The sequence below is a fragment of the Garra rufa genome, chromosome 23 (assembly GCF_049309525.1).
Source record: "Garra rufa chromosome 23, GarRuf1.0, whole genome shotgun sequence".
Lineage (NCBI taxonomy): Eukaryota > Metazoa > Chordata > Actinopteri > Cypriniformes > Cyprinidae > Garra > Garra rufa.
In genome coordinates this window covers 30734445-30795392 of record NC_133383.1, presented here as the reverse complement: position 1 = coordinate 30795392, position 60948 = coordinate 30734445, and the positions used below count along the sequence as shown (strand labels likewise).

Below are 60948 nucleotides of genomic sequence, written 5' to 3'. Positions count from 1 at the left end.
GGTTTTGGCTTGTGCAGATTTCTCTACTTTTTTTTCTAGAGAAAGCAGTATTATGGACAGAGGACTCGTATTTTATTCAGAAATAATGCTTTAAAAGTTAAAAACAACTTTATGATTGATTTGTTTTTTCACAAAGATGCCCCTTTTAGCTTCACAAGATGTTAACTGATGGACTGGAGTGGTGTGGATTATTTTTGGATTATTGTGATGTTTTATCAGCAGTTTGGACTCTCATTCTGACGGCACCCATTCACTGCCATTGGTGAGCAAGTAATGGAATCAGGGCATCGGACAGGGGGTAATAGTGGAACAGAGTAATGAGCCCTTGGCTAGGGGGTCCATTGCGACCCCCTCAACCCCCTCTCCTCTTTGAGAAATGCAGCATTCCATCACTTTCTCACCAATGGATCCTCTGCAGTGAATGGGTGCCGTCAGAATGAGAGTCCAAACAGCTGATAAAAACATTGCAATAATACAAAAATAATCCACACCACTCCAGTCCATCAGTTAACATCCTGTGAAGCCAAAAGCTGTGTGTTTGTACGAAACAAATCCTTAATTAAGGCATTTTCTAACTTTAAACAGTTTCCTCTGGTCAAAATATGACTCCGTGATTCATGATAGCACGTCCTCCAGTGAAAAAGTCCATCTCCTGTTGTTCTCTCACATCAAAATCCACAAATGTATTTGTTTAGAGCTGTTTTAGATGGTTTTGGCTTGTGCAGATTTCTCTCCTTTTTACTATAGAAAGCAGTATTATGGACAGAGGACTATTTTAGTCAGAAATAATGCTTTAAAAGTTAAAAACATCTTTATGATTGATTTGTTTTTTTCACAAAGACTCACCTTTTGGTTTCACAAGATGTTAACTGATGGACTGGAGTGGTGTGGATTACTTGTGGATTATTGTGATGTTTTATCAGCAGTTTGGACTCTCATTCTGACGGCACCCATTCACTTCCATTGGTGAGCAAGTAATGGAATCAGGGGGTAATAGTGGACCAAAGTAACAGGGGCCTTAGGCTCTTCCTCCAGTGAAAAAGTCCATCTCCTGTTGTTCTCTCACATCAAAATCCACAAAGGTATTTGTTTAGAGCTGTTCTAGCCGTTTTTGGCTTGTAAACGGTGCTTGATCTGTGCAGATTTCTCTCTTTTTTTTACTAGAGTAAGCAGTATTATGGACAGAGGACTCGTATTTTAGCCAGAAACAATGGTTTAAAAGTTAAAAACATCTTAATGATGGATTTGTTTCTTACAAACACACAGCTTTTGTCTTTCCAAGATGTTAACTGATGGACTGGAGTGGTGTGGATTTTTGTGATCTTTTTAGTCAGCTGTTTGGACTGTCCTTCTGACGGCACCCATTCACTACAAAGGGTCCATTTCTCCAAATTTGATGAAGAAACAAACTCAGCTACATCATGGATGGCCTGAGGGTGAGTCATTTTCAGCAAATTTATTTTTAGATATAGTAAACATAGCTTGCATATCCTATAACAGGACATGAAGCAGAAGCCAATTTCATAACTGGACCAGCCCAAAGAAAAGTTTCCCAGTGTTCTGTTTTCCATCATTTTTATTTATTTTTTAATAAATATGAAAGGTATTTACAAACTTGGTTTATGATTGGTCGTTATGGAGTACAGAGTGTATATTGAAATTTAAAAATATATATAAATTGTCATTAAAGAGTCTTTCTGAATGCACCATATTTGATATATTCTAACAATTTTATGTACAGTCCAACTGCCTTTTATCCTCTTAGATATAAAACAGATGTAAAGAAACAGAGACAATCATTACTGGGTTGAAGTTTTATCCATAACTTACTCTACTAGTTAAGTATAGAATATACAAATAAATAAATACATATATGAATACACATTTTAAATGATGCAATTCTGTTGAAAAAAACTGTTGAATGATTTATATACACCATTTGTATACACTACCAGTCAAAAGTTTTGAACAGAAAGATTTTTAATGTTTTTTAAAGTATCTTCTGTTCAACCAAGCCTGCATTTATTTGATTTAAGGTACAGCTAAAACACAGTAAAATTTTGAAATATTTTTACTATTTAAAACAAATGCTTTGTATTTGAATATATTTTAAAATGTAATTTATTCCTGTGATTTTAAAGCTGATTTTTAGCATCATTACTCCAGTCTTTAGTGTCACATGATCCTTCAGAAATCATTCTAATATTCGCATTTGCTGCTCAAAAAACACATTATTACGTTGAGTAAAAAAATTATTCTGAAAGAATTTTTAAAAATCATTTGTAACATTATAACTGTCTTTATCATCACTTTTGATCAATTTAAAGCATCCTTGCTAAATGAAAAATATTTTTTTATAATTTCATTCCAAAAAAAAAATATTATACTGACTCCTAGGTTTGGTTTTGAATGGTATAGTGTATTACGTTACAAAAGCTTTTTATTTCAGATAAATGCTGATCATTGGATCTTTCTATTCATCAAAGAATCCTGAAAAAATGTACTCAACTGTTTTAAATATTGATAATAATAATAATAACTGTTTTTAAACAGCAATATTAGAATGATTTCTGAAAATGTAGCTTTGATCACAGGAATAAATTATATTTTAAAATATATTCAAATAGAAAACAGTTATTTGACATAATAAAAATATTTCACAAGTTTACTGTTGTTTTCTGTATTTTGAATCAAATAAATGCAGGCTTGGCGAGCAGAAGAAACTTGAAGTCTCACCGTTCCAAAACTTTTGACTAGTGGTTTAAGTAACAGCATGAACAGAATTTTGAATATTAATGATAATTTAATGCATGGCCTCGTTTCAAATGATTTCAAAGTACTTATTTTCTTAAAAACACCAAAAGCACCAAATGTCTTTTTCCCCCCATTGTGCTTCATCATGTCAGAAATAAGTCAGTATCCAAGAGCTCTTGGTCTGAATCACAAATTTCAGTGCTCTCCTCCTCTGAAGTGTGATGAATTGGCACAGGAACATCACTTTCTTCTTTGATTTCTTTCTTGATTTCATCCTGGTTGATGAGACTGAAACTGATGAGCTAGAAAATGCAGACAGAATTGTAGCACACATAAATACGTTACAGCTCTAAATCTCACACCAATGCATTTCCATGAGCATTCTGATTTAGTTATTGATTCAGTCAAATACGCTACAGTAGCTCTGTCACCTGTCCATGGCTTCCCAAAGATGTGGCTTCAGTAATGTGGCTGTAGAGATTGTGGCGGGCTATGAAACTACTGAGCCAATCTCGACCTACAGGAATTAAAATTCAAGTTAGCAACACAAGAGCAGTCAGCTGAATCAAAGTGTCACAACAAAACCTACCTGCTAACCTCTGCTCTCCCCAGTTATTGGGGACGGGAATGTTGTTCTTCTGTGCAAATTCAAATGCAATTTCTCTGCATTTCTTTGGAGTGAGGCCTTGCACACGTTCAGCCTGCATCCGTATGTTTTCTGCAAGCTCTTCCTCTAACTCCTCAGACAAGATCCTCCTGGCTTCTGCCGTTCCTCTGTACCCAACGGTTTTCTCTCTTTTTTCTTCTGCCTTCTTCATGTAGCGCTGCAGGGTGGACCTGCCGATCTTTCTTTCTTTAGCCACTGTTCTGATAGATTTCCCTCGCTTGACTTCAACGAATGCTTTCTCCAGCTCCTCATAGGTCACTGAACCCCAGTCCGTTTTACGAATATAGTTTCGTGGCATGATCGCTTCCCTGTGATGTTTGATGCAAGGAGTGACAGTAAAGACATTTACATTGTTACATTTCTGTTTTATATATATATATACTGTTCTTTTGAACTTTTATACAGAATTTGTCAGCACTGGTAATAATCAGAAATGTTTCTTGAGCACTAAATCAGCATATTAAAATGATTTCTGAAGAATCATGTGACAATGAAACTAGAGCAACGATGCTGAAAATTCAGCTTCAATAAATTAGAGTTGAGGTCAAAAGTTTACATACACCTTGCAGAATCTGCAAAATGTTATTTTTTTCTAGTACTGACCTGAATAAGATATTTCACATAAAAGATGTTTACATATAGTCCACAAGAGAAAATAAAAGCTGAATTTATAAAAATGACCCTGATCAAAAGTTTACATACACTTGATTCTTGATACTGTGTTCTTACCTGAATGATCCACGGTGCTTTGTTTGTTTAGTGATAGTTGTTCATGAGTCCCTTGTTTGTCCTGAACACTTAAACTGTCTGCTGTTCTTCAGAAAAATCCTTCAGGTCCCACAGATTCTTTGGTTTTTAGCATTTTTGTGTATTTGAACCCTTTCCAACAATGACTGTATGATTTTGAGATCCATCTTTTCACACTGAGGTCAACTGAGGGACTCATATGCAACTATTACAGAAGGTTCAAACACTCACTGATGCTCCAGAAGGAAAACCCATGCATTAAGGATTTGAAGTTCAGGGTAAATTTAACTTATTTTGTCTTCTGGGAAACATGTGTAACTATCTACCAGTACTAAATGAAAAAATATGATATTTAGGCAAAATAAGAAAAAATGTCCACATCTTCATTCTGTTCAAAAGTTTTCACCCCCGGCTCTTTATGCATGGTTTTTCCTTCTGGAGCATCAGTGAGTGTTTGAACCTTCTGTAATAGTTGCATATGAGTCCCTCAGTTGTGCTCAGTGTGAAAAGATGGATCTCAAAATCATACAGTCATTGTTGGAAAGGGTTCAAATACACAAAAAAGAATTTGAGGGACCTGAATGATTTTTCTGGAGAACAGCAGGCAGTTTAACTGTTCAGGACAAACAAGAGACTCATGAACAACTATCACTAAACAAAAAAACACAGCTGTGGATCATTCAGGTAACAACACAGTATTAAGAATCAAGTGTATGTAAACTTTTGAACAGGGTTGTTTTTTAATAATTCAACTATTATTTTCTCTTGTGGACTATATGTAAACATCTTTTATGTGAAATCTCTTATCCAGGTCAGTACTAAATAAAAATAACATGCATTTTGTATGATCCCTCTTATGTTGGTAAAATAATTAACATTTTGCTGTATGCAAACGTTTGACCTCAACTGTAATTTACTCCTGTAATCAAAGCTGAATTTTCAGCATCATTACTCCAGTCCAGTCCTTCAGAAATCATTGTAATATGCTGATTTAATGCTCATTCATTATATATTCATTTTCAGTCATAACCTTTCTTTTACATTTTTCAAAATATGGTCTCAGACTTCTGGACTGCTCTGTATGACTTTAGATATTAATAAATATGCTTTGACAAAAAAAAAAAAATAATAAAATAAAAAGAACTTACCACTTTTCTCTTGTGTTTCTCTCATTTACAGACTTCTGGATATGATGTGCACTTCAAGATTGTTTGGTCACATGACAAACCAACACTCAGATGCCCAGGTGTCTCAACATACCCACCAGCTCATCTTCTACGGTCTACTATCTATCACTTGTGGATAGAATAATGTAGTTTGACAGTCTCTGGTCCAGGATTTGTACTCTGAAAGCAGAAACAATTTAGTTTTAGTCTCTGAAGGTATAATAAGTCATATTTACTTGACGCTAAAATGGTACACAACCAAGAAGACAATATCTTAAAATAGGTCAAATTATGCTACTGGAATACTAAACCATTCTGTCAAATAGTAAAGGCAAATTTTACAGACTATTCATAAATATCTTCAAATTCAACTTTGACATATATTAACAAATACAATTCCCTTTTGATAAAGAAAGTGTCTGCAGACCCCATATATTGTCAAGGAGGATTTTCTAAAATTAACAAATGCTCTTCCAAAAAAAAAAACACTTGCATACACTGGATTGTCACTGGAGAAAATCTACTGCTAAATGCTGTCTGATTACTTAAAGGAGTAATTCACTTTCAGAACAAATATTTACACATAATATACTCACCCACTTGTCATCCAAGACGTTCATGTCTTTCTTTCTTCAGTCGTAAAGAAATGGTGTTTTTTTAAGAAAACATTTCAGGATTTCTCTCCATATAATGGACTTCTATGGTGTTTGAACTTCCAAAATGCAGCTTCAAAGGGCTCTAAACGATCACAGCCGAGGAAAGAAGGGTCTTATCTAGCAAAATGATGAAAGAAAATTACAATTTATATAGTTATATCTGTGTGTACTCTTTTTGGAGAATAAAAAGTCTACAAATTGTAAATGTTTTTAGAAACTAAACTAACACATCGTTTCACTAGATAAGTTTAATTTAGATTTAGAGCCCTTTGAAGCTGCATTTAAGCTGCATTTTGGAAGTTCAAACTCGGGGGCACCATAGGAGTCCATTAAATGGAGAGAAATCCTGAAATGTTTTCCTCTAAAAACATAATTTCTTTACGACTGAAGAAAGAAAGACATGAACATCTTGGATGACAACGGGGTGAGTACATTATCTGTACATTTTTGTTCTGAAAGTGAACTACACTGTAATAACATTTTACACAATAACCACTAGGGGGCCTCAGAAAGTCATTTAAATAATTTAAATTCAGTTTCCGTGACTTAGATTCAGTTTTATTAATGCAACCTTGGTTTAAATGCTGGAAGAAAACATAAAAAATAAAGTTGTCCAACATTAACAACATATTTATGAGTTTCACAATCACGCTGAAACCCTTTTGTAATTGTTAGAATGGCCAAGGATCAGCAATCTCCGTGTAAAACTGATTGGGCAGACCAAACAAACCATAAGTTGTAGAGATGTGAAATTTGGAGGGATGGTAGTACTCACACCGTCTACAACGTCTCGCCTCAATCAGCCTGACAGGGGCACTACAGCAATCAAAAGTATGAAATTGCTCATAACTCCTCAAAGGAACACTCCACTTTTTTTGGAAAACTTTGGAAGTTACCTAGCTGGGAACTATTTTCATATTGATATTACTCCGCCTGCTTCGTCCATATTACGGCAGCAAACTTCCTTGACTATTACACCGGAATGGGAGTGTAGTTCCTAATCTTATCAGCCTAGAAAATCACAGCTTTACATTTACCGCCGGTCTTAGTACACCTTATAACTGCAGAAGAGTCAAGTTTTAAATAGGACAAATACCGAAACTCGTTGCAATAAAAGTCACCATTTAGAACATTACTTGAGTAAAAGTCTTAAAGTTTGTGATATTTATTGTACTTAAGTACAAAATGTATTTTTTTTTATTTTAAATATACTTAAGTATTGAAAGTAAAAGTACAAGTAAATGCAATTTATTTTTTTTCACAATTGTGAGTTTATGTCATCCATTTCTGAGAAAAAACATCCAAATTATCAGTTTATATTGCAATTCTGACTTTATTTCTCACAATTGTGAGTTTATATCACACAATTCAGAGAAACAAACTTGCATTTGTGAGGAAAAAGTCAGATTTGTGAGATACAAACCCACAATTGTGAGAAAACAGAATTGGAAGATACCAACTTGCATTTGTGAGGAAAATTATTTCTCACAATTGCGAGTTTCTATCACCAATTTCTGAGAAATAAAGTCAGAATTCTGAGTTTATATCTCGCAATTCTGACTTTATTTCTGGCAATTGCAAGTTTATATCAGCCAATTAGAAGAAAAACGGTCAGAATTGAGTTTTTAATCACACAATTCTGGGAAAAAAGCTAGAATTTCCTGAAAAGAAGTCAGAATTGTGAATTTTATCTCGACTTTATCTTGGCTTTTTTATCTCAGAATATAGATAAAATTCACAATTCTGACTTATTATGAGTTTATAAACTGTGTTTGCTCACAAAAACTTTTGTGATGGAAATAAAGAGGTGAAATAAAAAGAAAACTAAATTTTAATGCAAATGCAAATTTTTTTTGAGGGAAAGGCAATATTTTTGTGAGTAAGCACTTTCTAGATAGAACGCAATACTTTTGTAAGATTTCTTTTTTTTTCATACAGTTTTGCAAAATTAAGAAAGTTTAGTTTAAAGGTTGTATCAGCGATTTCTAGCCTAAAACATAAAGTGTCAATTTCAGCTGACCTTTCTTCACGATCCGCTCGCTGCCTGCCCCATAAATTGTCTGTGAAAAAACCGCGTCTCTCTGGTCAGCCTAGGGTCCGAGATATGCCAAAAAAAACAATCGGCACTACCAACCTTTCCACAGATAAACAAACAGCGTTCCAACCAATCAGCGTCAGGGGTTTGGTGTTGTGGACTTTCCTACTGGTGCAGGGATGTGAGGGAGGCGGAGCGAAAGTCCACAACACCAAACCCCTGACGCTGATTGGTTGGAACACTGTTTGTTTATCTGTGGAAAGGTTGGTAGTGCCGATTGTTTTTTTGGCATATCTCGGACCCTAGGCTGACCAGAGAGACGCGGTTTTTTCACAGACAATTTATGGGGCAGGCAGCGAGCGGATCGTGAAGAAAGGTCAGCTGAAATTGACACTTTATGTTTTAGGCTAGAAATCGCTGATACAACCTTTAAGTTTACATCTCGCAATTCTGACTGAGATCCTGACTTCTGACTATTTTGTAGTAAGTAACGAATATGCTTCCAGAAATGTATCAGAGGAAATGTAGTGGAGTAAAGTAAAAGTAAAAGCAGGCTGAAAAATAAAAACTCAAGTAAAGTACAGATACTCGCAAAAAATACTTAAGTATTATTACTTCGTTACATTTCACCACTGTATTTGGGTAAACTATTCCTTTAAACACACATGTACAGCTAAACATTCACAGACCTCTGTTCTCTTAAAGAGTCTTTTTAAGGCACTAAAGTACAAAAGCAAAAAACATTCTGTTTAACAGTTAACAGCCATTTCACTTCTACCCTTATTATTGTTACATAACGCTTTTTGCATACTGTCACTTCTGCATTGCACTACCACAAAAACTTATCAGTTTGTTTAGAAATTCGAGTATCGTTAAAATAACCATGACACATGAATATGTCAATCACTCAGTACTGTGGAATTCAGATTTGATGCCATTACTGATTGTAAAGGAATATGCAATGCCAATGTGTTCACAGTGAACGTGATTTCACGCAATAAAAATACGTGCACAGATATTCTTAGATATTTAAAGCTGATAAAACATCGCTAACTAAGATTTGAGAAGTGCAAGCACACACAAGCGCCACAAAAACCAAAACACGCACTTACACAACACAGCGCTCTTCCGCCGGAATTTGTCGCCTGGGGGGGGGAGGGAGTTGCTGCCGGAAGTCGTCGCGTTAGTGGGCGGGGCTTGTTGTGCCACGTTGATGGACAGCAGTGGGGACGTGGAATTGTGTCCATCTGCAGCCGGGACAAATCCCACACAGCACACAAACCCACGGATCTCATAAAGTTATTCTGCTAATTCACTCTAACGCTCGTGTTTGTGCGTGGATGAGTCTGTGTGTGGCCGCTGGAAGCGCGACAACAGAAGGTAAACACTTTTGGAAGTGATAGATCGCTGCATTAGCCTCTCTGCTACATTATTATCTGTTTTAAATTGACATTACGTGGACAGATATTACATTTAATTTCCTAAAACGTGTCTGTTGTAAACATTTGATCTCTTTTTATGTGTAACAGTGCTTTATTGTGAAATTCTAATTCATTCTGAACACTATTGCTTGTTCAAACTGTATAGCTGTGTGTATTATGTCTTAAATTATTTATTAGCATGATATTATTTGTGTTGGCACTTCAAGGATTTAGCTGGTGTTGCACTATTGTTACCATACATCTTGTTTTTATTCACATTATATAATTACATTATATTCAGGAGGTTCTCTTAAAGGAGTAGTTCACTTTCAGTACAAATATGTACAGATAATGTACTCACCCCCTTGTCATCCAAGATGTTCATGTCTTCCTTTTTTCAGTCGTAAGGAAATTATGTTTTTGAGGAAAACATTTCAAGTGGACTTCTATGGTGCCCCCAAGTTTGAATTTCCAAAATGCAGCTTCAAAGGGCTCTAAAAGGTCATAGTCGAGGAAAGAAGGGTCTTATCTAACAAAACAATAGGTTAGTTTCTAAAATAAAAATACAGTTTATATAGTTTTTTAACCTCTAATGCTTGGCTTGTCTATCTCAGCAAGACGAGCATTTGAGATTAAATAAATAGTTCACTTTCAGACCAAAAATTTACAGATAATGTACTCACCCCCTTGTCGTCCAAGATGTTCGTGTCTTTCTTTCTTCAGTCGTGAGGAAGTTAGGTTTTTTGAGGAAAACATTTCTGGATTTCTCTCCATATAATGGACTTCTATGGTGCCCCCGAGTTTGAACTTACAAAATGCAGATTAAATGCAGCTTCAAAGGGCTCTTAATGATCCCAGCCACTTATCTAGCGAAACGATTGGTTATTTTCTTAAAACGTTTACAATTTATATACTTTTTAATCTCTACACAGAGTACACACAAAGCTAGTAAAGACGAGCATTTGAGATTAAAAAGTATATAAATTGTAATTTTTTTTAGAAAATAACAATGTTTCACTAGATAAGACCCTTCTTCCTCGGCTGGGATCGTTTAGAGCCCTTTGAAGCTGCATTTTGGAAGTTCAAACTCAGGGGCACCATAGAAGTCCATTATATAGAGAGAAATCCTTTAATGTTTTCCTCAAAAAACATAACTTCCTTACGACTGAAGAAAGAAAGACATGAACATCTTGGATGACGAGGGGCTGAGTACATTATCTGCAAATTTTTGTTCTGAAAGTGAACTACTCCTTTAAAAAGTATATAAGTTGTAAATGTTTTTAGAAAACAACCGATCGTTTCGCCGGATAAGACTCTTCTTTCCTCGGCTGTGATCGTTTAGAGCTCTTTGAAGCTGCATTTTGGAAGTTCAAACTCGGGGGCACCATAGAAGTCCATTATATGGAGAGAAATCCTGAAATCCTCAAAAAACGCCATTTCTTTACGACTGAAGAAAGATCCATTGAGTTTTACAATCTACCAAACAGAGCAAACTTTATTACCTTGCCTAAGCCTTAACGAAACAATTTAGAAATTGATTATAAACAGTGACCTTTACTAAAATAACTATAGCATGGTCAGTGCATAACAAATGTATCTTTTTTGAATTGTAGGATGAAGCTAAAAGAAATTAACCGAACCGCTATCCAGGCCTGGAGTCCAGCACAGCAGCACCCCATCTATCTGGCAGCAGGTAATTGCCATCCATCAGTCACTATTTTCAATCCTCCAGACACTTCCAATCTCTTGCTATTATACACAGTACAGTTGATGAGAGAAAGAACACCAGTGTATTTTTACAGGATGATGAAATGTTTAATAGATTAGTAGTTAATGAACAGTCAGATATGAGAACGAAAGCATGATTAATAATTAATTATGTAATACAGTATAATGGTTTCATAGTTATTATTCTATATAGTGAAACTTGCTCACAAGCAGTGTTGGGGGTAATGCATTACAAGTACCGCTAGTTACGTAATAATATTACTTTTTCCAAGTAACTAGTAAAGTAACGCATTACTTTTTAATTGGCAAGAAAATATCTGAACTCCAGTTACTTTTTTCCCTCATTTATTTATTAAAAGCTCTCCTGTCCCCATGTTGAGAGAAATCGTAAGATGTTACTTTAGTTCTAAAATAAATGTGAACATGCATTAATTCATCTCACTCACCAAAAAAACAGATACAGTATTCCTCAAAATGAATAAAAACACTGACATTCAATGCCAACCTGCAATAATTAAACATATTAAATAATACAAATATCCTTTATGTATTTAATCCCATTTTATTAACCGATGTCTTTGCTGCCGACCTTCGATGATCCAATTCATCCATACTAATAAGCACAAATTACTCAAGATAATCTAACATTTGTTTTCCTTTTTTTTTTTTATTGCTGACGAGATGACATTTGTTCTTCTGCGGTCTACTGTACAGACGTCAATGTACTTTTCTCTAAGCCTGAGGCTTTTAGTGTGAAAAGGCTTTTACATTTGCCAAAAATACAACTTTTTATTTTGAAAACAAATAAGCAAGCCCTGCCCAGATTTAAAAAGTAGCGCAAAAGTAAGGTAATGCATTAATTTCCATAAAAGAAACCAAGTAACCTATTTTTTTTGTCCGTTCTTTTAAATGAGTTTGTTGAACCAGTTCACAAATCAGTGTAACACTTCAAAAAATGAATCATGAGTCTTGTAATTTCGTAAAAAAAATAAAGGTGATAATTCAAAATAGCGTGCATATTTTATTAAAGTAATGGTGGTTCAGTGTTGTATAGAAAATATTGAGAACATTTCACTAATAAACTAATAAAGAAACTTAAGCAGTTTTGAGGCTTAAACTGAGCAACTGATTAAACTGAAAGAAGGCCACCTATTTATTTAAGAGATTTTTTAAATCAAGTTTTTTCCTACTTGAGCTGTCTGGCTGTATACAAATGTTTAATTGTGCAAAATAACTCAGTCAAATACAAACAAGCCTAAAATAACAGACTTTTGAGAATCAACTGAAAATAAATGAGCACATTTCATTAATAATATCAAATTCATTGCGTCACAGATTTAATAATTACATTTTTTTCAGGTAGATTCCATTAAAAAATCAAGCTAAAATGATTTATTAGTGAATCAGTTTGAATTTCATTCATAAAAATCACAAGCAACTGGAAAAGTCATAGATCTAAAGTCTGGGGGGAAACGTCTAATTATAGACTTTAGTCAGGTTAGTCGCCATGCTGAATTTAACACGGGTGAAAACAAGGCTTTGAGGGACAGACTTGAAAATTGCCTTTTATTTTTTCACTATTGCATAAATTAAATAGCCAAAATGTGCTTTTTACAGTTTTGTCTTGCTTTCAAAAAATCATTTACAAAAGAAGAGTTTAAAAATATTTACTAAACTCTGAACATTGTTACCATTCTAGTAGACATTATAGCCTACCAACAAACCACAATTGAACTTAAAATTAATAAGCTAGTAAAAAAACATTCTTTGGTCATTTTTGAGACCCCTTCTTGAATCAGGCATGTGTTTTTAATGTACAAATAAATGCAGCCTTGCTGAGCAAAGGAGAATGTTATAATAAATGTATTAATAGAGCTGTTGTAATGATTGTTATTATTTTTGACTTACTTTTTCATTTTATTTTACAGAACAATAGTAAAATTACAATACTTACATTTATGAATGCTGACTTTTATTTTGGCGGAAACCCACAAGAAGACCTCAGTACTACTTTTTGCTGACAGCAGCAGATTTATGAATGATTCTCATCTTTGTACTTTGAACCCTGGCTAAGGAGCTGGTGCAGCGCTGTCAGAATAAATACAATTCATGTGTGTATTAGACAACATAACGTTCTGTAGTTTATTTACCAATGGTTTAATTTTGGTGATTTCAGTCATCATACAGTAACCAGCAACAACCAGCCCTTTCTCTTCTCATGGAAGACACGCGATGTGACACTAAACAGTCTCTCGCTGTCAGTGCTTGTAATGATTTTTGTGTCTTTCTCGGACAGTTTTAAATGCTTCCACACTGCCCACATGTTTGCTGCATTAGTGCACACCTCTATTTGATCAAGTCACGTCATTGTGCGGTAGAATTTATTCTGCCTGTTGCTTATTCAGTCGCTTATTATTATTTTGCATAATTTCAGTTGCCGAACATTCGCTGCATCCCTAGTCTTTACAATGGAACGCACTATATAATGGTTCTAGATTGTCACTTTAACAACTTTTTTTTGTCAATTGAAAGATTTTTTTCCCATAAGGATGTTTTGTCAGCTGAACAATCAGTATGTTGTTGTTAATCAACAGTACAATCCACTGAATGCACTGTGCTTCCGTTCCTCACAGTCTTGATTTCATTTCTGTCAAATATTAAAAATGGTGTTACCAAAGAGTCTGTTTTGTCTAATGTGTCTCATTGATAATTATGTGTTCAGGTACATCAGCCCAGCAGCTCGATGCCACCTTCAGCACCAATGCATCGCTGGAGATCTTTGAATTGGATCTGACTGATCCCTCTTTAGCCATGAAGTCATGTGGTTCTTACTCTTCTCCACACAGGTAATGCATTTTGCTTGCATTATGTGCTAGTTATTTACAGACTGTTTTGTCATCCAAATCAGAAAACAGAGCTTTGTTCTTTAGCAACAATATTATGTATAATGACAGAATATCACAGCATCATCAAGGCAGATGTTTTTATTTAGCTTTCTGATATATAATTAAATCAGTACACTGCAAAACATGCTTTTCTTACTTGGATTTTTTGTCTAGTTTCCAGCCAAAATATCAACAAAAAAAATCCTAAATCAAGCAGGATTTTAATCAAAATATTGTCTTGTTTTCAGAAAAAAACAAGTCAAAATTAAGTGAGTTTTTGCTTGGAACAAGGAAAATAATCTGCCAATGAGTTACGCAAACTAATCTCGTTTTCTGTTTGGAATATGATTTTTTTTTCTTACCCCAATGGCAGATTATTTAGCTTGTTCTAAGCAAAAACTCACTTCATTTTGACTTGTATTTTCTGAAAACAAAAAAATCCTTCTTGATTTAAAATTTTTTAGATATTTTGGCTGGAAACGGCAGAAAATCTAAGTAAGAAAAGCATTTTTTGCAGTGTATAAACCATTTAATGTTGCAGTTTCTGTTAAAGTTATGGGATTTCGTTTTATTTATTGACAAAAGTCAACTTTGCTCTCATCTGGTAATTGTTAAAGGAGCACTCCACTTTTTTGGAAATAGGCTCATTCTCCAACTCCCCCCGAGTTAATAAGTTGAGTTTTACCGTTTTGACTTTTAGCATAGCTTAGCATAGATCATTGAATCCTATGAGACCAATAGCATCACGTTCAAAAATGACTGAGTTTCCATATTTGTCCTATTTAAAACTTGACTCTTCTGCAGTTATGTCGTGTACTAAGCTGTGATTTTCTAGGCTGATAAGATTAGGAACTACACTCCCATTCTGGCGTAATAGTCAAGGAAGTTTGCTTCCGTAATATGGACGCAGCCGGCGCAATAATATCATGCAGCGCCTGAAATTAGTTCCCGGCTAGGTAACTTCAAATGAGGAACGATCCCTGTTAGGGATGCACCGAATATTCGGCCACCGAAAATTTTCGGCCGAAAATGGCCCCCAAAGTGCATTTTCGGTTTTCGGTTTTCGAAAGATTTTTATCACCGAAACAACACGGCCGAAACAATGACTACGTTTACATGCGCACGAATAATGTGACTATTTCCATAATCAGAGTAAGGACTTAATCGCATTATGATGTTTACATGTCAAGAGCAAAGCTCTTCACTCCGGTGTACATGGAATTTCCATTATTCCTATTATTCTTTGCATTATGTTCATGACGCGCAATGTCCACAACATAAACTCAGTGTGTCGCCTTCTTCACCACCATCGTTACTAATCTGCAGGCAGGCGCGACACCAAAATATTTTCGCTAACGGGGGCTAGACCAATATGTGGGGGTGCTAAGAAAATATTCGATATTCATGACGTCAAAGTTACTTAATGAAGAAATTTTAGAAAAGCAGCTGTGGTACACTCCACGTTTAACAGAAGTATTAATACAAGTGACCAGAGCTCTGCATTCCAGCCTGAGCCCGGCGGCCAGCAGCGAGCATTTTCAAGAGTTCCGCAAATCCGCGAACAAGCGCACATAAAAGGCTAAAGATTCCTGTTCCTGACCAAGAGAGCCCATCCTCTTTGTTTTCTTTATAGTAAAAGTAGATATTGTTTGTGAGTGTAATACACAAATAAACGTAGACACTTTACGGTTACGAATAATGTATTACTCTTACCTTTACGAGCAAAAAAGTTGGCGTTTTTTAAGATGTTTGCAATGCAAGTGATCGCGCTGGCACCTCCATGTCCTGTAAAGCTCGCGTTAGCCTCTCCGCACAAACGATAGGATATGAGTCTTACAGCGCATATATAGGTTAAACGTTTAAACTAACATTTTGATAAGCTTGAAATGTTTAATATCTATAGATTTTATTTTTGGCAAGTCATGATGATTTTAAAAAGGCTAAATTGATCAAGCATATCAACTCACGGTCTGCCACTGGATGCTTGGTTGTTAAAAAAAACAAAAAAAAACGTATATTTAACAGAAGAAAAAATGCTTCAACTTAATAAAAAACTTAATAAAAAACTGAAACGAAATATAATTACATTGCCAGTTGGCCTATAACTGAACTATTTTAATAGCTGAAAAAAGAAGTAAAATAAGCTGTTTTGGGAGAAGTGGCCAAAAACGATCTCGGGTCGAAGTCTGGCCAGTCTCTTACCAAGAATTCTGTTAAGCTGTTCGACAAGAGCTGGGCTAGGTCCTATATTTTAGGCCTATTCAGGGCTCTACACAAGATGACGAAAAAACCTTTTTACATGCAAAGGAAAGACTTCAAAACTGGACAGCATCATGCGCTCCGTGAGACTGTATTTTGCGCTCAGCATTAACAATTCATATGTATGTGCAATCAGAACTGTGCATACTTTACACTTAAATTAAACATTAAACGAACACCACATCTCAATCTTAGTGATGATGTAATGGATTAAATGTAGCCGAATGCAGGAAACTGCGCTCACATGACGCGTGTGGCAGATTACTGTGACAGATATATGTGCTAACAGCACGGGACAGCACTCTTCTATCTCAGCTACTTGGGGGGCTGTACCGGGGCTATTCAAAATTCTGACGGGGCTATAGTCCCCCAAAGCCCCTGTGTAGCACCGTCCCTGTCTGCAGGTGCGTGGCACGACATTCGTGGCAGTCACGAGCACATGCCCATTCTGGTCAAAGTGGCAATACTGCGATTAAGGTGTTTACATGCCTGTATATTTCGATTAAAATCGGCGTGCGCCACCTATGTTAATACGATTATGTTTGCTGCGATTATGAGCTTAATCGCATTATTATAATCGAAGTATTGCGTTTACATGAGGTAAAGTTTAATCGCAATATTGCCAAAATCTCATTATAATCGCATTAAGAGGGTCCATGTAAACGCACTCACTATGTTGACGCAAACAGAAACCGCAGCCTGCACGCGCTTGTCTGAAGCAACACGTCTGCGGTGTGGACGTATTTCAGTATATCCGAGAAAGACCCACGGATAGCGATTTGCAAAACTTGTAATGCCGAAAGTTCAAGAGGGGGTGTGTCTGCAGTGATGAGAGCAGAGATCGGCGCATTGCGCTGACAGATGTAGCTTTCAGTGAGTGAAAAACAATGGCTTTACGTTGGTGTTACGTCGCAATATTTTAGAGATATGTCTTTTCTATACATTGTATTTTTATAAATATTTATGTTTTAAACCGTGGAGGTGAGCCAATGGATATCACACAAGCAACGTGAAAACTGTGCAATATGTTAAAGTGAAAGTAAAAACTGACAGTGCTTTCAGCATCTGGCATGCATTCTCTCAGAGACAATTATACTTCATATGCTGATATTAGTCCTCTAATATTTTTCTTGTGCCCCGAACATGGTGGGAAAAAAATAAAAAGAAACGTATTTTGTGTAAGGTTTGTTTTTGAAAGTCGGTTATTGAAATAAAGCTCTTAATTTTCATTGATGACTGCAGTGTTATTAGGGGTTGAGAAAGTCTTAATTATGATTTCAGGTGGTCTTAAATTTGGGGAATGAAAGACAAGAATTGCGATGAAACTTCAAAAGGCTATCCGTTGAATAAATATGAGCGCTGCACGTTTCAAAGTCATTTGCTGCGCTGCTTTGTGTAATATTATTCTGACAGCACCTCCTGCTGGAAGAGAAACACGTAGACTTGTAAATGTGAACTGATGGATCCACAAGATAATGTGGTTATAAAAATTTAAACAAAATCAACAATTTAAACAAAGGCAGTAAAATGTATGTATATATGTTTAAGTAATATAATACTTGATTGATAATAATTGTTTAAATTTATATAATTGATTTATTCTTTGAAACTTTAATATTAATTTATGCAATTGCAATGCCTTGATTTTAGTCAAATTAGTACACAGTCATAGCCATAAATGCAATGGTACTAATAATTGGCATAATTCTTTCGGTGTTTCGGTTTTCGGTTTTCGGCCTTGGTTTCCTCTTTTTCAGTTTTCAGTTTCAGCCAAGAATTTTCATTTCGGTGCATCCCTACTCCCTGTGCATGCAGTTGGTCACGTTGTGCTGCGATGTGTTGCGTGATATTACTGCATCTGCTTCGTCCATATTACGGCAGCAAACTTCTTTGATTATTACGCCAGAATGGGAGTGTAGTTCCTAATCTTATCGGCCTAGAAAATCACAACTACATTTTCCGCCGGTCTTAGTACACGATATAACTACAGAAGAGTCAAGTTTTATATCGACAAATATCGAAACTCATTGATCATTTTTGAATGCAATGCTATTGGTCTCATAGGATTTAATTATCTATGCTAAGCTATGCTAAAAGTGATATCGCCAGAACAGGAGAACGGCTGAATGGATTTCAAAACAGTAAAACTCAACTTATTAACTCGGGGGGAGTTGAAGAATGAGCCTATTTCCAAAAAAATTCCTTTAAGTGTTAATTTTGAACCCCAGTGGTAACCTTTCTGTTGTGTCTCTAGATACCACAAACTAGTCTGGGGTCCACAAGGCACTGAAGACCAGAGTTTGCCATCGGGTATCCTCATCGCTGGAGGAGAGAATGGCAACATCATCCTCTATGACGCCTCCAAAATCATTGCTGGAGACAGTGAAGTGATTATTTCCCAGAGCGAGAAACATACGGGGCCAGTTAGAGCTCTCGATGTCAACTCGTTTCAGGTAATTACCCAAACCAAGTTCTTATGTTTCGGTCAGTTTGTATAAGAATTACAATTTTCAGTGACAGTAAGTGAAGTTATGTTTGGTTTACATTACTCTCTCTCTCTTTTTTCTTTTAAGGCAAACCTCGTGGCCTCTGGGGGAAATGAGTCAGAAATCTACATTTGGGATTTAAACAACTTGAGCTCCCCAATGACGCCAGGACCCAAAACACAGGTACAGATCTTATGTGCACTTATGTGAGATCTAGTTTTGTTATTCCTTTCTGATAAACAGTGAGCAAATTCATTTTCCTTGCATCACTATCACTATTGCTTGTAGTTAGAGCAGCACCTCTTCCAGGTTAAAGGAGTACAGATAATGTACAGATAATGTACTCACCCCCTTGTCATCCAAGATGTTCATGTCTTTCTTTCTTCAGTCGTAAAGAAATTATGATTTTTGAGGAAAACATTTTAGATTTTTCTCCATATAATGGACTTCTAGCCATTTGAAGCTGCATTTTGGAAGTTCAAACTCGGGGGCACCATAAAAATCCATTATATGGAGAGAAATACTGAAATGTTTTCCTCAAAAAACATGAAAGAAAGACATGAACATCTTGGATGACAAGGAGGTGAGTACATTATCTGTACATTTTTTTTTTTACTCCTTTAAAACCCTCTAGGGTTCTTCGGTCATTTCTGACCGGAATTTGTTGAATACATTTTCTTTTTAAAAATCGTAGCTTCATCGGAATGGTGCGACACTTAGTGACTTTTATGGTACTTGGTATACGAACACACAAAAAAATTGGGGACAGGATTTGAAAAGTCTAAGTGGTCGTAAAAAAAATCCTCACATTTAGGGCCTTCGAGTCAAAATGACCGGCCATAGGAAATGAATGGGAAATTGGCAAAAATATGAAAATACAGAGTTTTTTGTGCATACAATCTACAAATCAGCCACAATGCAGAAAAAAAGCACACAACAGTGAAGGGGTGACTCTCTAAAACATCAAGAGTGCAAAACACTACAATACACTCACACACACACTTACACACACAAAAACATGCACACACAAATGAACGTGTGTCATTTCAAAAGCTAATTTTGGGAAATGTGTGAAATAGAAGCAATCGGTGTAAGAAATAAAGTGCACAGCAATGAAAGCATGAGACTGTAATCCATCAAGGTTGCAAAATAGACACACACACACACACACACACACACACACACACACACACACAGGGTTCTCTTTCTAATGCAATTTTCAGGTTTGACTGTATTATAAAGTAAAACTGGCGCTTCAGATTACCAGTTAAACCAATCAAACAAACAAAAAAACTTGGCAAATAATAAAAAAAATAGTCTTTGATAATCTCATATTATGTATTAAAATCCACAACTGAGTGTGACTGGAAAAACGAAGAACCCCAGAGTTAAGCGGTGACTTAAAATAATTTAAAATAGGATAAAACATGCAATAAAATAAGCTAAAACGTAAACTAGAAGAACCAGGGAACCACGTCTTGGAAAACCAAGATTTAAGCATAATTTTAAAAGTGATTTTTAGGTCTGAAAAAGTAAATTAATAAAAGTTTAAAATGTCATGTGCATTTTTATAGCGAATACAATTTTTTTCCTACTTACCTGTTGATAAAGAATTGTCTTAAACCTACACTAAAATGTTTTTTAGTAACTTTCAGAAGGGTGTACTCATTTTTGCAACACAACATTTTATCAACATTTAGTTTTGCTTTTCCAAGCAGATTTTTGCCTGGTGGATGGAAAACCTGCCCAAAAAAATCCAAAAGATTTGAAAAAGGAGCCCATATATATGTGACCCTGGACCACAAAACCAATCTATCACAGGCATATTTGTAGCAAAAGCCAACAAGACATTGCACGGGTCAAAATTATCGATTTTATGCCAAAAATCATTAGGATAATGTTCCATGAAGATATTTCGTAAATTTCCTACTGTAAATATATCAAAACAGGGCTCCCACGGGTCCTTGAAAGTTTGTGAATCTGACTTTTTTTGTTGTTGTTTTTTTTCAAGGAAAGATTTTAAAAAATAAACATACATAGATACAGATCCTTAAAAGCCCTTGAATTTTTTTTGTGCAAGAAGTTTTTTGGAAAAAAAATCCATTGTTCTCCGCTAGGCATGGGCCGGTATAAGATTCTGAAGGTATGATAACCTTGGATAAAAATATCACGGTTTCACGGTATCACGGTATTGTAATTACTGCTCTACAAAGTTATATTTAAATTTCTGGTTAAAGTTTTTTTTTTTTTTTTTTTTTCTGAACACAGTATATTTTATTTTAAGAAAACATTTAGAACATTTTGTAACATGGAACATCAGGCAAAATAATTAAAATAAATAGTTATATCTTCTTAATTAAATTAAATTTCAGTCACTTGTGTGAGCCTAAGCCTGCAGCTTAACAATAATCAACAAAATAAAATGTTCAAAAACAAATCCTTCTAAATGGAAAAAAATGCAATCACTAATCAAAGCAAAAATATGACCATTAGTGACAGTTCCAAAAATAAACAAATACTCAAAGGCACGTGAGAGCCAGCAAGGGTTTTTTTTTTTTTAATGCCGTGATTTTGAAAAGATGTTAAAGGTGCACTGTGTAATATTTAAGATGATCTCTAGACAGAGGTGCAATAACTATGTTTTCAGGGGTAAAGACCTTAATGAACCATTATGTCTTTATTAACTTAGAATTATCAGCTTGGGAAAAAAAAAACACTGACACAATGATGAACAAGTAACAGTAATATTCACAATAACATAGTTTTGTTGAATGATTAGTAAATATAATTCCTTAAATTACATTTTACAAGAAATCTCACTATTCGTAGCTGTCAAAAAAGGTGAGATCTTAATCCTGTATCGGCTTCCGTAGTTCTGTACAGGGAGGGGTGAGCGGTGGACTGTTTCAATTCACAACTTCGCCACTAGATGCCGCAAAACCTACACACTACACCTTTAACGTGACTGAAGGCTTAAAAGCAAAGACGTGATTTCACTTTAACTTAATTGTTGTACTAATGTTCAATCTCAGAAACGTAACGTTAGTACATATAGTCTGCTATTCCCCACTCTGTGTTGTGGGGGTTCACCTCCGAGTTCTTTAGCCATCCTGAACTTATATTACCGCTGAGTCTCACCAAAGACTATGGGCAAATTCCAAATGGAAGTGCGCATCCCTACGCCCTACTCCCTCCGAAGGGCAGATCCCTTTGAAGTGAGTTCTTTTAAGGGAGTAGGGCATTTCTGTCTCTTTTAACCGTTTGGAACTCCCTTGGCGAAGGGAATGACTGACGAAATGTTACCTTGACAACGCTGCGCAAACGTGATCACTAACGGAAATCACTTCCGTGAAGTGACCATGGAATGTTCCCTTCGCTAACGGCCTTCTGGAAGGGCCCTTCGTAAAGGGATTAAGTTGCTCACTTTCGTTTGGAACGTCCCTACAAATGGCGTCCCCTTCTAGAAGTGCCCTTGAAGGGCGCAAAATAGCCGTTTGGAATTCGCCCTGTAGAATACCAAAGACATGTCACTCGTGTAGTTTTGAATGGGGAACAATGAAACGGTCATCATGGCCGCGAAGCTCCGCCTTCTTAGTGAAAGAGCCAATCGTTGATTAGTAAAGTCAGCGCGTCACTGCATCTGCCGTTAGAAGTCCCGGTTGCTATAGAAACAGCCGGCGCTCTAAGACGTGCGTTCAGTACTGCGCATGCGCACTGGCTCATCTAGCCGGAAAAATAAGCGTTTTTTTAATGCTATTCAAGCACAAGGAACTATATTTATGAGGCAGTTCTTGTTGGATTTCTTTGGAGATTTCAAATATGAAATTTAATCGTAAGTTTGGCGAACAGTTTTGGAGAATTTGATGTTTCCCCATTCAAAGAGATAGGAGCTGCACTTTGATGCCCGAGAGGCGTTTCAAAGATGGCCGCCGAGTGACATGACTTGTCTTAAAAGGACTTTGGTCTCACTGACTGCGGATCACGTGCACAATCACAGACACGCGCCTGTCAGCACTCACCGCTGGGGGAGGGGCTGCATTGTTTTCTCTGCAGGGACGCACACACACAACCTAGTAGAGAGTCCTGCGCTCCACTTTGACGACACAGAAAATACACATATCGTAGGAACGGTATAACTTTTTTTGTTTGCGGTTTTGAAACCGTGACTTTTTCAAACCGCGGTAAACCTTGAAACCGGTTATCATCCCATGCCTATTCTCCGCTAATGTGTTATTTTTCCAACACTTCCTGGCCTATGCATACTAGCTTGCTTGATTTACATTAGTTGTGCGCATTTACGCGTTACATACTTTGTGTGAATTTCAGATCTTTGTCATATGGCCAAAAATAAACTTTAATACAACTTTTTAAAGGCGATGTTCACAATATTTCGATTTTGTACACCCTCAGATCCCAGATTCTCGGCCGAATATTGTCCTAACAAACCATACATCAATGAAAATGTTATTTATTCAGCTTTTTCAAAGAATTTACCCTTACGGCTGGTTTTGTAATCCTGGGTCACATATAGGGATCGACTTGGGGCTGGACTCCCATTACCTTTGTCTAGTTTTGACTTTGCTGTTATTTTTAGCCCCTAGAGGACATCAGCTGTGTTGCGTGGAACAAACAGGTGCAACACATCCTGGCCTCGGCCAGTCCCAGCGGAAAAGCATCAGTCTGGGATCTGAGAAAGAACGACCTGATCATCAAAGTCAGCGATCACAGCAACAGGGTTTGTGCAGTTATTCCTAATTGCCTTGATTTTACTAAACATTTCTTTAAAGTAATGGGGAACTTATATTAATAATACATAACTTGGTATACTTTCATAATGACAAGTGTCATGTTATTTAGGGCTGTCGCGATTCCTTGATTCTAATTGAGTATTAGATTTTTAAAAATACTCGATTTCATTTTGCCCGCGTCGAATAACCGGCAAAATACCGGAAGTGGCACACTTCACGGACGAGAATCCACGAAACGCATTATTAGACTGTTTTCCAAGGCTGCATTATATATTAAACACACTTAAGATCATAATTAAGCGTAATTGTGAGTTCACAAACGCTACTATTCAGTTAAGTAAATATATGCAATGCAGGTTTAATATGTGTGCGTCAATTATATACATATTTGTACGTTACGTACGTGCGTCTCACAGCAGCTCCGTTCACAGGAAGTGTTATCATTTACATGCGTCTCAAACTTCATCTCTGCATGTTGTTGTGAGTTTTGGTTTATTATAACATTCATCTAGGAATGCATTGTGCGCCATTTCATCAGATTTGTAAGGTAAATCATTTATAAACCTATGCAAACAAAAAAAGTGTTAATCGCGATTTCAAAATAAAAGTTTAAACCCTCACTCTGAGTTTACACGCTTTGATGTCCACATTTTCATTAAATGACTGTGGCTGTAGCATTTCTGTGGTAAAGATATGAGCAAATATTAAAGATATGAGTCAATATTAAACAAGGATTAGATCGCCAGTAATGTGTAAAAACATTCTGCAGGCCTTTGTTTTAAAGCATAAATGTACATAGCTCTATTGTTTATAATACCTTATGTATTTCAGCAGTTTTGTGCATAAAACTTTGTTTGTGCATATTATTGCAGTGCTATTATATATGTATTTTAAGTCATTTTAAAGGCATTTGTTCTCTTACATCCACGTTTTTATTACCACAAAAAAGCCTGATCATTTTAGGGCCCTATGAAATCTATTTAAATTTTTTCTATACTCTGTTTTAATGGTTAAATTATCATTAATTTTAAATCAAAAAGTCTGTCTAATTGATAGAGTTCTACAGTTTTGTTTTTACCAAATTCTCTTCCATTATATTTCTGGATTCCATTTTAATGGTTCCAAAATGTAATAATCAAAAACATCTGCAGTTCGTTGATTTTATTAAAATAAAATGTTCTTAAGTAAAATTGTTGATTTTGTTTGTTTGTGGGAAATTAGTCGTTTAGATTAATCGATTCATCGATAAATTAGTCGATAGAGTTAGAGTAAGCTTGGGTATTGAAGCACCTTGCATGTTAGTGTTCATTGGTGCATGTGATTTCAATTGTGTTTGTGTTGTGGTTTAGATGCATTGCTCTGGTCTGGCCTGGAACCCGGAGGTGGCCACTCAGTTGGTTCTGGCGTCTGAAGACGACCGAATGCCTGTCATCCAAATGTGGGACCTGCGCTTTGCCACCTCCCCTCTCAAAGTGCTGGAGAGCCACACAAGGTAGACATGTACATTTCATCAGTTAATCAGTAGATACTATTACCAGGGTGGCCGCGGATCCTTAAAAAGTCTTAAAAAGTCTTAAATTCCGTTGTCCTAAAATAAGGCCTTTAAATGTCTTAATTTGTCTTAAATCTAAATCCAAGGGTCTTAAATTTTTTACACTTTGAAAAGGAAAAGTTTATCGTTTTGAGGAGAATCTTCTGCGCAGGTTCTAAATCTGTTCTGTTGCTAGACACGCGCTTGCTTGACAACGCCTCAGTGTTGCCAGATTTAGCGGGTTTCCGCCCAACTACACGCATTTGAATCGCAGATTAGCTGTTAAGTTTAACCATCATAGAGTAAAAGTTTATAATTAGCACGTTTTTACGTTGCCGCACACAACTGGCGCGAGCACGCGCAGAGAGAGAGAGAGGAGAGAGAGGCGCGCGGCGCGATTCACACAGATTGATTCCTCTTTAACTGCTATTTGAACGGAAACGTACATACAAAGTTATGTTTTAATACCCGTTTTGGTATTCTGTTTAACAGTCGTTTATGTCTTCAGTGAACCGAAAGAGCTGAGAAAGATATGCGTGCCAGTATTCGGTTTGGGCATTTGGCCTTAAAGAGACAGCGTCCTATAAATACCTGCAGTGAGAAACTCTAGTTATTTTACAATTAATTATTAAATTTCCCCTCCTGAATACTAGTGTTATTGATTTTATTACTAACTTTATGTTGTATTCATTTACACTTGTCATTTGTGTAATTGTTCTTGTTTTGTTACTGAACTTTAGTTCAGATAGTAGTTTTTGCTGTGGATGAGAAGTAGCCTATCTAAAGTAAGCATTCAGTAATTAGGAAAAAACAAACTTTTTTTTTTTTTTTTTGCTGATCCGAAAAATGATCCGATCCATGACTCAAAATCCGTGTTTGTTACACTGTTACATTGGCTTCAAAGTGTGTGAGAGCCTTGACTTTGTCATGGAATAGAAAATAATTTCTTCTTCTGGAATAGTGTTTTCTGTTGAATATTCCCAAGAATAATCAGTTAAATAAAATAATAATTTAAAATATCTTCATAGTTTTGTGCTAGACTTTTGCGGGACTTTCAATTTGGTCTTAAATTTTGTTTGAAAATGGTATTAAAAAGTCTTAAAATGTCTTAAATTTAACTTGGTCAAACCTGTAGACACCCTGATTACCCTCCTTGAGTCTTTCTGTATGCTTATCGGTCTTTATACATGCTTTCAGAGGTATCTTGGCCATAGCCTGGAGTGTAGCAGATCCAGAGCTGCTCCTGAGCTGTGGGAAAGATAACCGGATCCTGTGCTGGAACCCCAACACGGCTGAGGTGAGAGTTCAGTCACATGATGAATACAGTGGCTTCACTAAAATTGTTTGGTGTGTAATATGTGATGCCATTTCAATCAGGTCCTGTATGAGCTGCCCACCAGTACTCAGTGGTGTTTTGACATCCAGTGGTGTCCCAGAAACCCTGCTGTGCTGTCTGCTGCTGCCTTTGATGGCCATATCAGCATCTACTCTGTTATGGGAGGAAGCAACGATAACGCCGTCACTTTACAGGCTGAACAGGTACATTTGAACACATTTAGCACAAACGTAACCTTCAAAGACAGAGACATAACTATTGTTCTTAAATGTTTAATAACCTTTGAACCGTTAATCCAATTTGAATTCTTTAAAAAGTTCTGTAGTGAGCATGATTGCGTCAACAAATTTCCTCAGCCACTGATTCGTCAGATGAAACCAATGCATTTCGGTCCTCCGAGCCAAACAGGAACGATTGTTGATGCTTAGTCCCACCCCTGTGCCCAGATTGGTTCAAACTGTCATTTATTCAACCAGTAAACATAGGTATTAGTCTTTTGTACCACTGATTAGCATGTTTCTTTGGAAATCTGATAAATGCAAAGTGCGTGCATTAAAAACAAACGCAAAATAAGACATTTGCATGACAGCATTCTTTGAAAAAGCACAGAAATACTCACAACAGAGCCCTTTGGCATAACACAAACCAAAAACAAGGGTAAAACAGCAGTACATATTGGCTAAAGCGCTGGAATTTAGGTTTTCGTGTCACCTAAAGGCGATGTTCTGGTAAAATAGATTCCGACGCAGACTACAGCCAGCAGATCGATATATTTGGTTGTTGTATTATGTAACTAATTCTCACATAGTTTGTAAAGATTGTTTGCACTATTTTTTCTGTTGCACTCGGTACATTTCTCTCTCATTTTGTGTGTACTTTGTCAATAATTGTGACTGTTTATATTTTTCTTGCACAAGACAATTTGTGCAATTGTTTTCACTACTTCCTACACGGTTGGTGTTTATTGTTCATACTCAGATTACGAATATATTTATCTGAAAAAGTAACTTTTTGACTGTGTTTTGCTATTATATAACACTTTACTCCTGAAACGTTTTTGGACAAGTTTATATTGTCAAATAACTAAATAGGCCTGTTTTTCACTGAAAAGCGGCTATAAGAATATTGTAACATATGGCTATAATTTGCTTGGGGAATGTTATATATACACAAAATTTTATTTGGAAGTGTAAAACACTTAAATACAAATTGTTAAAGAAAAAAAAATCCAAACTTAAGAGTTTTTGTTGAAGTACACAGTAAAAAAACACCCAATTGTTGCTAGCGTTTTTCCTAAAATTCTGGAAATTCACTCATTTTTAGAGAAAATTGTAATTTTAAATTAGCTAGACTTCAAGTTCTTACGTTTATAGTGATGAATGACCATTGATGTTGAATGCTAGAATAGGTCTGGAAAAAAGAGGAATGTACAGGTGTCCCAAAAATGTTTTTGGTCTTTAAGGCTTAAATAGTGAAAATTGATCTTCTAACAGTTGCTTCTGATGTTCTTTGGCTCAACAGTTAAGTAGTTCTTTTGGAAATATGGATCCTTTTGGCACGGGGAAAACACTGCCGCCTTTACAGCTGCCTCAAACCCAAAACACGACCCAAAGCACCATTACACCGCTCAAGAAACCCCCCAAGTGGATCCGTAGACCAGTTGGAGCATCTTTCGCCGTAAGTGGCCACAGATCTACTAGACGCCTTTAAAATACTGTGCATGTTCTTAATCAGCTTTTGTCGTTTTGTGAGCAGTTTGGTGGAAAGCTAGTCACTTTGGACAACGTCAAGCCAGCGGCCCAACAGCCCCAGCAGTCTGCGGCCCATGTCGTTCATATCAGTCAGGTTGTGACAGAAACAGATTTCCTCGATCGATCAAACCAACTTCAGACGACACTCGCTGGGGGAAATTTCCTTGAGTACTGCCAAACCAAGATTGAAGCTGCTCAGAGTGAATTTGAGAAGACTGTTTGGTCTTTTCTGAAGGTGGGACGCTAGAATAGTTTGTAAGCTGTTGTATTTGTATTACTCAGTCAAATCTCAATTGAAGTTGCAACCAGTGGATTTATGTACTTAGGTGAACTTTGAAGAAGATGCACGAGGGAAATATTTGGACCTTTTGGGATACAAGAAGGAAGAGCTCGCCCTAAAGGTATTTTAATGTGTTCACGGTGTTTGTATTGTGTAGGGCTGCCCCCTAATAGTCAGCTAACCGTTACGGTGCATTTACGCTACAACGCCACAACGCCGCTGCTTTGGTGTGACGCAAATTCAGGGCAGAGCACGCCTCTGAAAAACAATGTTTACACCCTGTTTGCATTTCATTGTCTTCTTTTAACTAAACATTAGCATATAATGAAAGCATGCAAAGTGCATTTACTTTTGCAAGACTTTTTAAAAAAATATGTGATTCCAGCTCAGTAATCCACCAGTTCCGCAAACACTTGGAAACATTTGTTATATAATTTTGCCTTTCCTACTTTTCACAGCGATTGGTTTTCGCCCGGCATTTTTCGCTCGACATTTGCATAAAGTTAAAAGGAATGCCCAACCTTTTTGACACTCTCAACGCTTTCTCCATGCCGCTTTCAATCCCATAATGCATAATAACACTTGCTCTTAATATACTAAATTGGTCATACAGATAAAAGTAATAAAGCTTTCGACTCTACTACGTTTAGTTCTGTGCTCTCACAATAACAACGAAACGTTGCGCTTTTGTAAAATAATGAAAGCAAACAGGATGCGCTTTCTGCCGTCTCGCTCTCTGTGAACTTGAGCGAGAAACTTCGAAACTCTGTGAAATGTCTCCTTTTAAATGAACCAATTCAAATAGAAAACAAATATTCTCAGATTGTTTAATCCATATGAAACATGCATACAGGTGCATCCACTACTGCGGAGATGACGAATCAGTGTCGCCGACTTCTAAGCCGAAAAAACTTAAAATAAATTATTAAAACATTAATGCAATCTCCTTGCTATTTTTCCCTGACACATTCATAATTATTATATCTACCAGTGTGCTGTGGCAAGTTTTTTTTTTGCATGCACTTCAGTGCTTATTAGGCTAATTAATAGAATCAGAATTATTATTTATATGGTTTATTAATAAGCATGCAACTAATAGTCAACTAATGCTTAAAATAAACGACTATTAGATGACCAGAAAAATTGTGAATATCTGCTTTTTTGCGTCTTAGTGTATAGGACTTGATTAGTTTTGCTTGTGGTTTTCAGGTTGCATCAGCATTGGAACGGAACTGCAAATCTGATGAGGCCGATGTGGTAAGTGCACCAGTCATTGTGTTTTAGATAAGGGTTAAAACTTTCTATTTTGAACTCGTTCAGGCAACCTCTGCATTCGGTTTGACTTTGTAATGAGTTCTTGAGAACCAAGCAGGCACCTCTTTTTTTGTTGTTGAGGAGATGGTATTTGCACAATAAAAACTTTCATCTGCTTCTTCTAATTAAAAAAGAAAACAAAGATACTCAAAATCAACCCTTGAATTGAAACTGAAATCCTTCAGTGCATGTTTGGCAGATTCCTGGCAATTTGATTCTGAAGCACTCATTGCACAAGCCTTGTGAACAAGATTTTGTGACTCAGCAAACTGATAAAAGCTTGCAAACTGCACCCTGACCCCTAGCAGTTGCTTAGTAGCCAGCCGGTCAGAACCAGTAATGTTTAGCCTACCCTTGCCATTTTGTATTTGCACTAAATTACATAAATTTAATTCAGTCATGACAACTGTCAAGATAGATTGTAAAATCTTTAATAATGTATATAGAATGTGCATAGGTTTGGTCTTCTGCTTGCTTCTGCTAAATGCCGGGACATATGAGAACACATTTGGTGCACAGACATGGCATTCGTTGAAAACATCCTGGTTACAGTGAGGAAGAAAATTATTTGATCCACTGCTGTCTTATGTCGAAGGTTGCTCCTTTTTGAGGTTTCATTTCAGAAAAGCAGTAATTAACAGTCATTTCATCTCAGAAGGAATAAAGCCACAGGTGCACACAACATTTCTGTGAACACTGCAGTGGTCGTAATATGACAGAAACATTCATATAAAGGTCTGTAAACCAGTGGCAGAGGTTCTCAAAAGTCATGGACTTTATTGGATATTTAGGTTAGCGCCACTTCTTCAATTTAATAATTTTGTTTGCTTAATTTTTCACTGCTTGCATTCCATCTCATCCTGACTGTGGTGTGTGAAGCTTTCACTCATACCTGCCTCCATACCTCACCATCGTCCCACTCCTGCTCCTACGTCAAACCTTGTGCCTGACTCTGTTTCTAAGCTTGAATTAGTCCTTGAAGCCCAATCAGAACCTGACACCATTGGTGTGCCTGCTCAGCCTCACCTTGAGCCAAAAGATCCTTCAAACCTTGAGCTAAACCTTCGTTCTGTGAACGAACCTTTGCTTGAGCCCACAACCCAGAAACCTCAGTCACAGCCCTCAGTAGACTTCACCCCACCAGTAGATCTCACCACCTTCTTTGACCCAACACCTCCAGTTGATCTCACCTACTCCTTTGTCCAGACTCCACCAGTGGACATTGCTTCTCCTGCTGGTTTCACATCACAGGTTGATTCTTCTGGTCTTATGATGCTCACACCCCAAGAAAAGTCAGAGTCTGGGCCACTCCTTGCAGCTCCAACTTGTCATCTGGGATCTCCAGATCTACTGTTACCAGCTGAATCTACTGCTGCAGTAGTGCCGCAAGAGTCTCTTCCTCAACCACCAGTTGAGTTTCTGCATTCTGAGCCAGTGCTACCTTTACCAGATGGACCTCTACCTTTACCAGATGGACCTCTTGAGTCCATACAAGAACCTACTGTTGATTTACAACAGCCAGAATCTGTTGTGATGCCACCATATGGCTCTCAGCCACTGGCCGCTCTTTGCCTTTCTGCAGATATCTTAGCTCAAGAAGCCTTGAGCATTCAAGCTCAAGTTGACTCCCAACCACCTGCACCAGAATCTGATTTGACGACACAACATCCTATTTCTGAGACTGATCTTCTGAATAGCAGTGATTGCCGGACTGCGCTACATGTTGAGGGGGTTTCTGGTAGTCGTGACCCAATTATATCCAGGCCTAAAGAGGAAACGACATTGGAGGAGGTACCTTCATCTTGCCCAGCGATGCTCATTCTAGAACCTCCTGTTGCTGCATCCCTGTGTGATTAAATTACCTTGTGTTATTGGAATTGGTTAGTTAACTGGACAAGACAGAGGGAGAAAAATATAGTGGGAGAAATAAAGTACTCTCTGAAATTTCACACAGGAATGCGGGCATGGTAGCCTTTGTAGTAGATTTTTGAGTGTTGCGATTAACCTCAGCTGAGTCTTCAAATGTAGTAGGCTTAGTCTTGTGGTAAAATGCATGCACCTTTTCTAACACCATGGGAAGTCGTGTGTACTCAATGAAGAACTAGCATTATTTTATTAAACTGCCTGGTAGTTGACTAACAAATGTAGTCTTTGGGCATTGTAAGATTGTTCTTGTCGATAAACACTGCTTTTAAAATAGCTTTTTTCATCATTAGCTATCAGTTTTTGCAGTTGATTGTAAGAAAGGAATAGCGTTACCTCAGACTAAATGGTTGTAGAAGTCCTTCATATGGTTTATTTGTTAAATTGACCTTGTAATTCATTCTTAGAATGTCGTAACTCAATTCAAAGCATTTAAGCAATTTGAAAACATGACGAAATGGGGAAAAATACAGTTCTTGACATCTGTTTAGTTTTTGCATATGGTTTTACAAGCTGTGAACATCATGAATTTGATTAATAATGCATAAAATGGCAGAATACAAGCATGTTTAGGCATGTTTTGGAGTAATTATGGATACCCCGGAGAACAGTTTGCAATTTAAACAAGAAAAAATGTGATAAACAGGCCTATTGCCATTGAATATTGCCAACGAACTAAAAGCAAAAACAAAAAAATGTTTTAAACAATACACAAAATGAACGCTAACAAACCATCAATGGAATTGCCTACTTGCAAAACACACCAATAATCAGAGTAAGAATTTACTTGAAATAATATTCAAGTTTTAAATTGTTATTTAAATTAACCAGGAAGATTAAGCAGTAATCATGTTTTTTACTGTCATTCACAACATTCTCATTTTATTAATAATGCATAAAATAGCAGAATAGAGGCATTTTAGGCATGTTTCTGAGAAATTATGGATACCCTGGAGTAGTGCTGGGCGATATGACGATATATATCGTGGGGACGATAGAAAAGTGTCTATCGTCCTATTTCTCTTCTATCGTTTCTATCGTCTCTAACCTAATTTTATCAATTACTAAAGAAAATATTGCATTAAATAGGCTATGACAAATGTATTATAGTGTCTTGTTGCTGTGCAATGCATACTCTACCCTATAAGTGATAATCAAGAATAAAAACGAACTTTTTCACAAAGAAACTCCGTCTTGTGCGACATGCTTTAACTCGTGAGTGACTAAAGATGGAGACGCAAGAGGTTGAAGATGAATGCCCGGATCGAGTCGCAACAAACTGAAACTGCTACGCAGGCAGCAGACAAGAAGTACTTTTACCGACACGTGGGGGTACGTCAGTGATTTTGTTGCATTTTGGCTTCAAGAGCTCCGACACGGAGCAGAAGACAGTCATGTGCAAACTCTGCCAAAAGACTGTTTCCGCGCCCGACGCTGACGCCTGTTTCACGCCTGTCAATTCGTCTGCAGTGCGTATGCGTTGCGTATTTTTTTCCGCACCCATGTTAACGGATCAGATCGTTCACACTGCACGCGGTTGCTGTCCGGTAGTGCGTTCCAGAAGCGGTGCGTTTGCAGCAGTGGAGCGATCCTTTCGGCACAGAGTCTGTTTTTGCTGCGCTGCATGCGCTGAATTAAAGTGACAGCGCATTGTTCGCTGTAAAAATGAACATGGATTGACACGGAAATGTACCATAAATGCATATAAATGCAGTCTACTGTGTTTCACAGTCAACACGTGGCTTTTTGGCTAGGTTTAAAATAGTGCAGTTTTAAATAAACAAGGCAACATAATAGATGCACTTGTCCAGGTAGAAAAGTTCTTTAAAATATGGTTTTTAATAAAGATTTAATACGAAAGAAAGGCACAGAGAGCCGACTGCTTGTCTGTGGTAAGTTTTAATTTAAAATATTTGTGATAGCCCAATTTCAATATGAAAAGGAAGCTATAGCCTACCTATGCTGTGTTTAAATGTGTTGCAACTTGCTTGAGCAACTTAATATACAAATCTAGAAGTCAAGTGCATTGAATAATAGCCTACGTTGTTTATAATACGTTGAGTTTAAACGTGAATATGTCTAGTATTATTGTATTAGTGTACTGTGATAAAAGAGTATCCCAATGCTGAAAAAGCACGTTTGGATTTGAAATTAAAATAACGGATAAATGGTGTGTTTGTGGTAAACACCCGCGGATCAGGAACGGACTGCAAACGCGTTCTGTGTGGAAGCAAAACGAGTCTGTGCTGCCTCTGCACCGCATACGTAACGCACACGGACTGTATACACACTGCAGACGGAGTATGTGTGAAACAGGCGTGATACTTTATTTTGGTTTGCAAACTTTGCACTACAAGGTTGAAAAATGTTTTGTTTATTTTTTATAATTGAGTGCTTTTCTGCTCAGAAACTTGAAATGGCTGTGCACTTTAATAAAAAAATAGTTTATTTTGATAATACTATTTAACTATGATGTGGATAAAAAATGTGAAGGCTACTGTAGCTCTACCTCCACCACATCTGTTGTCATTTGATACATTTATATTGCTGCACTAAAATGTATTTTTCTCATTTGTGACAGTTCAGTTAAATGTCACTTCAAATAACGAATAAAAATAAAGTTGCAAAAAAATTATGCAATGATATTTTTGTCAAACTTTTCAGAGAATAACTGAAAACGTACTTTATTTTGGTATATCGTGATATATATCGTTATCGTGATATAAAATAATCCATATCGTGATACATGATTTTTCCATATCGCCCAGCACTACCCTGGAGAACCGTTTGCAATTTAAACAAGAAAAAATATGATAAATAGGCTTATTGCCATTGATTATTTTGGGTTGTACTTTGGGACACGAATAGTGATTTCAAAAAGATGGTAGAAACCACTGTATTTTTAGCTAAATATATAAAAATGCTATACAAATAAGATTGAAAGTGATTTGTATATGGCATGACTATGTTAAAACAGCAAAAAAATTAATTAAAACAGAAAAAACGAATAAACTAAAAGCAAAAAACAAACATTTTAAATAATACACAAAATGAAACGTTAACAAACCAACAATGGAATTGCCTACTTGCAAACACTTAAAAAACAGTAAGCACACCAATAATCAAAGTAAGAAATTGCTTGAATTAATATTCAAGTTTTAAATTATTTAAATTAACCAGGAAGATTAAGCAGTACTCATGTTTTTCACTCATTCACATCATTTTATTAATAATGCATAAAATAGCAGAATAGAGTATTGTTTGAGTAATTATGGATATCCTGGAGAACAGTAAGAAATTACTTGAATTAAAATTCTAGTTTTAAAATTGTTCTTTAAATTAGCCAGGAAGAGTAAGCAGAACTCATGTTTTCTTTCACATAAATATTTTTCTTATCAAGGTTGAGAAGAAAAGCCCTGTAGAGGAAGAAGAAGAACCGCTTGCCACTGAGACGTTGGACCTCGATGAGATTCCTTTTGAAGATGAAGAACCTGCTGCTGAGGACTTGTCTGACACAGAAGTTACTCCAGCTCCTACTTCAGACACTGTTAATCTCAAAGTTAGCCAGGGCAAGTTTCCTTTTGGATGCTCATCACATATGAACGTTCAGTGATATATGAAGGTTAATTGATCAGATAAAATTGGGAGTCTAATGATTTCTTGCTTGATTTTTGTTTCAGATATTGACGGGCTGATCACCCAAGCACTGCTGACTGGGGATTTCGAAGCTGCTGTTAACCTCTGTCTGCATGATAACCGTATGGCTGATGGTATCATCCTGGCTATTGCTGGCGGTCCTGAACTTCTGACAAAGACTCAAAAGAAATACTTGAGCAAAACTCAAAGCAAAATCTCCAAGGTGAGGTCATTTAGTACCACACAGGAGACATGCTTCTAATGTGTTGTTATTACTGTGTCATCTATTATAGCAGTTATTTTAAATTAGAGACTTCAGAGCTCTTGGCTCTAGACTTTTTGCACTGGTTGCACTGGTGTGCCTTCATTTTTTTCTTAAGTGCACCAGCACGAAAATTAGGTGCACCCAAATTTTCAACTGCATCACCTTTAAAAAAACAGTTTCACAAGTTTTTTTTTTTTAATTGCCGTCCAATATTGACAATCTAGTCAACATAAAATTCTTTATTTGAAGCACAATTCTACAAGACTTTAAACTTTATCTAGAACTAAAATTGATCTGGCTCTGACACGGACTCGATTGTATGTGGCTCATGTGCTAATTTGCATACATTTCTAGTACAAAGTTGTTTTTACAGAGGGAATTTTGGGTATCTCATTTTGTCACTCCATAATTCAGAAATACTTAGAGCAGAGAGAAAATGATAATAAAATATAAAATAAAATGATGTATAAAATCAAGCAAATTATACATGAACAAATTCCTCTGTAAAAACCTTTAGGATATAGACAAGAATAATGAAGTTGAGATTTATGGCTCAGTGTAGGAGAACTTTTTTTTGTTGTTGTTGAGAAACCGTTCTTAAAAAATATGGATTGTAATTGAAATCTATTGACAGAAATAGATAAAGTGCTACAAAAGAAACACTTAACGGTGTCTTTTGGATGTTTTCTTTCTACTAGTCTGAAAAAAACACTTTATGAAAAACCAAAAAGCCCAAAATCTCAATCTTGACAGGTGTTTTTGTCTCCCCTTAAACAAAACTGGCTAGGTTATTTTACAGTTATTAATGGCATATGTTTCTCTTTTTTCATGAAGAATGTGTTTAATACATTTCGATTTTGCCATCTTTCTATGAATTATATTAGTGATCATTAAGAAAATGCATCTTTTATATTTAATCAGAGGGGGTGTGCTCATTTATGCTGTGCACTGTATGTTTATCTTTTCTTTGGACCCGACCAAGAGCCAATCCTGTTTCCATTTTTATAGTTAAAGATTTATAGAAAAAAAATGTATGCAGACTTCCAAAAACATATGGAACTTCTCAGAATCTAACGTCAGATCTTAATGTGTTTTAGCTCATTAGCGCTGTGGTAATGAAGGACTGGTTGGACATTTTGGAGACATGTGATCTGCAGAACTGGAAGGAAGCTCTGGCTGCAGTAATGACTTACGCCAAGCCAGAAGAGTTCTCCTCACTATGTGGTGAGTCGAGTATCCAGAAAACAATAACTTTTATTTCTTCTTTCATTTATTTTCTTTTTTGGGGGGGAGAAAAGGACTGCAGAATTTGCATTTGGTTCACGTACTGTATTAAATACTGTAGAATTTGACATTTAAAGCGAATAAATATATATAAAAAATTTTTTTAGCTTGCTGCATTGCCCAGCCCTGTTTTTGATGACGCCATTCAGATACTTTCAAGGGCAGTTACATGCATGAATGTTTGATTGATTGCAAGTCTCTGATGCATTTCTGCAGGTCTGCTGGGCTCCAGGCTGGAGGCTGCTGAAGACACAGCACTGCAGGCTCAGGCCTGTCTCTGCTACATCTGCGCAGGCACAGCAGAGCAGCTGGTCGCCTACTGGGCCAAAGCTCAGGACTCCTGCAACCCACTGTCTCTGCAGGTGAGACGGGACTCCAGCAAACCACTGGTCCAAGACGGCAGTCCATGTTTTTTTGCTTGATTGTGATTTGGTGTTTTTTGCTTTGTGTGTGTTTGTAGGAGCTGGTTGAGAAGGTGGTGGTTCTGCAGAGAGCTGTGGTGAAAGCTCAGGGTGGTGTTTCTCCTGATATGGGTGCACTACTAGCAGAGAAGATGAGTCAGTACGCCAGTCTGCTGGCATCACAGGGCAACTTACAGACGGCTATATCCTACCTGCCCACCAACACTCAACAGGTGACCATCACAAATTGTGCCTGAAGTTATGTAGATGAACTACTAATGGTGAACTACTATTGATTTACAAATTAAAAATTAAATATACAGTACAGACCAAGTTTGGACACACCTTCTCATTCAGGTGTGTCCAAACTTTTGGTCTGTACTGTAGATATGAATTCAACTGAAAAAACTTGTGAAAAAATATCTTTCAGGTGGTCAAATAGCAAATAGTGGAGCTCTGCAGCCACCTACTGGTAAAAGTTATTTGTAGGTTTTTTTTTTTACTTTTAAAACTGGATTTTCCAAAAGATGGGCAAAAATCTTACACTAAACCATGTGAAATTATCCATGTTATCCCCATGAATTAAAGTTAGAAATGTGGGTCTTTTATAAAGTGAATTTTACATAAAAGCAGTTTTTGTATAAAAAGCCATTTAAAAAAATGTATTTGTTAATTTATATATATTTAAAAATATCACTAACCCACTGAAAACTGCACAAATGTAGAGTAAAAACTTAAATAAACAGAAAAATATACAGTACAGACCAAGTTTGGACACACCTTCTCATTCAGGTGTGTCCAAACTTTTGGTCTGTACTGTAGATATGAATTCAACTGAAAAAACTTGTGAAAAAATATCTTTCAGGTGGTCAAATAGCAAATAGCAAATAGTGGAGCTCTGCAGCCACCTACTGGTAAAAGTTATTTGTAGGTTTTTTTTTTTACTTTTAAAACTGGATTTTCCAAAAGATGGGCAAAAATCTTACACTAAACCATGTGAAATTATCCATGTTATCCCCATGAATTAAAGTTAGAAATGTGGGTCTTTTATAAAGTGAATTTTACATAAAAGCAGTTTTTGTATAAAAAGCCATTTAAAAAAATGTATTTGTTAATTTATATATATTTAAAAATATCACTAACCCACTGAAAACTGCACAAATGTAGAGTAAAAACTTAAATAAACAGAAAAATATACAGTACAGACCAAGTTTGGACACACCTTCTCATTCAGGTGTGTCCAAACTTTTGGTCTGTACTGTAGATATGAATTCAACTGAAAAAACTTGTGAAAAAATATCTTTCAGGTGGTCAAATAGCAAATAGTGGAGCTCTGCAGCCACCTACTGGTAAAAGTTATTTGTAGGTTTTTTTTTTTACTTTTAAAACTGGATTTTCCAAAAGATGGGCAAAAATCTTACACTAAACCATGTGAAATTATCCATGTTATCCCCATGAATTAAAGTTAGAAATGTGGGTCTTTTATAAAGTGAATTTTACATAAAAGCAGTTTTTGTATAAAAAGCCATTTAAAAAAAATGTATTTGTTAATTTATATATATTTAAAAATATCACTAACCCACTGAAAACTGCACAAATGTAGAGTAAAAACTTTAATAAACAGAAAAATATACAGTACAGACCAAAAGTTTGGACACACCTTCTCATTCATTTGAATACCTCTATATCAAATTTGACTCTGTACCACAAAACCAGTCTTAAGTAGCACAGGGGTATTTGTAGAAGTAGCCAAAAATACATTGTATGGGTCAAAATTGTTGATTTTTCTTTTATGCCAAAAATCATTAGGATATGCAGTAAAGATCATGTTCCTTGAAAATATTTAGTAAATTTCCTACTGTAAATATATCAAAACTTAATTTTTATTTGTACAACTTTAAAGGCAATTTTCTCAATATTTAGATTTTTTTGCACCCTCAGATTCCAGGAAACAAATAGTTATATCTTAACAAACCATACATCAATGGGAAGCTTGTTTATTCAATTTTCAGATGATGTATTAATCTTAATTTCAAAAAATGTACCATTATGACTGGTTTTTAGTTTTTCCCCACATCAATTTACACTCCATACACCATAATAATGACAAAGCAAAAACCAGATTAGCAAATTTTACAAATTTATTTAAAATAAAACACTGAAATAAGTACATTGCATAAGTATTCATACCCTTAACTCAGTACATAGTTGAAGCACCTTTACAGCCTCAAGTCTTTCTGGGTATGATGTGATAAGCTTTGCACATCTGCATTTGCCATTCTTTGGACATTTTCTAGAGTCCTAGTTGTTCCAGTCGTCTTCCATTATGGATAATGCTTCTGTCAACCTTCAATGCAGCAGATTTTTTTCTGAACTCTTCCCTAGATCATCGCCTTAACACAAGTCTGTCACTGAGCTCTACAGGCAGTTATCTTGACCTCAGGACTTGGTTTTTGCTCTGATATGCATTTTCAGCTGTTAGACCTTTTCTGAGAGGTGTGTGCCTTTCTAAATCAGACTCATTCAAATGAATTTGCCACAGTTTAACTCCACTCCAAGTGTAGTAACATCTAGAAGCAATATGAATGATCCTGAGCTAAATTTCGAGTGTCCCAGAAAAGGGTATGAATACTTATGCAACGGGATCTTTTCAGTTTTTTATTTCTAATAAATTTGCAAAGTTGTTTTGTGCTTTGTCATTAAGGTGTACGATGAAGATTGATGTGGAAAAAAACAAATTTAAAGCAGTTTAACATAATGCTGCATCAAAACAAAATGTGAAAAAAATGAAGGGGTATGAATACTTTTGCAAGGCACTGTATATAAAAGATAATGACACATAAAACTGACAAAACCTGCAAATATAAAATAAAAGCTAATTTAAAATATGAACAAATACTGCAGTAGTATATAAATATGATTAAAATAACACAGCATTAAATATTCTACATGTATTACAAGGATTTTATTGACAGTTATAAAACTAAGCAGGGTTACTTGATTTGAATGCACTTTTATGATTATTATTAAATAATAATAAAAAAATTCAGTAATATTTTGGACTGAAAATGTATAAATGTTGAAATACAAGTACATTTCTGCAGTATATTTATTATTTAAATAAAATAAAATAAACATATTAACTATGTATTAAAATCGATGTTAATTATTGATTAGTTATTAATAATTAAAATAAGCTACCTGCAAAAATTCATTGTTAATTTTAATAACAGTGATAATGAAAATTCCAGAAATTTGTCTCACATTTATCAAAATTTGAGTCTCACAAACTAAATCTCTCTATTTGCGCCAGAGGTGGGACCAAGTCATTGTTTTGCAAGTCACAAGGAAGTCTCGAGTCTTTGCGTTCAAGTCTCGAGTCAATTTCCAAGTCAAGTCCAAGTCGAGTTGCAAGTCCTCAACTTTAAGCTTTAAGTCCTAAACAAGTCATTAGTGCTGTTTGTCCAAATTAGTGTCTCTGTATTAAATTTAAAGTCAATAATAGTCTATATGTGACCCTGGACCACAAAACCAGTCATAAGGTTAAATTTGACAAAACTGAGATTTATACATCATATGAAAGCTCAATAAATAAGCGTTCTATTGATGTATGGTTTGTTAGGATAGGACAATATTTGACTGAGATACATCTATTTGAAATCAGAAATCTGAGGATGCAAAAAAATCAAAAAGACTGAGAAAATCACCTTTAAAGTTGTCCAAATTAGGTTCTTAACGATGCATATTACAAATCAAAAAATACATTTTGATATGTTTACAGTAGGAATTTTACAAAAAATCTTCATGGAACATGAACTTTACTTAATTTCTTAATGATTTTTGGCATAAAAGAAAAATCAATAATTTTGACCCATGCAATGTATTTTTGGCTATTGCTACAAACATACCCCAGCGACTTAAGACTGGTTTTGTGGTCCAGGGTCACATATTAGGTATAATTATAAAAGATGGGCTATAATAGTTAGTGGTGTTTCATTAACGAATTATTCATTGTTAGTGAACAAATATAGCCTAATTGAATGAATAATTTATTTTAAGCCCACTGTTTCATTTGTTCATCAGTTGAGTCAAATATTTAATAACTTGCTTATAGGTAATACAGACGTTAATTTATCGTGAATTAATCCATTTCTTAAAAAGACATGAAAATGAGTGGCTGATAAACAGGAAGAATAGAATGACTTTTATATCTAGGCTACATATGACTCTGACATAAAAAAAAAAAAAAAATCTAATTATGTTTGAAAGGTTTAACCAATTATTAGGCTACTTCTGTTTCAATATACATCTGGAACTTAAATGTCTAAAACATTAAATATCCTAAACATTATGTGGATAAAAACAAAACAGTTGCTCTCTTGTTCAGTGCCAAAATCTGTGCTAATCATCCCAGTGTGATCATATGCTTCAGAAACCAGCCTATATTGATCAGAACTGTTTTATTTTTTTGGAAGGTAGGCCATAAAGACTTGCCGAGTCACAGGGTTCAAGTCCAAGTCAAGTCTCGAGTCATTGCTGTCAAAGTCTAAGTCCAGTCGCAAGTCTTCTTTGATTATGTCAAGTCACAAGTCATCAAATTTGGGTCTCGAGTCTTTGCGATTTTTAATTTTTAATTGTCTTTAAGGTGTAATGTCAGCTCTGTGCATTTGATTTGTTTTCTGTAGGTTGCTGTGCAGCAGTTGCGTGATCGTCTGAGCAGAGCTCTTGGTCAGCAGCATCAACAACAGCAGCAGCAGCAGCAGCCTGGAGTGACTAGAATGCAGAACATGCGCCAGACATTTCCCGCTGCTGTATCAATGCAGACATACACACAACCTCAACCTCCACAGGTCCCCGCGCAGCCCACCGCACCCTCTGCACCGCCTCAGTATTACCAACAGGTACCAGATACGCTCACAGTGACACCCGCGGGTTCATTATTTGAGTCACCAGTGGCCGGCGGCGGCCGATACCAGCGTGTGTTTGTGTTTGTGTTGTGTTCAGGGTAGATCTGCCACTACTGTCACGTCCTGGAGTAACCAAACCCCTACAGCTCTGCCCAGTGTCCCTCGCCCGCTAGTGCCTGCCGCTGACCCGCAGGTACAGACAGACAGAGCTGTGCCGCGCTGCTCACACTGACAGATACAAGCGCCACATACCGCATGAGCAAACGCATAAACTGCTCATTTAATAACTTATTTCGACTTGTTTTATTGGTTGAATTTTTTTTTTAGGTGGGGTTTGCTCTGTGTGAGATTTATTTGGGACTAATCATTCCTTTTTTGCTTACTTCAGTGACTTTCATTGTCGGCGCGTTTAACTCCAGTCACATTTTTGTTTGCTTTTCTAAACTGAGGAACAAGATTCATACCTGCAAACTCGTCTCTCTCTCTCTCTATACTGTGCCCTCCACTAATATTGGCACCCTTGGTAAATAAGAGCAAAGGTGGATGTGAAAATAAATCTGCATAATCTATCCTTTTGAGCTTTTATTCAAAAAATTCACAAAATTCTAACCTGTCATTGAAGTAAAGCAATAAACCGTGGGGAGGGGGGGAAATCTCATTATGAAATAAATGTTTTTCTCTAGTTCACGTTGGCCACTATTATTGGCACCCAGTCTTTGCGACGTCCTTTTCCCAAGATAACAGTTCTGAGTTTTCTCCAACAATGTCTAATGAGTTTGGAGAACACCTGAAGAGATCAGAGACAATTCCTTCAGACAGAATCTCTCTAGATTCTCCAGAATCTCTCTCTTCCCAGCTTCATGTTGAAGCTTCTTCTCTTCAGTTTCTACAGAGTTCAGGTCAGGGATATGGGACGGCCATGGTAGAAGCTTCATTCTGTGATCAGTGACACAATTTTTGTGTTGATTTTGATGTTAGTTTTGGATAATCGTCCTGCTGGAAGATGCAACCATGACCCATTATAAGATTTCCAACAGAGGCAGTCAGGTTTGGATTTTTTATCTGCTGGTATTTGATAGAATCCATGACGCCATGTGTCTAAACAAGATGTCCAGGACCTCCGGCAGAAAAATAGGTCCACAACATTAAAGACCCAGCAGTGTTTTTAACCGTGGACATGGGGAACTTTTTTATCCCTGTCTGCACCAAAACTATCTGGAGGGTTAGCTGCCAAAAAGCTCATTTTTAGTTTCATCTGACCATAGAAAACAGTCCTGTGTGAAGTTCCAATCATGTCTGACAACTGAATATGCTGGAGTTTGTTTTCGGATGAGCCAGGAGGATTTTTCTTGAAACCCTCTTAAACAACATATAATAATGTCAGGGCTGTTTGATCATTTTATTTTAGGCTTTCTGACCCCAAGACTCAACAATTCTTTGCAATTCTCCAACTGTGAACCTTGGAGAGTCTTTGGCCACTCAAACTGTCCTCCTTATCGTGCATTAGGGTGATACAGACACACGTCCTCTTCTAGGCAGATTTGTAACATCTTTAGTTGATTGGAACTTCTTAATTATTGCCCTGATGGTGGGAATGGGGATTTTCAATGCTTTAGCTCTTTTATTACAGCCAATTTCGATTTTGTGAAGCTCAACAAACTTGTTCTGCACATCAGAACTACATTCTTTGGTTTTACTTGTGATGGATGATTAAGGGAATTTGGCTTTTGTGTTCCTCATATTTATAATCCTGTGGAACAGCAAGTCATGACTGGACAATTTTATACTCCTAGCCACCCTGATGTGCTAAAACAATTGTAATATTAATGGGAATATACTTTATTGATATTTTACTTAGACAAATTTTTAGGGTGCCAAAAATTTTGGCCAACGTGAACTAGAGAAAAAATTTATTTCATAATGAGATATCTCCCCATTTTCCATCGTTTTACGTCGATGAAAGGTTAGAATTTTGTGAATTTTCAAGCAGATCTAAAGGATAAACGATGCAGATGTATTTTCACAGTCACCTTTGCTCTTATTTACTAAGGGTGCCTATAATAGTGGAGGGCACTGTGTGTATGTGTATATATACATATATTTTTTTTTAATCAAAAGTAGAGGAAAAAGCAGTAATATTGTGAAATATTATTATAAATGGAAATAACTGATTTCGAATACATATTAAAGTGTAATTTATTCCTGTTTTGCAAAGCCACATTTTTCAGCATCATTACTCCCGTCTTCAGTGTCACATGATCCTTCAGAAATCATTCTAATATGCTGATTTATCAATGTTGGAAAAAATGTTTTTTTTTTTTGTTGTTGTTTGTTTGTTTCCAACATCAATAATAAATCCACATCAAAATGATTTCTGAAGCATCATGTGACACTGAAGACTGGAGTAATTATGCTAACATTTCAGCTTTGTGTCACGGAATAAGTTATGTTTTAAAGTATATTAAAATTGAAAACTGTTATTTGAAATTGCAATAACATTTTTCAATATTACTGTTTTTTTTTCTGTATTTTTGATCAAATAAATTGTGTTTTTGTATGGTTCTATCCTTGTAGAGTTAGTTTCAAAACCATGCTTCATTCTAAAAAGATTCTTTCTATTTCTATTCTAATATCAAAATAGGCTGAATCCAATAAATTCTAGTCATTTTTAGAAGAATTCACAGAGTATTAATAAGAATTACTTGTATTCTTGAGTTTGCAGGTGTGAAGTTTTCTGGTTTTCTGTGGCTTCCCTCCTTTTATTCATGAATGCTTGTTGTGTTATAAATAATCAGTTTCTTTCACCTTTTTATGTTATTAACATCTACTGTAGACGTTCACCTACCGTATTTTCTAGAAAATTAGTCACACCAAGTCAAACTTGTATTTTAGAGAGAAAAAAAAATACAAATTGCATTGGTGTGCAAATCACATTTTATATTTACATTCAGAAAGAATGTAAAATACAGCATTATTTAAGTACATAATGCTATCAATCTGAAAACAATCTCACAATCTGAAAGCTAAATAAGCAAGCTGTGTTATGATAGGACAATATTCGAGATACAACTATTTGAAAATCTGGAATCTGCAAAAAAAATCACCTTTGCTATTGTTCAAATTAAATTATTAGCAATGCATATTACTAATCAAAAATTAAGTTTTGATATATTTAAAGTAGAAAATTTACATGATATTTAGTTAATATCCTAATGATAAGAAAAATATAATAAGAAATAAGAAAAATTTACATTGTATTTTTGGCTATTGCTATAAATATACCTGTTGGTTTTGTGGTCATTACTAATCCAAAAATGAAGTTTTGATATATATGCATTGCAAATAATTTCATTTGAATAACTTTAAAGGCAATTTTCTTAATATTTAGATTTTTTTTGCACCCTTGGATTCCAGATTTTCAAATATTGTCCTATCATAACAAACCACACATCAATGGACAGCTTATTTTTTATAATTGTATAAATCTCAATTTCAAAAAATTGACCCTTGTGACAGGTTTTGTGGTCCAGAGTAACAAAAAAATGATAAAACACAAATTAAATTCTGTGAAATACGGTACCACTGAATGCCCACCACTCTCTGCCTTCTGCTAACAGTCTCACTTGCTCTTGTGGTATGATGTTACTCCAGTGTTTATGTGTCTAATAAGTTCAAATCTCTTTTGTTGTCCCTGACACAGTGCACTTGTGCGAGGATTTCATTAACACACACTCCATCCAAACTTTAAACTGCAGTCTGTGTCCTGCATGCTTGTCTTTGTCCTTAACCACACACTGTATTTCATTAGCAGCTGGACAGATTCTCAAGCGTTGTTTTCTTTTCCTCCCAAAGACAATAATTGTTCAACCCTTCTCATCTATTTATATGATTATTGTAGATATGCTGATGCTTATGCTGAAGGTGTTTTGTTGTGTACTTCATAAAGCCAGAGTCATATATCAGAGGATGCTGTTTTGACTAAGCTGATGGATTGTAATGATAGTGCATCAAAATCAACATATGCCATGTTCATAACAAAAGGGCCCTTGTTGTTTGGGAGTTTTATGTAAATGCTGTAGATGGTAAGTAATATTTAGCTGGCAGATGCACCGTAGTGTAAAGAGAAACATACTATGTGCATTTTGTATAAAAACATAGTCTGATATGTGCACTTCTGTACAAAAATTTGGGGTCGGGGTAATAATATTTTTATCCAGCAAGGAATAAACTGTCAGAAGTGCCTGCAAAGGATTTGTTTTTTAAATAAATGCTGTTCTTTTGAACTTTCTATTCATCAGAGAATCCTAAAAAACAAAATATATCACCATTTCAACAAAACTATGAAGCAGTGCAACTGTTTTCAACACTGAGAATAATGTTTCTTGAGCAATGTTTCTTGGATCATGTGACACTGAAGACTGGAGTAATGATGCTGACAAAATCAGCTTTACTTCACAGGAAAAAAATACATTTTAACAGATATTCACGTAGAAAACAGCTGTTTGAAATTCTAATAATATTTCATAATATGACTGTTTTTACTGCATTTTTGATCGTCTTAGTGAGCAGAAGAAACTTCTATCAAAAATATAAAAAAATCTTACTGACCCCAAACGTTTGAGTGATATAGTACTAGTGTAATAACACGGATGTAGTTTTGCACATCTCTCAGGCTGGATTACGCTGTGTCCCCCTCAACGCATAACATGTCAGAAGTCACTTTAAATACATTTCTGTCGCCTCTGTCCTCAGGTGGAGTCCACACCTCCAGCTTTTGGCCTTCAGTCTCCGGCGACCGCATCCGTTCCTGCCTCTACTCCGTTCATGTACTCCCAGCAGTACCAGAGTAAGTGTACAATCACAGAAATCACCTGACTGCGGTCCTTGTACCACTAAAAGTTAGAAAAAGGTTTGTTTTGTTCACTAAAAAAGCTTTAAAGTTACACACTGAAATGCTTCTGATGTGCTTTTATACATTAAAAACCCCTGATAACCCACATCACTCTTGTTATTTTTAAGTCTGTTTGGTTTCAAACAGACTTCATCTATAAGTTTAAACTTAAGCAATGCATGCATTTTTGTATGGATGCTGGCTGCTGTAAAATCTGCCTGAACTTAGTGCTTAGTATGTACTCATATGTGTATTAACACTTAAAGGAGATGTTCACTTCCAGAACAAAAATTTACTGATAATTTACTTTACCACTTACCCCTTTTCATCCAAGACGTTCATGTCTTTTTTTCTTCAGTCATAAAGAAGTTTTTTTTAGAAATAAACATTTCAGGATTTCTCTCCATATAGTGGACTTCTATGGTGCCCTGAGTTTGAACTTCCAAAATGCAGCTTTAAAGGGCTCTAAACGATCCCAGTCGAGGAAGAAGGGTCTTATCTAGCGAAACGATTGGTTTTCTTAAACAAAAATTGACAGTTTGTCTACTTTTTAACCTTAAATGCTCATCTTGTCTTGCACTGCATGAACTCTGTGTATTCCGGTTCAAGACAGTTGGGTATGTCGGAAAACTCCCATCTCATTTTCTTCTCCAGCTTCAAAATCATCCTACATCACTGCAGAAGTTTTTGCAAAGTGAACATGCAAAGATGATCAAATGCCCTTTACAAAAAAGGTAAAGCGGCAATATAGGATGATTTTGAAGTTGGAAGACAATATTAGATGGGAGTTTTTCGACATACCCAACTGTCTTGAACCGGAATACACAGAGTTTACGCAGAGCTAGACAATATAAGCATTAGAGGTTAAAAAGTATATAAATTGTTATTTTTTTGTAGAAAATAACCAATTGTTTTGCTAGATAAGACACTTCTTCCTCAGCTGGGATCATTTTGAGACCTTTAAAGCTGCATTTAAGCTGCATTTTGTAAGTTCAAATTCGGGGGCACCATAGAAGTCCACTATATGGAGAAAAATCCTGAAATGTTTTCCTCAAAAAAGATAATTTCTTTACGACTGAAGAAAGAAAGACATGAACATCTCGGATGACAAGGAGGTGAGTGCATTATCTGTCAAATTTTTTATGGAAGTGAACTAATCCTTTATAGATCATTTCACTAGAGCCGTTTATTAATAATTGCATGCTCTTAACTGTGGCTGTAATGTGAAATAACTCTATAAATGTTGTCTCCTCTCCTCATGAACTTCAGACTATGCTCCTGTCCAGCAGTTCACACCTGCCGCTGGGACTCCTGGCATCTATCAGCCTCTTTCATACTCTTCTTCTACGGCCTCTCCTCTTCCTCCTCCACCTTCCTCCTCTTCTGCTGCTGTCTATCCTCCACAGTTCATGCATCCTGCCTCCTCTCAGCCGGCATCTCCTCCTATGCTTTCTGGACCTCCTCAGGGAGGTCAGCCTTTCTCTCCTCCACCCCTGTCTTCTGGCATGTCTTTCCAGCATGGTGGGCCGGGGTCGCCCACGGCTTATCTTCCTCCTCCAGTCGGCAGAGCTCCAGGTACTCAGAATGAACCCGCACTGATTCCAGCCTCCCAGAGAACAGGTCTGCACACACATAAGCCGTAACTGATGGAAATCATCAAGTGTTTCATATATATATTATAGACGCACTACTGGTCAAAAGCCTTTTCTTTTTGCCCGGCAAACAAACAAAAAAAGACAATAATTTTGTGAAATATTACAATTTATAGTAACTGTTTTCTATTTTACAACAGCATTTTAGTGCCATGTTAAAATAAAATAAAGCAAATTTTGAGAATAAAGTCGTAATGTTTCGAGAATAGTCACATTTTTTTCAAAATGTTGAAATGTTCTGGGAATAAAGTCGTAATGTTTTGAGAATAAAGTCATAATGTTTCAAGAATCGTTACATTTTTTAGAAATGTTTTGAGAATAACGGAATGTTTTGAGAATAATGTCGTAATGTTTCGAGAATATCATCGGAATGTTTTGAGAATATCGTCAGAATGTTTTGAGAGTACCGTTGGAATGTTTCGAGAATAACGTCGGAATGTTTCGAGAGTGAAGTTGGAATGTTTAGAGAACAATGTTGGAAGTTTTTGAGAATAACGTCGGAATGTTTCGAGCATACTGTCGGAATGGTTTGAGAATAATGTTGGAATGATTAGAAAATAAAATCAATGTTTCAAGAATAACGACGGAATGTTGCAAGAATAACGCCGAAATTTTTCGAGAATAATGTTGGATTGTTTTAGAAAATAAAATCAATGTTTCAAGAATAACATCGAAATGTTTTGAGAATAACATCGGAATGTTTAGGGAATAAAGTTGTAATGTTTTGAGAATGAAGTCACATTCTTTCTAAATTTTCGACTTTATTCTCAAAATTTTCGACTTTATTCTTGAAATGTTTCCACTTTATTCTCGAATCATTTTGACTTTATTCTCAAAGCATTTTAACAATTTGAAGGAATGTAACTTTATTCTTGAAACATTGCGACTTTATTCTCGAAACATTTCGCCGTTATTCTCAAAACATTTAGAAATTGTTCTCAAAACATTTAGAAATGATAAAACTACCTTATGTATTTACAGGAGGATTAGATCAAGACTTTGCCTGGTGTTTGGAAGGTGAATTTATAAGAGAGTTATAAGAATGTAACATAGTGGACTGTAATTGTCCATCTTGGATTATTAATGAATATCACAAATCAGTGAAATTCACAAGAATTTTGTGCAGTGATTTTGTTTTTCTGAATTTATTTTAAAATGCATTAATCACTCATTTAGATCAGGTGTTGGCTGAAAATATATTCAAGAACATGAGCAATTATTTTGTGTTTATTGGTGAATGCAGAACAAATCTGTAACTACTGAGTCTTGCATAGGTGTGATTAAAAACAAACTTCTAATCAGCATGATATAACATTCAGTAACAAGTCTGCGCTATCCATTTTGAGAGTTCAACTAATGTCCACCTGGCATTAACCTCTCAGACCCTGCAGTTCCACCAATCGAAATCCAAACTGAGATGATCTCTTCTGTTCCTCTGCAGGACCTCAGAACGGCTGGAACGATCCTCCATCACTCAACAGAGTACCCAAAAAGAAGAAGGTGAGTTTGAAAATCGTCTGCTTGCTCATAATCTACAAGGTTTAGACTCGCTTTCTTAAATTCATCCTGTGTTTTTGGTCTCCAGATGCCAGAAAACTTCACTCCACCAGCACCCATTACAGCGCCCATCATGGCCCCTTTAGGAGACCCTCAGTTCCCTGCTGGCCAAACCATGCAGAGCCTTCAACCTCAACAACAGGTTCCAGATCAGTCTGTGGGTCCAGCCACCTTCACCCCCATCCAGCAGCAGACACTGGGACCCCCGGGCAGAAACCCCAACATGCCTCAGGTCCACATGGAAGGTGCGCCTGGAGCTCCAATTGGAGACGTCATAAAGGTATTACTTCATGTACAATAAAAGAAGTGTTTGTTGGATGCATGTTAGTGATCGTACACCTTGAGTTTGGCTCTATTCTGTGGTCTCTCTCAGCCGCTTCAGTCCATACCGACTGAGAAGATCACTAAGAAGCCAATCCCAGAGGAGCACATGATTTTGAAGACCACTTTTGAGGGACTGATCCAGAAATGCTTGGCTGCTGCTTCAGACCCGGTTTGTTTGCAATGAAATCACTAAAGCAATCTCTTATTTAAAGGGATAGTTCCCCCAAAAATGAGAATTCTTTCTTTAATTACTCACCCACATGACGTTTCGAAGTCGTAAGAAATTCATTTGTCAGCATAGACAGCAAGGGTCCTTCCACGTGCTTTTCTTATTTTAGTTATTTTAGTTTTATTCATTATTCATCACCCATACAAAATACTACTACTAAAAATGATTGTTTGCATAAACTTGTGCGACTACTGTCTGTATCCTGTTTCAAATTTCCCAGCATTTCAAATAAAGTTTTTCCCTCTTTCATCTTAACAGCAAACCAAAAGGAAGCTGGATGATGCTCATAAGAGGCTTGAGCTTCTCTATGACAAGCTGAGAGAACAAACAGTGAGTATTTTACCATTAATAAACACTTTCACTAATAATTATTTTGGTAATCGAGTAATCTGTCGATTATTCTGACGATTAATGGAGTAATCTGAAAATTTTACTTTTTTTTGTGGTAATAAAAATAGACCTAAGCAAAGCTTTTAAAATTACTTAAATTACATGTATAATAGTAATTGGGCAATAATAGTTAGTTCAAATAGCAAAAGCAAGTAATTGTATGATTTTATCAAACAAAACTGTTAAAATATATAATGTATTATAAACATTAGAGCTAATGTACAAATAGGCCAACAGCCAGATGATTGTTTTTACACTTTGCTGCTCGTTCTAATCCTTGTTTAATATTGACTTAACAACATTTAATTTAAATGTCCACTTAATGTTTAATATTCGGTAGGAATGCTCTGAATGTTTCGGCAATTGAAATGTTTCGACGAATAAGAGAAAAGGCTGAATAAATTCTACCGCACAATGACGTGGCGCGATCAAATAGAGGCGTGCACTAATGCAGCAAACGTGGGCAGTGTGGAAGCATTAAAACTGTCAGAGAAAGACAAAATCATTACAAGCACCGACAGCGAGAGACTGTTTAGTGTCACATCGCTTGTCTTCCATGAGAAGAGAAAGGGCTGGTTGTTGCTGTTTACTGTATGATGACTGAAATCACCAAATGGCCTTAAACCATTAGTAAATAAACTACTGAACGTTATGTTGTCTAATACATGAACCAATTGTATTTATTCTGACAGCGCTGCATGAGAATCATTCATAAATCTGCTGCTGTCAGCAATAGTACTGAGGTCTTCTTGCGGGTTTCCGCCAAAATAAAAGTCAACATTCATAAATGTTTGTATTGTAATTTTATTGTTGTTCTGTAAAATAAAATAAAGTAAGACAAAAATAATAACCGTTTTATTAATACGTTTATTATAAGATTCTCCTCAGCAAGCCTGCATTTATTTGTACATTAAAACACATGCCTGATTCAAGAAGGGGGTCTTAAAAATGGCCAAAGAATATTATTTTACTAACTTATTAATTTTAAGTTGAATTCTGCTTTGTTGGTGGGCTATAATGTCTACTAGAACGTTAAAAATGTTAAGTAAATATTTTTAAATTGTTGTTTTGTATTTGATTTGATTTTTTTTTTTTTGAAAAGCAAGACAAAACTGTAAAAAGCAGATTACATAGGGGAAAAGACGAAATACTGCGTTTGGTCTTCAACCAAGAGTTTTCATTTTGGTGCATCCCTAATATTTCTTAGCAACAGAAATGCTATAGCTACTGTAATTTCTTGGAAATGTGGACATCAAATCATAAACTCAAGAGTGAGGATTTAACCTTTTTTTAAATCACAATGTACAATTAGCATATTGAGTAAGACATTGATGATTTTTTTTTTCTGTGCATATATTTATTTAATTGAATTGGAGCATTTGTGAGTTCACAGTAGCATTATGCTTTGTAATTTTTAAATAGGTTTAATATATCATGCAGCCTTGGAAAACAGTCTAATAATGCATTTCATGGATTCTCATCTGTGGAAAATGCAATCGAGCACTTAAATTGAATTAAAAAAATCGTAACAGTCCCACTCACTTTCATTTAATCCAGCGGTAATACCATGTCGAAGTCTCAAAACACTGCTGGTGTTGACAATTTTCCAATCAAACTCAAACGTGTTTTTTATTTCTCTCCAGCTGTCTCCAGCTATTGTGGGTGGTCTTCACAGTATGGTCCGCAGCATCGAGTGCCGCTCCTACAGCGACGGGCTCAACATCCACACACACATCGTGAGCAACAACAACTTCAGCGAGACGTCCGCCTTCATGCCCGTCCTGAAGGTGGTGCTGACTCAAGCCAACAAACTGGGTGTTTGATATCCACTGTCTGTAAAACCAACCAACTAGTATTCTCAAACCCCTTCAAGCCATCATTCCAGGACCAGTTGTGCATATATATGGCCAGTCATAATAGATCTGGTTTACAGCCATGTTTTTGTTGTTTTATGTATTTTAATGTTGTTATTACATATTTGTAATCATGACAGAGCAGAGTGCAATAGGGCTTTCCCCTTTCATGTCTCCAGTTTTAATGCTAAATTAGCTTCGTAAAATGAAATGCGTGTCTTATGCTTTAGTGAAGAATAGCGGCAAGCTTATTTCCAGTGCACCGTGCTTAAGTTATGCTATTCATTTGGCATTAAGTTCTATGATTTTTAAGACAAATGATGTTTACGATTATCGCAACTCCTCTGCATTTCAATTTAGATTTTGGGATTTACGTTATGACAACATTTCTGCGGATGAAGTTTGGATATGGCAACAAGGTAACATGATAAAAGAGTTGCAATGAATTTTTATTTAAACTGTTCCATTTGATTTAGTATTTGGCTTTTAATTGGAAATTAACGATTAAATCTTTTTGTTTCATAACGCTGCCTGTCTTTATTGTACATGTTAAAGACTTTATCTTTTCAGATAATGGGGCAAAGGAAACAGGATCTGATGTGTAAAAAATAAAAAAGGCCAGGCTACAATAAAGGGAATTCGTTATTTTTATAATCATATTTTTGTTTAAATCACAGTCTCAGTCAGCTATCGTTCTGTTAGTAAGTGTGTTTTGAGCAGTCTTGCATATGGCTTCACGAACATTTGAAGGCTTGCTCTAAAACTCGTTTTTTTTATGCAAATCTGTGTACTGTCGCAAAAATTGAGATTGTACTGTAAATCTGACGACTGTTTTGCAGTTTTATTAAAAACAAATTGAGACAGCCGACTTGCGTCTTTTTACAGATGTTTTATCTTAGATGTTAAACTCATATACTACCCATGGCATTATAATTTCATGTAAACGTTTATACTCTAATATTAATATTACTACAACATATTAAACCTAATAATTGTATTTGGAAACACCTAATACTTAACAGGAGTTTTGATTACTGTGCTTTAAACATGAAATACACATATATGCACTTTATATACATACATGTATGTGGATGCCATCTCTCAGCAATTCCAGTGAAATTAAATATTAAAAGGAATTTTGTTCCAAACCATGATTAAAAAAGAATTTATCTTAATTAAAACCAAAAATGTTAAAATCATTATTTGATGGAATATCAGTAAAAGTGTACTTGCATCATTCCATTAATAACTGCAGAACAACATTTAATTCTTATCCAAATAGGCTTACTTAGCTTTTTAAACGGAACTCTCCATAGACTTCTTTTTTTTATATACAGCTAATTATAAACAATATCATCTAAATCTAACAGAAAACTAAACACACATTTAGAAATACGTACACACACGTTTTACACCACACACATATATTAGGGCTGTCACTAGCAATTATTTTGGCAATCGAGTAATCAGTCGATGGTTTTGACGATTATGCAGCCTCACACCATTGCTAATACAGTTTACTTATTGGCCAATACATCTGGGCAAATTAAAATATATGCTGTTTGACAGTGAAAGCAGTGATACTGCACTGACAATAGTGTTATTTATGGAGAAATAGTCATGTTTTGTATGCTCTTCAATAAATGAACAAGCTAGATATGATCAGAAACACAATTACAACACTGCAAAAACGACAGAGCTTATAAAGCTTCAAGTAAATACCTAAAGTTACTCTTATTGAAGAATAAAAAAATCTTTAATGAGAATAGAGGTGCACAATCAATCAATAAAGTGCGCATTAATTAATACGTGAGTCATAACAATTTACATTTAAAGCGCAAAATACATAACACTGTTAAACCACTTTCACTTGTAAACTACATAAATCAGAATAATAGAATAATAACAAACAGAATAATAACAAAGCATTTATTCGCCAAACAGACCTCATTTTGTTTTGATTTACTAAATAAAATGGGTTTTATTCTGCTCCAAGCACTACGCGTTATTCATTGAATACGCAGAAGCCCCGCCCATCACGGAAAATGGACCAATCACGCAGCAGCTGGTCAACGGTGCTCTGGCAACTAGGGCTGTTCGATTCCGAAAATTTTGGAAACGATTCCGATTCTGGAATCGATTGGATTTGATTCCAGAATCGATTCCTCACTGTTGTTTCGATTCTTTTTCGATTCTTGTTTTTTAGATTGGAGTAAGCTAATTTCACAATAAATGCAGGATGTAAAGGTCGTATAAAGTTACCTTCTCATAATATGAAGCTTCATTTGTAAAAAAAAAAAAATAAATTAAAAAAAAAATATATATATACAATTTTTCTGTAGCTCTGACTGATTTCAAATTGTAATTCATTGCCCAGGAAATTAGTCATAACCCACAGCTCAGCAGTGGACATGCATTTATTGCATGAATAAAACAAGATGTGACGTGTATAAAATGACAAAATTACCAAACTATACAGTGAAACAAAATAAACAGAACTTTAACAACAACACTGATATAAGAGCTATAATTTCGCAATAACTGCAGGATGATATAAGAGCTCGTGGCGTAGCTGTTAATCAGATGCTCTCGGCCACTGATACGTGCTCTCTGCGTTTTCTTTCAGAGTTATCGTTGGCTGATAGAAAGATTAAAAATAGCATTTATTTAAGATGTAAATAAGATCAAGACACGTCATGATCTATTCTGTCGTGCAGCGCTCAAAATTGTGGACATCATGAGCCAGTTCTCCCGTAAAATAACATCTGAATCGATTTTTGAACTGGTTCATTTAAATGATCTATCTTTTCGTGGAAATGTATCAGACTATAATAACTATTAGCGAGCAAGAGGCAAATTAATGGATGCTTCTCAAACTGAAGGCTGCATCCTTAAACTCAGACGAGTTTAGTAACGAGTCGTTTTTATTACGTTATTTTCGTCAATCGACGTTTGATGACTTGCAGCCGAAATATGCAGCCTTCATGCAGCCTTCCGTTTAAGAGGTAAGTTTTGTTGAACTGAAAACGGCTCTGAATGAGGAGTTGATTCCCCTTGAGAGGATCGACTCTCGATTCCCAATGCCTCGGAATCGAGGAATCTTTTTGGAATCGATTCCCAGCCCTACTGGCAACAGTGGACAAAATGTCACTCATTTTATTCACACCGTAATATTTGATAGCGACTCCGGGATGCGCGAAAGTTACTCATTCGTAACCTATTTGAGGGGATGATCTGGTTTATAGTGCCCATCTCCTGCGTTATTTGTAATGATATGATGGCTTACGTGTTTGGCTTCTTTTTCGGCCACACTCCTCTCATCAAGTTGTCTCCGAAGAACACATGGGAGGGGTTTATCGGTGGCTTCTTCTCCACCGTTGTGTTTTGGTCTACTTCGTGTGTCCAGTGGAGTTTAATAACCTCTCCAGCAGTTTCACGATGGACTGTGAGCCGTCTGAACTCTTCCAGCTTCAGGACAATGAGCTGCCATTGGCACTCCAGTCTATTACGGGCTGGACCACAGTGACGCTGTATCCATTCCAGATCCACAGCTTCGCTCTGTCCAGCTTTGCCTCCATCATGGGACCATTTGGTGGCTTTTTCGCCAGTGGCTTCTAAAGGGCCTTTCGAATTAAGGACTTCGCTAACACCATTCCAGGACACGGTGGTTTCATGGACCGCTTTGACTGCCAGTTTCTCATGGCCACATTTGTGAACGTTTACATAGGCAGCTTCATCAGAGAGCCAAACCCCTGTAAACTCCTCCAGCAGATCCTTTCTCTCCCTCCCCTGAAAGAGGCAGACTGTCCTTACTGGCTTGGGCTGGCCCGACTTTGGGTGTATTAGGGAGGAGAGACAAGACTGTCCAGTGTCTAAATGAGAAGCCAGAGATTGAGAGATTCAAGTCAACCAGTTCATTGATAACCAAGATGCAAAAGCCAGGCAGTAAAGCTGTAAAACCACCCAGGGGGCGCTGTAGAGGGCAGACGGACAAAGCTGAAGAGGCGAAGCCCACATATGGTCCTGGAATGAAGTAAAGCACTTGCAGGACGGAGATGACCAGAAGAGTCTGTGAGGAGCTGAACACAGAAAGAAGAGATCTGGGAGTCCTGCTGGAGAAAACGATGAGGAGAATACGTCTTGTGTGAACCACAGCACAAACAAAACATGTTAAAGAGAAAACAGACAGAGCTGAGAATCACTCTGTGAGCTAGACAGCTTGAAGTCAATCTAATCTGGCACTGAATGCCAAATATAAGGGGTTTAAAAAGGAAAAAGTAGCTCAAATAGGACTTAGAGAAAGTTTATTAACTTATTTTAATATTCAACAAGATTTAATTTCAACTGAGATATATTTAAGTGAAATTTAAATAGTCCTGTAGTGTGACAAATGCAGTATATTTTAATATACTTAGATGTTATATAATAACATCACTTTCTAGTAGCTTTAATTAATTGTGCTTCTTTAAATTTCATTTAAAATGTTAGTGCAAATATGACAGTAATGTATTACTTTATTAAATATACAGTGCAAAATGCAAAGTACAAAAAAATTTTAAACATACACACTCTCTTCTTGTGTTCATTACAAAAAAATAAATTCCTTGTGTGCATTAAAAAGTGTAGAAGTGAATAAATCAACTTGCTTGCAAATGGTTGAAAACCAGACAGAATGTCATCATCTTCATTCTTCGAGTGGAGGGTCGCTTTCGTTTGAGTGCGACTCGTTGCATTTTCCGTGAATGAATTTCTGCTTTATCACAGTGTCTGTGGAAGAGAAAAAAGAAACTGTCTTGACAATAAAAGCAAAACTAACCACTAACCGCTTTCCTTAGCCTCTGACAAAATCCTGTCCATTTCAGAAAAATTGGGTGACGCTCCTACAATGTGACTACTCTTACAATTCAAAAAACAAGGGTGTCCCTGAATGTCCTTAAAGGGCATTCTCTGATGGACACATTTACAGACTTCATAAATATTTTGTAATCAGTAGCTGAAGTTCAAGCATGTAGTGCTAAAACCCTTTTGTAATTGTTAGAATGGCCAAGGATTAGCATTCTCTGTTTAAAAGTGATCAGGCAGACCAAACTGTAAGTCATAGAGACTTGAAACTTAAAGGGATGGTAGTACTCACACCGTCTACAACGTCACCAAAGCTCGGCCCAATCGGCCTGATCAAAAGTGCAAAATCGCTTATAACTCCTACTCTGTTTTATCGTCTCATATTGCTGGAATCCCTGGCTCATGACAGACAAAACCCATGAGTGGGATTCAATCGTCACTTTGCAAATTTTCTGGGTATTTTGCCTTTTTTTTTTTTTTTTTGAAAAAATCTATATTTGGAAACTAGTCCTGGGTTTTTCGCCCCCGATTTGAAAGATTCTCTAGAGAGTGAGTATTAATAATTATCAAAAACTTTCAACTCACTGCTTTTACTAAAATGCCTATAACTCTTGAATGGAAAGAGATATTTTCACAGACTCGGAACATGTATGAGCTCAATCTAAGATTGAAACGAAACTTGGTGGGCATGTTCGACTCACGGCCCTAGAGGTCTGTAAGAATTAGGAAAGACATCAGCCATTAGGTGCTGCCAACGAGTTTTATCTGTAATTACATTTCATATTATTTAAATATTCTTGAAGATTTTGCAAACTAGTCCTGTATTTTTCAGCTCAACCTCAATTAAACCAATGCATCACATTTTTTGGACTCTCTAGATCAATAATTAATCATAAATGTTGAACTTTCCTTTTCACATAGCTATAACAGGGTTGTTTGGAAAAGTAGGTGGGTCCAACCCTTACGGAAAAAGAAGTTTATTCAAGTGTGCTATTAGTATACTTCTTTTAAATTAAAATAGAAAAGTATACTTTCATTAGAATTTTTATGTAGAAATGTGCTTAATATACTCCTCAGAAATATACAATGACAATTAAGTCTCAGTATATTTGAGCTCTACTTGTGCTCTGTGCTCAAAACAGAATTGAAGAAGAAACCGAAACAACAGATGCTTCCACCTGTTATCTAACACTGTTGTCGTCAGACATTAAACAGCATCAAAACTATAGATATGTAGAACTGTGTAACGTTATGGAATAAAATATCGCCCCATGAAGAGGTAATAATGACTGTCAAGCTTTGGGGTATTGATCGAAGTCTTTTTGTTCAAAATGTTTTTTATTATTATTATTATTTATGAAACTTATCCACATTCAAGTGTTTATAAAAAAAGAATGCATGCATTTTTGTTTACAAGCAGATAAACTGTTCTTTCTTTTAATGTTTTGTATGTTCAGATATTCATATTCAAAATATATACAAATTAATACCTAAATAGGGAAATAGTAGTAGACTTAAAGTATGATGTAAAGTTCACATAAAGAAAATCTATAAGTATACTTACTAAAACTACTAAACGAGTAGTTTACTGAGACTATACTTCAATGTGTACTAAAAATGCATAAAAAGTATTTAATTAGTAAACTATTAGTATACATGTAAGTTTACTTTTAGTATACTTGCAGTACAAACTGAAAACATAGATCTAAACTAGTTGCGTACTCAAAGTTTACTACTGTTATACTTAAGAACCAAGGCATACCTAAAAGTATACTTTTATACACTGATATTTGTATACTTACTACATGAAGTATACTTAAAATTTTACTTGAACTTAATAAAATAAACTTGAAGTATACTTCTTTTTGGTAAGGGAATAGAGTGCGGATCGGGCCGCATTTTTCTGTCCGAGCCCGACAGAGCAGTAACCGAACCCGACCCGAGCCCGACAGGCATTAAGATAATTACGTCCGATCCCGATCCCGATCCCAGCCCGATACAGTTAAAATCACATTTTTTTCTCATACTAATGACACATGCACTTTTTTGTGTGGAAAGCCCGCTTTTATTAAGCAACTGTAGGAAGGCGTTCGGATTACGCACGTCTTTCGTTGTCCTGGCTAGTTTGACACATTGAAAGTTAAATAAGAAGAGGGAGAACAAGCAGTAAGTCAGTAATTTGTTCGCGAACGTTGCAAAAGTGCATAAAAACAATGGCGTCTGCATAAGCACCTTTTAGCAAAACGCTGAGTAAATCAGACTGCGCTTTGTTTCCCGGCAGACCGAAAATAAACGCGACACTCGCGTCTCCCTGAAATCCCATAGATATATATACGTAGATACCCCATTGGAATGCTCCAAGCACGTAGATGCGTCCGCCATATTGGAACGGTCCACTTGACATTCACCATACTGTAGGTTCGCAGACCAACGGCTGTGCAGGACTGTGGCATTACAAATATTCAGTGATTACTATGGTCAATTACATAGATCTATGGGTGAATGACGCCAAGTGGACCGCAGCAAAATAGACCTTTTTCCTGAGTAAACGATGAGCGCCGCCATTACGAATTCTAACGTAAGATTGAATGCTTTCTGTTCCGGTTTCCATAGGAACCCATTCAAATAGCGTCCATCTGTTTTTAATGTAGCTAACGTCCGCTGCTTCGTGTCATCTACACTCATTAAAGTGAGGCACTGACAAATGACGGTCATTGCGACATTGCCAAGTGATGCCGCTATGGAGCCATGTGCTTTTTAAAAACATTTTAATAGGTTTAACATTAGTTTATTAGCTCGGAATATACCCTAATTTGACTAGAAACAATGCAGACCGGAAATGCAAAGCATTCTTTCAGGGGCGGCTGGCCCATGGTGGGCGATAGTGCATCGCCCTCCTTGAGCCACACGAAAAAAGAGAGGTGAAAAGGAGTCTTATTTTGCTGGTCCTAGTCTGCATATTACCGTACAATCAACAGCCTGAATGTCACTTTCCAACCTAAAACCCCGCCCCCTTGGGGCGATCTCAGT

General features: G+C 36.2%; 2 protein-coding genes across 8 annotated transcripts; one reads left to right on the top strand and one right to left on the bottom strand.

Annotated features, from left to right (window-relative positions):
* Positions 1 to 1580: 1580 nt before the first annotated feature.
* Positions 1581 to 9168, bottom strand: LOC141299659 (uncharacterized). The gene is made up of 5 exons (XM_073830044.1): positions 9138 to 9168; positions 5317 to 5514; positions 3344 to 3729; positions 3186 to 3271; positions 1581 to 3056 (listed from the first exon to the last, which is right to left on the bottom strand). Exons 3-5 carry the CDS (start codon positions 3717 to 3719, stop codon positions 2898 to 2900), a joined length of 621 nt encoding a protein of 206 aa, XP_073686145.1. The 5' UTR covers positions 3720 to 3729; positions 5317 to 5514; positions 9138 to 9168; the 3' UTR covers positions 1581 to 2897.
* Positions 9169 to 9230: 62 nt separating this feature from the next.
* Positions 9231 to 53942, top strand: sec31a (SEC31 homolog A, COPII coat complex component). 7 transcript variants are annotated; one of them, XM_073830282.1, is made up of 29 exons: positions 9231 to 9405; positions 11060 to 11139; positions 13897 to 14020; positions 18573 to 18771; positions 18892 to 18987; positions 23399 to 23539; positions 24902 to 25044; positions 26281 to 26380; positions 26461 to 26622; positions 27941 to 28096; positions 28175 to 28405; positions 28497 to 28571; positions 29660 to 29707; positions 30644 to 31555; positions 35088 to 35256; positions 35368 to 35546; positions 36686 to 36812; positions 37089 to 37234; positions 37333 to 37506; positions 41959 to 42174; positions 42278 to 42373; positions 46933 to 47026; positions 48341 to 48691; positions 49705 to 49740; positions 50165 to 50223; positions 50309 to 50560; positions 50654 to 50773; positions 51092 to 51163; positions 52867 to 53942. In XM_073830282.1, the coding sequence occupies exons 2-29, from the start codon at positions 11061 to 11063 to the stop codon at positions 53044 to 53046; spliced, it is 4737 nt and encodes a 1578-aa protein (XP_073686383.1). In that variant the 5' UTR covers positions 9231 to 9405; position 11060; the 3' UTR covers positions 53047 to 53942. The 7 variants fall into 7 exon arrangements, with proteins under 7 accessions (XP_073686383.1, XP_073686377.1, XP_073686380.1 ...); XM_073830276.1 differs by lacking the exon at positions 30644 to 31555; XM_073830279.1 differs by lacking the exons at positions 30644 to 31555; positions 42278 to 42373.
* Positions 53943 to 60948: the final 7006 nt, after the last annotated feature.

Bases quoted from the DNA above. Each gene is read 5' to 3' on its own strand.
- LOC141299659 (XM_073830044.1), bottom strand. From the start codon at position 3,719: ATGCCACGAAACTATATTCGTAAAACGGACTGGGGTTCAGTGACCTAT. The intron at 3,272-3,343 runs GTAGGTTTTGTT...TAATTCCTGTAG, and splicing joins GGGAGAGCAGAGGTTAGCAG to GTCGAGATTGGCTCAGTAGT. The intron at 3,057-3,185 runs GTGACAGAGCTA...TGCATTTTCTAG, and splicing joins CTTTGGGAAGCCATGGACAG to CTCATCAGTTTCAGTCTCAT.
- sec31a (XM_073830282.1), top strand. From the start codon at position 11,061: ATGAAGCTAAAAGAAATTAACCGAACCGCTATCCAGGCCTGGAGTCCA. The intron at 26,623-27,940 runs GTACATTTGAAC...TTGGCTCAACAG, and splicing joins TCACTTTACAGGCTGAACAG to TTAAGTAGTTCTTTTGGAAA. The intron at 49,741-50,164 runs GTGAATTTATAA...GTTCCTCTGCAG, and splicing joins CTTTGCCTGGTGTTTGGAAG to GACCTCAGAACGGCTGGAAC.